The sequence below is a fragment of the Astatotilapia calliptera genome, chromosome 1, assembly GCF_964374335.1.
Source record: "Astatotilapia calliptera chromosome 1, fAstCal68.1, whole genome shotgun sequence".
Classification (NCBI taxonomy): domain Eukaryota; kingdom Metazoa; phylum Chordata; class Actinopteri; order Cichliformes; family Cichlidae; genus Astatotilapia; species Astatotilapia calliptera.
In genome coordinates this window covers 22,805,110-22,868,531 of record NC_137422.1, presented here as the reverse complement: position 1 = coordinate 22,868,531, position 63,422 = coordinate 22,805,110, and the positions used below count along the sequence as shown (strand labels likewise).

The following is a 63,422-nucleotide window of genomic DNA, read 5'->3' as shown; positions in this document are numbered from 1 at the left end:
ATTTTTAAGGATTTGTGTCTTATCCTGGCCTCAAACCCTGGATCTTTTGTTTAATCAGGCTAATGTGCAAAACACTACACTATCCTTTGTTTTCTATGCTATATACAGCACGAGTTTTACCTCTAACTAGGCCTAACACTACGAGAGTCAGTCACTTATGATGCATGTAAATCCTCCAGTGGTGCAACATTGTAAATAACTCTAATGCCAGTCCTGCTTCATTAATAGTGCTTTGGACAGAGCGGAATCTCAGAGAAAGCCCTGAGGCCACGTTTCCCATGTAACTGATGTCAGCAGGCAGTTTGCGCTAATGTTGGCAGTGTCTATTCATGCCAAGACAAATGTCAGCTGAGGCCTCACTGTCCAGGTCCCAGCTTGTGGTAGTGAGTTTATTATATTAGACTCTGAAAATCCCTTCTAAGCTGCCTCGTGCCCAGTGGAACTGTATGGGGCTCTGGGAAAGGTTGGGTTCCCAGACAGAAAAGGCCGTGTTGCTCATTGGTGGCCTTTTCCATGATTGTAGGGCGCTGCCAAGAAATTATTATTTTTTTGTTGGTAGTGTATTTAAGAGTTATCTCATTTTGTTATAGACTGTAAAATTCTCCTGTTCTTGTTTGGGAGTCACCAGGAAATGTTTTTGGTATGTTTTCTATTTTTAGCTTATACTTTAGTATTACACATTAGCTTCAGACAGCTTGATTAATGTATGTTGGATTTGCTTTGCTTTGTGTAATTATGCACGATTTTGTTTGAACAGTTTTCACTCTATAGGAATGTTTTCTCTAGTTGTATCTGGACTTTACTTAACATGCACGTGAGTCCTCCATTATGTTATCATGGTATAAAACACAAACCAGAAATGTTTTTTTTTCCGTTCTGTATTTTATGGTCACAAATTATTATAGTAGGTTCATTGCTCTGTTTGCAAGTGAACTACGTATGGGTGTTGAGACAACCATACGTAGGGAGATAGTGGGGTTTTGGGAATGAACTTACTAAAAAATTCCAAAGCCAGGAGTTGTAATTTGGGACTGTTGGTCAAAGTGGAACAGTACTGTTTGGAGTGAGTGAAAAGCATTAAAAGGAGAAAAATCTGTTGATGAAAATGCAACACAATCCTGACAATGCACATCAGCTTCATTGATTTGATAAGTGTGAGCTGAGGTGCTTTGCTGGAACTCATGACTTGCATCTTTGGGGAGGTTTATGCTGCATATTTTGTTTCTCAACACACAAAATTCACCTAAGTCTATGTCTATGTGAATTAATTATAACTAACAAACAAACAAAAACATTAAGCTGAATGCATAACAACCACTGGTTCTATTTCTTATATGGAAAATATTTCAGGGTTGAGGTTATGATGATTCCTCTATGTGCAGTTTTTGCTTTCTAGATTCAGTGAGTCATGTAGGAAAAGTAGTTCTCCTGATTCTGGGGGTAGACGAGAACTTTAGGGCAGTGATGGCGTAAATTAAAAAATACAAACACACGAAAACAATAATTAAAAAATTGAAAAAGTTGAGAAATCTGAAATAATTAATCCCCAGCTGCAGAGTATGTTTGTTGCACTTGGACACCACTGCCCAGAAGAAAGTGGGTATGTCCTTAAAGATGATGACCAGAAGCCTCACGAGACTGTAGTCACAGTGATAAGAGTTTATAAACAATGTGGAAATATAGGCCATGCTTGCTGTTCTTCATCTAATTTTCAAACACTGTCAGATACATTTCTTTCTGTTTTTAGTATGGCTGATATTGTCCCATAATTTATCCGCTCCTGTTCTTTGAGCCTCTCCTCTTTAAGTTACATGTTTTCAAGCTTCTATAAGCCATCTCCTCATTTTTGTTCTACCACCATCAATGCCCCGACTCTGGAGGAAGTCCAGTCTCTGCCTCTTGCAATTCACTACTATAATTTACTGGACAACATAGAATGTTTTGTAATTTTCCCTCTGTACTTTGAATCACTTGAATTAAAGACTTTCAGCTTTAATTCAAATGATTTTATAAAAATTCTGCATGAACTGTTTAGAAATTACAGACATTTTTACACAGTCTCCTATTTTCAGAGGAACAGCCCTGTACACTTCCCAGTTCATCATGCTGCTTCCATAAAGACTACTTATGATGTTCCACTGCCAACCAAACATGCGCATGTTTGACATGAGGCATACTTCAGATCATGAGCTCGTTCTGTACTTCTCCATACTTTCCTCCTCCCATCATTCTGGTACAAGTTAATATTGCTTCCATCTGTCCAAAGAACCGTGCAGGCTCTTAGATGTTTTCTGGCAAAGTCTAATTTGGCCTTGTTTTCGAGTGTTTTGCACCTTCATGTAAACCCTCTGTATTTACAGTAATGAAAGCTTCCTGTGATGGTAGACTTTGTTATGCCGACCTCCTTGTGATTGTTTAAATGTTGTGAAATTGTTTTTCTTAACCATGCAGTACTACTTATGGCGTTGTATAAGTAATACTGAATTGAATTGAAACAAATACTTTTATCTAGGATGTCACTCTACACAGCAAATCCAGCATGTCCAAATTAACACTGTCGGATTTGATTTCAACACTATTAAAGTGTCTATATGGGTCCACACCAGAGAGTGTTAATTTAACTCTTTTTGGAGAGTTGGTACGTTAACTCTGATTTAGTGTTAAACACCAAATCTGTCTGGAGTTGATAATTTAACACTTGGTGTTAAGAGTTTATATATTAACTCTCAAAGAGTATTTTAGTTTAACTACGTAAGAGTTATCTTCTAATTCATTCTAAAAAGCGGGAATTTTACTGTTCTGAACTTCTAGAAATTTCTTTTGGAAATAAACATTTACTAAAAAGATGCAATGGTTTTTGAAAAACATTTATTCTGAACTGTGCACCCCAATTTCAAAACATTTTCTGAAAGATGTAACAGTATACATGTTCTCACTTTCATTAGAATTTTGTTTATCAAAAGGTCTGACATGGTAAATGCAAATAACAGCATTCTCATCACTTATTTCTTTAATACAATATGCATGTCCTTCATTCATCCCTTTGTGGAACTTCAACGCACTTCTGCTCTCCCCCATATTCCATCTTCACAAGCATATCCTGTGTGGAGATTGAATAAAAATTAGTTGACACTAATTAATGGCACAAATAATCCAGTAAACAATTGCAGCACAGTAAAAAAAAAAAAAAGGAATCCTCTTTGAGCCATTACTTGTGTAAAGTATTTTCCCAAAAGACAAGGACACAGGTAACAGGTAATACTGAACTAAATGTAAAACCTCAACCTTTTTCATTTTTACCTAAACCGTGTGCACAAAACTCTGGAGGGATCTATGCTAACGTAGAATCCAGTCAGGACGTCAGCTACTGCTGTTTGCTCGTTGTTGTTTTTTTTATGGGCGATCGTTTTCAGGCTTCAAGTAGCACCATTACACCAACATTTCACATTCTACACATTGTTTTAGGTGTATTTGACCAAAAGTTTGACTGAAAATTCACATGCAAGCTTTTTTTCAAGGCTGTGGTATTTGCCCGCAAACAATACCTTTCAGCTAGCTAAAACAGAATATTATGCTATCACCGAGCAACATGGCTAATGCCTTTCACACAGCTTTGTCTCAACTCCAAAGAGCCACAGAAGTAAAAGCTAATAACAATTGAAACAATCTTTGAAAAAAATGACTTACCAAGCATGGCAAACAACTCAAATATGTAGAGCAAAATGTTCTGAAACGGCTTCACTTCAGCTTCGATTGGAGCCTATGGTGCTGAGGGCGGAGTCTGTGAATTTACTCTGTTGGTGTCATAGCCCCTCTAGGAGTTCAGAGTTAAGAGGTCAAGAGTTAATGTTTCCATTGTAACACCTCCAGATTTGACAGAGAAACACTCATTTTTAACACTCGATTTTAACTACTATCATTTTACACCTCAGAGTTACATTAAAAGAATGTGACTCTGCTTAGAGTAAAATTAACTCTACTTTTGCAAGAAGACTATTAACACCAAAAAATTTAACACTTTTGAATTTGCTGTGTAGGATGCTGCTTCCTGCTGGAGCATACTGGTCACTATATTTTGCACTATATTTTGCTCCGAATTCCAAAGGATTTCTCCAGATTTCAACTATTGTCCAAAATGGCCTTGGACAAATATAAAGGTAGAAAAGAGTCATGTCATCTGGGAGCTCAAAAAGTTTTCTTTTTCAACTTGTTTAATCTCAAATCCTCTTAGGTAACCATTACGCTGGATGCTAGTTTGAAAAAGGAAACAAACCTTTTGGGTACTTCTAATTTATAGCACACCTCTGTTTCTGAGTAACATGTGTGCTTAATTTTCTGCACACTTTTACTAACTAGACTGTCTGCAAACAGGTTTTTAGCTTTGTCTTGTTATTATATCAACCCTTGGCACTAAATGTACCAGAGATAAATAGTTAAAACTGTGGAAAACTAATAAAAAACAAGCATTTTAGCCACACACATGCTAATTTGAGACACAGATGACAAACACGTTTTTCTGCTTACGTTGTCCCACTTTGTCTGTGTTATTCAGTGTTTCTCATCGTCTTCGTGCATTTTCCTTTCCATTGCCACACAGCTGTACTTAATTCCAGGAAAACGCACATAGCTTTTATTTACAGCTAGCAACTCTTGTGCAGTTGTAGATGTGTTGTATCGCAGTCCAACCCCCACCCACCCTTTCTCCTAAGTGTATTATGTAAAGTAGACAATAAAAACGGTTTCATAACAGGTTGCTTTTTTGCCTCCTCAGTGCTTAATTATGAATTTCTGCTTAAAATACTATAATAATTTTACGCTGTATGCTTTTAGATGACTTAATTTGAATAGTAAAAGACTACCAATGCTGCTTCTGTTTTATTTTGAAGTCCCTTTTGTAGCACGGGCGCTACTGCCTTTTCAAAAAAATATAAAAACAAATTGTTCCGAAAGTCAGTCGAAACACTGGCCTGAATTCAAAACAAAATGAAAACGCAATAATAATATACGCCCAATCTAAGCAGAGCGGTCGTTAAACAAATATGATTTCACCGCACGACAATAAAATGTGTTCGAACAGAAGACACGGATGATGACTCTTCTGACAGTTTAAGCTGTTGGATGGTCCCCAGCTTGAGAGCCACATGGAAACATACATCTTACAAAACACTTGGTTTTGTGGAAATTCCACACAAGACAAAATGTCCTTTTCTTCCTTATGTGGTACATTATGTACCAAAAAGTGCACTTTCCCCATTTGTAATGTTAATATTTACCAGGTTACTGAATCTTAAAATATTAACACTTTCACAAAAGTAGTGCAAACAGATAAATCTCGAGTTGACCTCATTTTGTATTATTTATATCGCTAGAAAACCTGCTGTCTTTTAAAAGGTCAGAGACGTGGTTCCAGGTTTGAGCCAGATGTTGCTCTGAGTTCAGAAAAAGTGCTAGAGAAGATTGAGACGAAGTGAGCTGCAGTTTATAAAGTCTTGCTTTTCTGCTATTTTCCTTGTTATGTGTCCAAAAATCATTGGTAAATCTCAGGCTGGCTTCAAACTGAAAGGAGGCAGGTCGTGGAATCAAGTTTTACACTGTGCATATTTGTTTAGGGAAAGAGGTATCAGAGGTGAACTAGATTTAAAGGTTATTGCAGGATATTTGCTACAGGAAGGCAAAGAAACTTTCACAGAAACTTTAATCATTTGCCTTAATTTATTACTACCCAACATTTTAACTGTATAAACGAACGCATTTCTGAAGATCTGTCTTTTAGTACTTATTGTAATGTCTTTCAGAATGTGCATTAGCTCCAGCAAATGAGTGTATCATGTAAATTTATGTCTTGGATTAAGAAGGCTTCTAATCTGGTCACTGGCAGTGTGTCTTGAAAGTCAGTTATGACAGAGAGAGGATTAAAGTCATCAGGCATACAGATGGAGAACAGACATCATGCAGGCAAACAAGCCGTGAAGTTGCTGGATCCTGTATGTGAATTGCATCATATAAAGCATCATAAAGTCTAGACGCATAAATAACACATGAATGACTCACTAATAGATCCTAGCAGGGTAATTCCATCTCAAATCAACCAATTTTCAGAACACTTCCTGCTCAGCTATCTCCATTTTTGTTACAATGTTTATAGCACAGTGTTTGAACATATATAATACGTGCTGTGAAATTTTAGCTTCATATATCAACTACTTTTCAAGATTTATTTTTTTGAAAAACTGTCACTTTTTGCAGCAATGTTTGAACATTAATATATCACAGAATATTAGGATAAAAGCCTGAAATCTTCACCAGTTGTTCTTACCATCAAAATTAATCAGGATCTGTAGTTTGGGACAGAAGCATCAAAAATTGCCGGACTATTGGATTGTTAAGAAATGAAGATGAATAAAAGTCCAGCATTTCAGCAGCACACAGTAATAAAAAAACAAACAAACATTAAATTGCAAAAGCCAGTTAGGTCTGATTTATCTGAGACACAATGACCCAGTAGTAAGTCACACACACACACACACACACACACACACACACACACACACACACACACACACACACACACACACACACACACACACACACACACACACACACACACACACACACTTTGCAATTGTTTTATTAATTCTTTTCACATGTTGCACTTGCTTCTTTGCACTTGAAAAACCCAGCCTGCGAGGGGTTACTAAATGCATCACAAATGCGCAAGTCTGTTGCACAACTTTAGTGCTCTCCCACTGTCTCTCTATCTCTCTCTCGCTGTAGTGCTCTGGTATGAAGACAAGAAAACCAAAACATGGCTGTGCTTTCTTCCCGAGAACACAGCTGTTCTTGAGTTGGTACATAACCATAAAATTTTTAATTCTCGATGTCTCACATCTGACTTTCAAGACGTCACCTGTCAATTGCCAGATTCTTAAACCAAGATATAAGTACATGTACATGATACACTGATTACTGGAAACTAATGCACACCATGGAAGACATTACTCAACAAAGAACACGTGGACGATTAGACCTGTGCTTCTGTGTCCTTCTTCACAGTGGAAAAACCCAAATTATGAGCCTATGTGGCAGTTTTGGTTCTTACTGTGTAAGCAGGGGATTTCAAGGATTGCCTGCATCACAGTGGCCAACAGCCAGTCGTGTTGCTTCTCACTCAACTTTCAACTTTTCATTTTTTTTACTCAATCGCAAGTCTTTCTCTTTGTATTTTTGTGTGTACTATGTGGATTGCCCTAATTTGGATGTGCATTTTATTCAAGTGGCCAAACTTCAGCATTGTAGAGCTCTTGGGAGGTACACAGAGGAGAAACCAAACACATGTCTCTGCCTTGTCCTAGCAAACACAGCTGTTACTGCGTCCCCACGTCACCCCTCGCCGTCTGAACTCGTTTGCCCAGAATTCCCCTGGCCAAACAAACCAAGCAGGTCAACACAGAAGTAGCAGCCAGTTTATACTGAAAATGTGCTAAACAAGCATTCATTCAGGACTCAAAGGCAACACAAGTAAGTGCTGCCTTCTGCAAGTACTGTGCCTCATAAGTTTTAACAGGAATATCAATGTAATATGTTGTAATTAACTGGGTATAAACACAACAGAGTTCACCTTTTATTTCTGCAGTTTGTCGTGTATTCATGATAGAATTAATAATTCCCTGTAAGGGTTTACACATGGCTATTTATGAGGTCTGTAGTTGTTGTTCTACATTTTAGGTATATAGTATGTTCACATTTTATTTAGGTAAGGTTAGGTCATTAGACAGACTGGGTATGTTTATAGCACCTATTTCAAAGCAAGTATTTTACAATCGGTATAAAAGGGTGTTTTACACGCACTGTTTCACATGAGAAAACTAGATAAAAGTGCTATAACAATCTTGTAAGTGGGAAAGGCCAATGTTATTGGTTTGTCTTTTTGTGCATTGGCCTCTGATGATCTATATTGTCTAATAAACAGCAGACACACTGAGTTTTTGTATAACGCCTTTGTGTAGATGAATGATTTTCTCAGTTGCTCAGGACTATGAGACTTCCATCTGTGTGGCTGTTTTCAAGTTTTTAGCCTGGAGGGGAAATCTAGAAGACTGTGGATCTGGGCCTTTGCTGTGAGTGGTTATTTAAAGTGACCTTTTCTCGGGTTATCAAAACTACATAAATCATCAATCTTTCAGAGAAAGCATGCCGTGGCCTGTGTTCCATAACTTCTACAGAACAAATACGTTTTTTGGGCAATCTTTAAATCCATTGTACTGTGGTGTCAGCAGTCATGTTTCCTTCCTTTCTATTATTGTGAATTTTGGACCAGTAAGCCTTCTTCGTCATTTTTAAGAACCTTGTGAAAATTATACATTCAACACAGAGCCGTGACTCAAAAGGATATCGATAAGGTGGATTTGAGGACATTTTTCTTTTCCAAAATACACTAAGCAGAGACCTTGTGCAGCATTAGGAAGAATCCATTCTATTTATAGTTGTACTTAAACAACTGATCAAAGACTGGCACACTATTAAACTCTGGATTTATGGTGACACTGCAATTTTTGTCTGTCTCCGTTAGTTAAATAATCTAAAGTTTACTGGGCAGTAGAGTACAGTTATATAACTTTGTAAGAGTATTAAAAACAGACCAGATCCTTTTTTTTTCTTCCTCGGTTATCTATACAAGCCTGAAAACAATAAGTGCTACATTCCAGGGATGGATGAACCTTTGTTCTGTTTGGATTTAATTTCAAGAAAGAAGGGTTAAAAAACAAAACAAATGAAAAAAAAATACAACATTTTCCCTTCAAGAAGGACGCAGCAGGAATCACTTTTACTTCAAAGCAAGAGTGTTTTGTTTTTTTGTTTGGTTGTTGTTGTTTTTTTAACAACAGAATAATTTAAGTGAACATTCAGTTCTACCTGTTCCTTCAGGATCCCTGATTGAAATTAAAGCAAGAGCAGCTGTCTGTACAGCTATATTTAGGTTGAACAGCTTCAAACACATAATACAAAGAAGTCTGCTGTCTGTTCATCCTACCTGAGGGGGGCAGAAAAAACATCTGGGCGGTGGACCCACTGGTCTGGATAGAAAGACACATGCAGCTTTGCCTTAATGGGAAACAGACGTGTTTATTTTTGGATGTATACGTAGAAATTCTCCCACCTGTGATGCAAAAGCAATACTATTGGTAGCAAAAAGGACTATCTGTTATCCATGATGGTAGTATATAATAATGGCAAATGACTAGAAATAGTGGCAAAGGCACACTTCAGTACAAGACAGAAATAGAAATGTAAGGCAACGATAGTGTAGGTTTTATTTAAGTTAAGGTGATTTTTTTTTAGTTGTTTGAAGTTAGTAAGATGGAGAGTATGGGAGCTAAATGGAAAATCACACAAGCGATCTTCAGGGTATAAGCGGCAGCAGGTCTGAAACTCACTGGTCAACAGATCAAACCAACAGTCACCTTAGTGTAATGGACGTACTTTACAGTGTTTGGGAGAAAATCCCAACAATTAAATTATGAGCAAGCACTTTACTACGATGGGAAGGAAAAACTTCCTTTTAACAGAAGGAAACACTCCAGTAGGACCTGGATCAGGGCAAGGCAACCATCTGCCATGACCAGCTGAGGGGTGTGGGGAAAAGAGAAAAGAAGAAAGACACAAGGAAAGAAAGAGCACAGACAGTCAACATTCTGCAGAGCTATGTAAACATGTAGGGAGTGAAAGGAGGTGAGTGGAGGAGAAGTGCGCAGTGCATCACAGTATATTACATGAAATCTTGCAGCACTTAGAGACTAGTGCAGCAATATTAAGGGTTTGTTCAGGGTCAACTGATCTAGTCTTAACTATAAGCTTTATCAAAAAAGTGTTGCTACCTGCAATTGATAAGTATGTACTTAGTGTTTTAAGTAATACAGTGGCTGATCCACTATTTCTGTTTCGTCTCTTTTATGTTTTCTTGGTCTCTTGGCTATAGAACCCAAAACTGTTACGTAGACCAACATTTAGCAACTTTACAAGATTGGGTAAAACAAAGCCTTTCAGTTGCAGCTTTTTTTTTTCCACCATGAGCTGTTCTTGTCATTGACTAAGCAAAATATAACTCTTGTAATACAGAAATGAGTATATCTTAAAATAAGATGAATGCCATATTTTCAGATGTTTTTTTATTTTTAAAAAGATGCATAGTATCCACATCAAATTTTAATGGTTTCTTCTTTTGCACATACCACTCGGACATTATGCAGAGTTCCTCCAGAAAATCAATGCTACTTTAGTACTGTTTTTCTCGAAGGATGTCAACCATGAGGTGGAGATTTAGCATCAATCTGTGGAGTTTGAAACTTTTTTAGAATACTAACAATCTGTAATCATGTGTTTGTCTTTAAACTATGGGGTTTACCACAAGAGTTTCTCAGTCTTTCTTTTATTCTTTTCACAAATCCGAGTTTAACTTACTTTAACTTACTTAACTCTGTGTACTATTCTTTTGTTCCAAATGGTACAGGTCATCAAATTTTGGAAATTCGTGTGGTTTCAATAAAAACTTTAGAACTTGAATGGCTGAAGGTATGATCGTTAACATGTCTTGGTTTGCTGATATTATCGTTTCCCTTCTTTTTTCTGAATTCCTGGCACAACCAAATATTACTGTGTCATAATCAAGCCCTTTATGCCCTTTAAGAGGGCGATTCAACACAGGACAATATTTGTACAGCAGAAATCCAAGAAGCTCCAACAAATTTGTGACTCTCCTACATGAAAAGCAGACAGCTGATCTTTGATGTAGAAACTAAAGAGGTTAAATATTGTTTTTAAAAGAACATTTAGCAGAGACAAAAAAAAAGCCCTGCCTCTGGACTCCCTCCACTGTGAATGTAAGGGATGACACTGACAACTGAGAGCAAGTATTCAGCTTTTAACACTTCAGCATCACTTCGCTCTCTGCTGAGCTTGACAGATCAATAGACTGCCTCACAGCAGGCCCTTGGGAAGTAAAAAGACATCACAGCAGTGTCACTGCTTACCTTTTTACAGTGACAATGAAACCCGAGTATGACAAGGACCCCAATTTGGCAGCTATCTTGTGTTCCCGTTTAAAAGCCTAATTAACTGTTTGATTGGCTGTGAGAGTCAGTGCTGGGCGAGTATGTGAAAAATGAACAATCAGGTTCTAATTATTTGTCAGTTCAAATAGATATGATTGCGTAATTACAGTCCCTAACCTGAACCCTTCAAAGATGAACGCTGTGACAGAGTCTGTTTGGGAAACTCAAGTTTATTTAGCCTATATTCAGTGAAGCAGTCCTGCTGGCACCGTATATTATTAAAAGTACCTGAGTCTGACTTAAGAGTTGTGTTGCTGCACAGAAAGCTTTTCAGAAAAAATGCCCATTTGAAGATTTTTCCACTCGTCTTTTTGTTTCCAAATATCCTCCCATACATGATAAAACTGTTTCTCAATTCTCCCACACGTGCTGATTGGTGAATGTAGGTCAACACAGATAAATTTGAAACCTCAGATTTTGTAATCACTTCATGTTGTTTACATTTATTCTTTTTTTTAACTTCAGGAAAAGTTTGTGGAAAGTTGCTGGACAATCATTTTGTTTGTTGTTTTTTTCAGGGCAATAGAGAAAGAGTCAACTACACTATCTATTGATTCAGCCATCAAAAAAGGTCTTTCTTTAGACAGAACGTTTTTGTTTTTTTTTTCACAAAAAAACCCTTTCTTTAACTTTCCTTTAATTTTCTGTGCTCTACCATTAAAATAAACAAGCAGGAAAATGTATTTATTTAAGTTAGAAAAGTTAGAAAAAGGACTTTTTTTTAAATCGTAAATTTACAGTTCTTTTAGTGTATTTATTCTTTTTCTTCTGCGTCAAACATGTGGTTGGGGCATACTTTCTGTGCCAAACACTGTTCTGCATTTGCTGTAAAGGAAATAGAAACTTCCAGAAAATTTCCAGGGTCTTTGCTGAAGAAGCAATTCTTTTTCTCGAATTACACCAAACCACATTAAAGTTACATATTGTTTTATATACTTCTTCCAAAACTGATGATTCTTAGTTAAGAATAGGCTAATATGTCACCGACCTGATGTTGTCTTAAAAGACAACATCTAAGTATTTAGTTTTATAGGAAAGCACATGTGGTAGATATTCAGGACAATGGACCTAACAGTCAATACTATGTTTAGATTATACATACTGCTGTGAGTATTGCTGTCCATGCCTCCATGGTAGAGGAGAGGATGGATTTCTTTGTGGGGATGAAGGTAACAAAACAATGAGGGTAGCAAGAAAGAAGAAACGGGTTGCAGACCATAATTTTGCCACTGAGTTTTACTGCTGAGCCTCTAAGCTTCAGTGCTGTTGAGCCCTCATTACTCATCACATCAAACCTTTCTAATAACAACCTTCACTGCTCATCTAAGTGAATTCTTTCAGGAACAGGTACAACAGGTATCTGGTTGATGGTGATAACTGTTTTTATTTAAAATATTCTTTTTTTTTCCTTTAGGCAATATTCTGTTACGTTTGCGCTCCTTGCAGTGATTTGACAGTGGGGATTACACTCCTTTAATTATTTCCGCTGCAAATTGTTGACACCATTAGTCAAGGCTTTCATTTGGGATAAAACAATAGCCCCACAGCTCCAACTAATATGTTCAAGCACTGGCTTTTTGTGCCCTCTGCTGACAGATGATGGATTTTGCATTTCAGCTTTCTACGTATTATGCTATAATTTGTTAGCAATTAGTTAACCATACTTACTGTAGTGTGTGCCTTAGCTTTCTTTTGCACTCATCATTACAAAGTGTTGCATGTCATTATTCCAATTTTTCATGAGTTCCTGTATAAAATATAAACTTTATATTTTTTGTTGTTTCTCAGATAACAATAACATTATTTTCTCAGTAGTCATTCATAATTGCATGTGTGTAGCTTATGTATGTATGCAGCTGAGTGTGAGTATTAGTATGTTTGCTGGTTCGAACTTGTAAAATTTCCCGGTTTCTTCAGTTAAGTTGTTTTTCAAGGGGTTTCTTGGTGTGGACAGGTGCCTTCGGTATGTTGTGGGCACGCTGGCAGACTTTCCATGTCTGTACACCTCAGTGCCAGTCTATGTGGGCAGCAAGGAAGCCACTTGTAGGAGCTGTGTGAGATACAAAAATTTAATGGCACACGAGGATTCAGTGCATATCAGTTATTTTCCGTTTCAGCTTCAGGTGTTACCCATTAAATGCTGATTTGAATACGCTTCTAAAAGTAGGAAGATCTGCTACGTCGTTACTAAAAAGCTATAGCTTCCAAATCAAAGTTTCTCAAATAAGCTGTTACATTAGCAGTGATGGTTTGATCAGTCAATACTCACCCATTGAAGCATGACAGATCACAGATGGGAAGGTTGCAGGTGAAGCATTCAGGTCATTCTGCTGGTCTTGAGTAGGGTCATTTCCTGCAGGCACAGGACAAACTGAAGCACACAGTAAGAGTGACAGAAAATAAACACTGAAAATACAAAATTGCAAAGTTAGTGTAAATATATACTGCTGCGTATTGGAAATGACTCAGCTTCAAGTTTGATGTCAGTTGAAGCTCACTTTAGACTTCTTGTACATTTCCTTTAACTAAACACAGCAGCAGATTGTTGTACCTGTACAGACTCCTTGTCCCGTTTCAGTTCCCTCCCCTAGTAACATTTCCTGCAGCAGGCTGTCCATTTTGGCCTCGCCAAGCAGCTGTGCTAAGTGAAGAGTCTCAACCATCTGCCAGGCCACACTCTGCAGGGGAGGCAGGATCAGCAGGAGTTCCCCAAACCTTCCTCGCTGCTCACATGTTGCTTCTTCTAAGAGAAGATGGGCCTGGAAACGGAGATGTCGAACCACCTGAGGACTCTTCAGTCCCGAACAGTCTGCATTACATAAGGTAAGAAAGTCTTATGTAAATATAATATTGTATAAGGGAACCACTTAAATAAATGCACTTTGGTCAAATTTAATCTAAGCATGGGTAACCATAAGTTTAAAATGTAAATGAAAGAAGAAAAGAAACAATAAGACAATGATAAAAATAATATCAACAATCCTCACAGAATGAAATGCACTGAATAAGAACTGACCAACTGATCATCATGAAGACAAACCAGAATCCTGTTAGAACAATGTTTTGTAGATAGATTATGTGAAATATGATTTTTTAGTCTAAATAAGAACTATTCTGTTTGAAGCATGAAAAAACAGACATTGTTGATTAGGCCTGCCTTTCAGTGTCTGGGCCAGCACAGCTCTCCTTAATTAATGCAGCAATGAATTCTGAGTTATGCAATCACTATTTTACAGAAGATATCTATCTGTGGACTGAATCTACACGCACAGTAGGTGGTGCAGAAAGACAACAAACGTCAGGATGGTGTTCAAGTGCTGAAACCCAATAGAAGTTGAAGCTAGTTGGACTTGTGTGAGAGTCTGTTGACGTTTTACGGTAATAATTATCCAGAAATATAGCAAATTCACAAACTTTTTCTCCAGTTGAATGTTATCTATTTGACAGGTGTGATTACTTATACAAGGCTAATTTTGTATAATTAGGGGAAAGGCGTGATGGGAGTGTTTCAAGTGCAAATGAAAAAATAGGGCTGAATGAACTATATGTGGATAATTGAAATCAAACCTAGAATATGACTGATTATATTCATCTCTGTCTTGGACAGAGATGAATATGTTTGCCAGTTCAGACCGTTTGGACCTCCGGTCTATCCCTACCACAACAGGTAAATGGGGAATGAAGTTAAGCAGGCAGCCTCTCTGCCTGACTGCCAAGAATGCCACCACATCCTGATATTAGAAAATCTCTCTGAAACGTACTGAACTCAGACCGCTCAGACTAAACTATAGCTGAAATTGGCAAGAACAATAAACCAAGAGAGAACATAAAAAAATCAGCCTTTTTTCAGTGCAATAGAAAAGGGCAAACAGAAATCAACCTCATTCACCTTCTCACATGCTGACTGAACTAACCTGGGGCAAAGAAGACAATCGTCCGGAGGCAAGCAAACTCTTTGTCTGTGATGACCAGCTCTCTGAGAGGTTTGACCAGCTCCTCTTGAATTCTGAATGCCACTCTGGATATCTCTACTTCTGCACCTCTCGGTGGAATCACAAAGTCATTACCTAGTCAATTAAGAAAAAGATAGTCATTCACGTCCAAGAAGTTTAAGTGTGAAGTTCAGGCTACAATGCACAAAATACTACAGAGAACACATCTGTCCTACCAAGAAGAATGACATTATTGTAAGGCAGTGAGCGTCTTGCTACCCCTAAGATAAGATGTTCTGCAGAGTGGGTTCGTAGAAGGGTTACCTGCAAGCACACATACACGGGTTTCACATAATATAAAGAGTCAAACTTGGCATGGACAGATATATCTTAGCTGTTTAGTATAAAAGGTTCATTCCTCTTTGTACCCTGTCATCTATTGGAAGGCTACAAAACTCTGGGATGTGTTTAGCCCATTCCACCAGCAGGAGGAGTTGCTGCTTCATGGACTCGAACACCTCTCCCACACCTGCTGTCTTCTTGGTGGTGATGTCATGGCTCCTAGGAGAGAGAAGTGCTGGGAACTGAAAGAAACAAAGTATAATCTGAATTCACAGTAAACAGGTACCATGGATGTAAACCTTAGTGTATGTGCGCGATTAAGGAGATAAACCACAAACATTCTTTTTTTTTTAAATGGATCAGTTGGACCACATAACAATCCATTTCAGAATTCCTGCATTGCTGTAATTAGTGTACCAACCGTCTCTCTATGCTGCAGTAAACCCTGATAACAAACACTTGCAGTCTTACATGGTGTCCTACTGAGTTTCTTATTATACTATGTAAAAGCAGACAATGCCAAGTCCTATTTTCTTACATGTACAACAAGAGAAATCACTCTAAGAGACACTGTCTGACGTGACATTGTGCTACTTAAAACTTGCTTGAAGACTGCCTGATAACAAATGCTAAAGCACACCAACTCTTATGCTTTGTAACATCACATTACTTCTTCATATTAGCCATTGTGTCAACACAGTTTGTTACATAGCACTTAACAAATTACAGGTATAAGAAGTGTTATCGACTACACCCTTTTTTGCACACTTCATCCAATTTGGATATTAGTCTCCATTTAAAGTGTAACAATTATAACAGACTTTTAAAAAATGAATTTAGATAACTGCTGTTTTAAAAACAGCACATCGGCTCAAATATCATGCAAATGCACATGAGTGGGCCGCCTGTGGCTCAAGTGTTAGTGGCTGCCCTCTAATCATGAGATGCACCCAAACGGTCCTTCAAATAAATGCTTTCTGTAACTGCTGTAAGGTTAAAAGACGGCTCATAAGTGCAGGGCAGTTAAGAAGAATCACTTTGTTCAGTAGCTGTGTGCTCTAACATCTTTTTGCGGTCTTGCATTTATTTGACTTCAGATTAATCTTTAATACTTAAGGATCAAAACTATTTTCCTTTTCTGTTAAATTCAGTTAACTTTTTGGCTTACTGCGAACCAAAATGAATTCATTAAAATCATGTAACCTTAGAATTTTTCATCTCTTAGCTTTATTTAAATCATTTCTAAAATGATTTAAAAAAAGTGGTATACACATTAAAAAAGGATTAATTTCTGCCAAAGAACATAACATCTAAGACCAGTAGTGTGTTACCTGCTGAACAGTGGTCTCTGCCTGCAGCAGCACACTGATGGACAAAGTGCCCACTGTCTGCTCCTTGGCTCTCTGACTGTTGATGCAGTCTCTCTCATTCTGAACAGCTGGACATTAAAGAGAGGAAAGAACCATCAGGCAAGCTTCTTGGCATCTCCGCACATTAGTCCTGCACTTGACTGTTTTTTTTACTCGCCTCCTCAGCAAATACATCCCGAAAGAAATGCCCTACTCTTCATCTCAACAGAGTCCCTCTATCCCCCGTGACACTGAAGCTGCTGTTTATGGCTATATTAGCCACGCCAAATGCTGCATACTCGGGAAATGTGGCACAAATTGGATAAAAATAAAATTCTCCGGGAGCCTCTTTAAGTTTCCTTCTGTTTGCATATTTAAGTGTCTCTATTCCAGGATTTAAAGGAGTATCGAGTGAGTAAATGTTACATTCCTTAATATGAAATAACTGAGAGGATGATGAAATGTGATATGAATGGGTGCACAATTATGTTTCATATAATGCTGGCAACATCCTACTCAAGGTTTATCACTGGTAAGTATAAAGTTGCAGAAGAGGAAGTATGGGGAACCAATAAGAAGTATGTAGTACATCTAAATGTAAACCTGGTGACGTTAATATTTTAATCCAGCCGTGTAGACTTTCTTCGGTTTGATGTGCTTTAATGTGACATTTTGTTTTTGACAGCTTCTTACATTTGCTACTGACAGTAACAGTTGATGTGGAGGCTTGGGCGCTCGCTGATTAAGATTATATTTTGAAGGGAAGATGTCATCACATGTTGTTGACCCATCCGCAAGTGTCATTAGAAACACGGCAATCTGGATGGCCTCAGACTAATTCTAAAATGGCTCTACAAAGTCAGACAACACAACCAAGTGTCAGAGTAATCAGTCATCAGAGGTGTCCTCTCAGCAACCAATCTGGAGCACATTAATCAAACTAAAGGAGGAAAAGGAGCAGCAGCAGCACCAGCAGGGTCCCTCTGTACTTCACTGACATGGTGCTGCATGACAATGTCACAAATGAGCCTTCTGTGGAACATAAATTAAGTTTAGTTTTGGAGTAAACAGTTACACGGCTTACTTGGAGGTCGAGTACAAAATAACACGATACTGGAGACTTGTTCAATATTTTTACTCATCCGTTCCCACAACAGCTGTACTTGAAAGTGTTATTAGAACATGTTATGCAAATCAGGCAAATTAATGAAATACACGTTTAAAAGCACACCGCTGGCCGTGACTTCAAAGGGTTGTGAGCAACTGCTGTCCAGAAAAATGGAGAGCAAATATTTGGCCGTGCTCAGCTGTGTTAATTATTCATGTGAAACGAGGCTCCTTTGATTGCATCGCTTTCTCCTTGCTTCTCAGTAGGAGTCGATAAAAGATAAAGCCAACGATAGACACAGTCCACGTAAACACACCTGGAAATTGACACTGACACGTTCACTGTTTCTCAAGAAAGATTTTTTTTTCCGCTTTTTTTGATGAAGTGATATTGATTGTTTTATTTTTCACTGAAGTAGACAGGTTTAAATGTAAAAGTACAGAGCAAAATGTGAGGTCCTGGATATTCTCAATAAGGTACAGCTGAACCTTTTTAGGTAGGTTGTTATAGCTAAGTGCATTTTTTTTTTTCAAATTAAAGACTAAAAGAAAGTTTTATTACACAAAAAAGAAAATCTTAACTCTAACCTTCCTTTCTCATTCCGGCCTTGAAACACTTTCGTAGTCTGCAATAGCGGCACTGGTTCCTCTTGTCTTTGTCCACAATGCATTGCCTATCGAACCTGAAACGAATGCGTCGTATTGCATAAGAACTTCATCTCAAGCACAAACAGTTCAGTCTTGAACTGTTTCAGAGAATTTACGCCGCTAACGTTGCACTGAATGGTTAATCTGCAGGTTTAAAGTGAGCAGCAGAGGTCAAGTAAGGCTCCATTATTCATTTTTTTAAAATTTGCTAGTTATGTACTTTCTGAATATAAATGTTATAGCTCAAAGTATGTTAAACCATTGAACCAAAGACTTCATTTTAATATTTTGGTGATTTGTTTTAGGTATAGAAAAATTGTTATGCTTTGTACAGCAATCAGCTGGCCCTATGATAGTACTCACCTACAGCTGTAAGTGTGGTTGTTGCGAATGCTCCTCCTGAAGAAGCCCTTGCAGCCATCGCAACTGGGTGCACCGTAATGTTTACCTGTGGCTCTGTCTGCACATATGAAGCATTGCGTCTTTGCGCCATCGGCCCCTGACAGGGATGAGGAGGATGCTGACACTACTGAACCTATGGGACAGCAGAAAATATTCAGATAATATGCCTGCGAGGAAAGGTTTGACTAGCCGTCCACTGTAAGAAAGTGGGATTCTCTATGAACCTTTTTAGCTGGTCACAAACGAATAAGTAAATATCTCTGAGCTGCTTCTAAACAACACAAACAGAAAGATGGCCATACTCCAAAGAACCTCCACTTTGATAGGAACAAACTTGTGATGTGATACAGAGGATCTTTTATGATCTTGTTTTCAGTGGTGGGTTACAACTAAAATGTTTTCACCTGAATCTAAATGTTCCAGCTTAAAGCATGTTAAACCACTTATTACTGCATTACATTATTGTTGCATGTAAATCTGTGAATGAAAGCTACATTCAAAAAATGATGTTACCTAAACTAAACACAGATCAAGTGAGTTACCGATAGAGATGTTTTACTTGGAAAGAAAGAAAACACAATTTTGCCTTGACCTTTCTTCCCCCCCATTACATTAGAGTGAAAACTACACTGAAAACCACCTTGTGTCTACCACACTGTTATGTTGCATTTCACCTCCATGTCTGTCCAGACCTTACCTTTGACCTCTTGGAGATAAATTGTGCAAGAGTCAGGATTGCAGAATGTACCTTTAAGGCATTTTTTGAGAAGCAGTGCTATAAGTTGGAGAGGCTTTTCCTGTCTCTGAGCTTCTGTTTCCATTTGCGTTTTAACTCAAATTGTGACTGAGGGCAGGCTACATGTGATAAAACAGTCACCATCCAACTGGCTGGTGTAAAGTGAGTAAGTGTGTAATAAACAAGAAGCAGTCTGGAAAACAAGCATTAGTGTGGTTGTGCGTTTCTGGCTATCATCTTATGTTACAAATATCACCATTTCATTATCTTTTCATATTAGACATGTATGTGATATTTTTGTCACAATTAGCTAACCAAGTCTTGAATTCTGCCAAAAAGTATTTTATGAGGTCACGTAGAATATTTTGACCAACTCCGATCAGCTCATCCTTGATTCATTTTAGGATTGTAGCTTCTGATTACCATCTATTTAAGTTGTAACTGTACTCTGCTTTCTAATTATGTTACACTTCCATCTAACCCATTAACAGAAACACGTAATGAATCATATTTCACCTCCGTGAAAATAATACCTTTGTACACAGAGATGAATTTGCAGAAAGGTGCTGATTATGCACTTTTGAACCCCTCAGAATCATCTTCGCACTGCTTCATAGCTGGAACAGTGTGAGGATAATAAAAGCAGGGTTATAGGTAATGATATCAGCTGTATATGAATGGCATGGACCCCTAAGGAACACTGTACCCATGAGTAAAAGGTAATTCCCCATTTAATTAAAGCAGTTTAGAAGCCAGTTAAGAACCAAAGTCCACTACTCTCCTCTGGCTAATTTTACACTGGGCACTCAGCCTCCCACCGTGTTGCTCTAAACTGCATCTTACCCCTCTTGTTGCAGGACTGTCTCGCTTTAAAAGCACTGACCATCAAATATGCCATCTTGGTGTAATATTCCTGCACTAATGCACATATTTTACATGCCCCCAGCTATAATGTCTGTAAATTGCACACTTAGTTTAGGCAGATGAAGCAGCTAGGGATTTTCAATTTAACAAGGAAATGCTTTCTGTGGCCAAAGATCAGCTAGATTGAATTAAGAGATTAGAATACATTTGCCTCGCAGTTATCTGGATTTAAAGAGCAGCCTAGTAGTGAAGCTTCTTCATTTAAATTGGCAAGGAAAGGGGCTGATTCAGCTCAACAGAGTCCTAATTAGAATGACAATAGATCAGAATGTAAACTGATGTAGACCTATGGAAAAAGTAATCTGCAACTATTTTGATAATTTATGCCTTATACATAAACATTTTTATGCAACAATGCCCGATATGGACTATGGACTTGGACCTTGGACCCTGTGAAACTGTGGCATTTCACACTTGGACGTAATTTCAAGTATTAAAATAAGGTTAGCTGGACTAATTAATAAAAAACAAAAACAAAAACTAGATCCCCAAAGTGATGCATTTTCAAAGCAGATCTCTTTTTAATATTCAGTTGTGCAGTTTCAGTATCTTTTGGTGTGACAGTGGACAACACTCTGAAGATCGTTACTTGTAATCAAGAGCAATTTAGGTGAAAGCTCATCATACCTGTTTTATTTGCTCGTAGAGGAACCAGCATCATGTTGTTTAACAGTTTAGTCTCTGTGCTGCCATGAGTGCACTCCAGTTTAAGGATAGTCCCAGTAAGCTTCATGGTCTCTGGACTCTGTGAAGGGTTTCTGAGATATGCAAAGCTCCAGCAGTGTCAATTTTAACTTCCAGGTCATGCATTCGGCTTAGTTCTCATCCCTCACAAGTTTCCCGTGTGTGGCTCCAATTCTTTTCGTTCCCACTATTGTTTGAAAGCTTTTGTCTTTGTGCTCTTGAGCCACTCTACAGGTATTAATCTTCTTTAAAATGTCACTTGTAACATTCTTGTGGTGTGCTGAAAAGCTTGCACCATGACGGTCCTCTCAAGTAACCTGTCATTGACTCAAATTGGGTCGTTGTCCGTTTGCTTTTTTTCTTATCTGTATCTGCAAAGCATATCGAGGGGAAAGTTCAGAGACAAACTTGGCTCACTGTGACGAGCACAAATAGATAAGACCAGTGTTAGTTAGATGTTAAAAATATAAATGTCTTGCTCTTTTTCTTCTTTTTATTATTTATTTATCTAGCTTTATTAGGAAGATAAATGTGATCAAATAAAGACAAAGAAATCCAAAGACTACATGCTGGGATGTCTTTCATTGATTTTAGGAAAGGTATTCTCTTAGCTTGGACAATCAATATGCCACTGAAGAGTGATGTAGCATAAACAAACAGAATGGGAGACTGTTGAGAAGAGTACGGGCCATGCCTGATTAACCTTTTGTTTTAATTTTTGAGGTAAGTAATACAAGACGGTGCCACATTGCAGGGGGCACAAGTGACATTTATTTACGGAGGATCGCTGTTTTTGTCTCCCTTCTACTGATAGAAGGTATTTTATTTGCTTGATAGAGACAGACATCCCTCTTTTGTTCACCTTTTCACATAAGCAGACTATTGTATATTTGGTCTTATTGATCAGTGCTGAAATCCTCAGGTTATCTGTACAAAAGTGCAAAATCCGAGGTTGTCTCTTCATTCACTGCGGTTGCTTCAGAAAATGCCATTACAGCTCAGGGAAAAAAAACAAAACGCAAAAAGCAAACCGTAGCTTGATGTATACTTCATGTATGCTTGATGTATACTTGCTACTTTTAAAAGCAAGATAACTGACCTGTTTGAAAAAAAAAAACCGATGTTGATTTTGGCTCTTTTTGTTGCTTCTGAAAATATAGCTCCGATTAAAAATCAGAGATGCTCTGTTTGTTGTAAGATTCAAAAGGATGGAAGTATACCTGTGGTGTAAGACTTTAGGATAGACATTCACAGTCTAAACTCTGTATGATCTGAGATACAAAGAGAGCACATATACCACGATGTGTGATTTTAGACTTCAGGTATTCAAGTCAGGGTGTGTTAAGGGACAGAATTCTAAAAATGTGAAAGACAGGGAGAAAGGTGAGCATCGTCACACAATTTTTTACAAATTATAACAAATTATATGTCAGACCACATATGAGCTTCCCCAGTACCGATATCCATCATACTTTGGTGTAATGGGATTTCCTGGGTGAGTAGCACTCCCTCCTTCAATGTCATGCTAGGCCGTGGGTCAGACCTCCCCTGGCAGTGGCTCACACACTCAAGCTTTGCTTAGGTGATTGATTGATCATAAAACCCCCAAAGCCATAAGTGGACTACAGAATGGGTTTCTATGGCTTGTGGGTTTCTAACATAGAAGGGTTAAAAATGAGTTGTGAATATTGATTGTCTACCCTTTCCATCACTGATAAGCAGGATAGTGAAAATTATGTGCAAAATATGTGCAAAATACTTTTGATCAGCTCTTGGTCATTAAATGTTTAATAAATTAAATTTTTTTTAATTTTCTTCCTCCTATCTGTGTAGGCCATGTTATTCCCCTAAGATTGGAAAGTTTGTCACTCAGAAGAAAAGACGGTTTTTCTAAGCCCACTAGGGGGAGACAGAGTACACTACATCTGGCCAGAGCTTTGCTTTGCAGGAGCCAAAGCTTGGAAAAGGACAAGATCAAAATGTTTGTTGCACATCTACTCAAGATTTACTTTCTTTGATCCTAAACACCAACAAGCGTCATCATGCACACGACTAACATTCCAGCTGTAACATCAGCTGGTGCATTACAATATAAGACTATTTGACCAGTTAAGGATTACTATTTCTATTATATTGACACAACAATCTAAAATAACATTAGATTTTTATACAGCTTTATGTTTTGCAAAATTAAAGAAATATATCAAAGCTTGCAATGTGTTTTGGGGTTTCATAACAGAAAACAGATTTAAAGACAGAAGCAAGCCTATAAGGACTTGGACAGGCATAAACTCAGAGCAATCTCAATTGTCCAGCCTTTTTTCAGGCTCTATGTCCTGACCCTGGCCCATCTCATCTCTGGGCTACTACCAACTCCAAGTTCGAACCTAATTCATTTCAATAATTTATACATTTCCAGAATTACAGCAAAAATAAAATAAAGAAGTGCTGTACAACACCACGCAGGGAAACCTTTAATAAAAACATAAAATATTCTACAAATAGATGCTCTTTAGATAAGAGCATCTCTCCGTGGAGCATTACTTGGGTCCAAACAAGGTCTGACACATTTGTCTCAGTGAATTTGATTAATAAAGCTAGATCTCCAATCTCAACATGAATACCAATTCAATAATAAGCCCTCAGCCTTTGGAGTTTCATTCAAAACTAGAGGAAAGTAAAACAAAGCAGCAAAAATTGGTCATAAAAACATGGTAAGCCCATGATTTAGTGGGGCGATAAAGAGTGGAAAGGTGGTCATTCATCATGGAGGCTAGCTCACCAGGAGAGAGCCTGTCAGAGACACCACTAGGTCTGGGAGGCATTTTGAGAGAGAAAGAGCCTCCGGTTGGCCCTTCAACCTGTTTGTTTCAATGTCTTTTCCAGACAGACACATACAGACTTTACACAGGTGACGAGCGCTTTGTCTTTGCAGCTCCATTGTCACAGTATTCCTGAGGGATGGGTGTTGTTAGCTGAAAAGGAGGGTGAAACTTTAGAAGGCTTACAGCTGCAGGACCCTTTGATGGGAACAGGAAAAGCTTTATTGGACTTTTTATTGTAACAATGTCAGGGGTTATGATGTTTCAGTGAATTGCAAAAGGCTCTGAATAAAGCTTGTGCCATGAGACCCTTATGGCCAATTGAATAACACAAGTTAAAAATAAGTAATTTTTAACATAACTTTTAGTTTTAAGGTTAAAAACCTACCCAAAATAGCCATCTATTTATGAAACACAGACGTTGTTTGACATGGAAACTTAAAGTGGTGTCCAATGCAATAGATGCATATAAAACGTTTCATGAAACTGTGGTAAGTTGTTCATATTCTTGTTAGCTGAAGCGATTTGGCTAATAAGTTTGTTTATAGTTAAATTATAATTTGTTGTACATTTTTGCCCTGATGAGTAAAGTAACTTGTTTTTTGTGTACTTGTTTCTTGTAAAGAATAAGTCTTGTTTCAGGAGAATCGTCACTTCCGGCTGTCGCCTGTAGTTTTTTGCTCGGAAAGGAATGAAAAAAGTGGACGGAGAAGGTTTTCAGTCATTAAGATGCCAGAACGATGTCCTCAAAACACAAGTACGTTGTCCTAATGTTAAAGAGACTACGGAAATGTTAAGAGTTGGGCTTTAAGTCAGGGAAAAGGATGCTAAAAGTCAGCTATGACAGTATGCCCGTTACTGGAGTGTGAAAACCACCGACCTACTAAATCATTGTTAACCATTAAATGTCTGCAAAAGCCAGAAAAATGGTACACCTTAGCCAACACTGAAGTATTTAAGTTAAAAACAAGTAGAATTTAAGATTAAAGCGCTTAAGATAGCTAGATAGTCGCAGGGCTGCAACTGTTAATGTTACACATAACTAGCTTCCAACTTCCGGTAGTTTGTCTAAATTATCTCCATAACTGACACTGTATTGTTTTCTCTTACCCTGACCCTACAGTATCACCTAGCATTCAAAGTAGGGTTAGAAAATAAAGCTAACATATAAAGTGCAGCAGTATCCCATGTTTGTTTTGAAAAAGCAAATCGGCACCATTTACATGATGACTACCTAGCCATGTAAATAATATTTTGTGAGTAAAAATATGTAAAAAGGGTCAGTAATTATATTTATTTATTTTTTGTAATCATACTTCATAGGCATTAATTAATGAAGGCACTGTGTCCTGCTTCATATGTGGCCTAGCAGTAATGCTAAATGCTTCATGAAACTTTGAGCATGAAGCTGCATATCGAGACATCTTTAGTTCATTGTTTTAGTGAATTTGTGTCATAGAAAAAAACAGTAATCACTAAATAGGACTGTAACCGTGCAACACCATTAACTGATTTATAGCTGTTGATAGGTAAAAACTAAGTAGCCTGCCACCCCTGCTTAAAAAAGAAAGAAAGAATTAAATAAATCACAAAACACATTATACACCAGTCAGACACAGCATTAAAACTAATATTGTATAGGTCCATCTTCTGCTGCCACAACAGCTTTGCTCCCCGTAGGCTTACTAGCCACATAGTTCAGGGGGACTCTTCCAGACCTCTGAACAAAGTGTTGTATCAGCCACCAATGCATTAGCAGTAGATCCTTTATCAGGTCCTTCTAGGTAGCGAGGTGGGGCTTCATGGATCAGACTTGTTTTTCCTGCACATCCTATAGATGTTTTATTGGGCTGAAATTTGGGGGATTTGGAGTCTAAGTCAACAACTTTTACTCTTTGTCATGTTTCTCAACCCATTCCTGAACTATTTTGCAGTGTGTCAGTGTCCATTACCCTGCTGAAAGAGGCCAGCGCCATCAGGGAATACCTCTGCCATGAACAGGAGTGCAACAGTGTTTATGTGGTTGGTATGTATCAAAGTGCATGTATTTGTAGCAGAGCACATCACACTGACTCGCTTCATTCCAGCAGTGCGTCCAACTTCCATATGTAATGATCAAACCACGTGACAAAAAAAAGGCCACCATCCTCCGCTGCTGGTCTAATTCTGACACTGTGTCCCCCTTTGTAGACCTTCTGGACCATGATTAGGCTCAAGACGGGATCAGACCCGTTTGATCCGCTCTGTATTCTGTATCGATCATACCAGCATGAAGATTTTCGCTGAGTACAGTAGCTCTCCTGTGGGAGTGGGACACACATGTGTGTGAAGTGCACAAACACCCAAATGTTACTCTTACTAATGACTGATATAATAACGGTCTCATTCCAAAGCCATGTGCATTAACATGGTGGTGGTGCATCCACAAAGTTGGCCATATAATATGTTATAGGTGGAAATTTGGCAGGTGCACAGATTTCAAAGCCATTCAAAACAATTTTGATTCTGACCTTTATGAATAAAATTGACTTGACTTATTCTCTACTGTTGGCTTATGAAAGCCAGTTGAAGCTGCTCAGACGGGTCTTTCTTGGTGTCTTCATCAGAACAATATTTACAGTTTACAACTTTTTCAAGTAAATAAATTACATCAATATTAAATATTTGTTTAAGCAGCCATTCTTTTGGAAATCACTTTAATGCCCCCACTGTCTAAAGTACATGAACTCTCCATCCATCCATCCATTTTCTGCTGCTTGTCTGGGTCTGGGTTGTGGGGCAGCCATCTAAACAAAGAAGCTGAGACCTCCTTCTCCCCAGCCACTTCCTCCAGCTTAACCAGTGAGGCACTGAGGGATATAATATCTCCAGCCTTTCCTGGGTCTGCTCCCTGCTTCCTTCCAGGTAGAATATGTCTGGAACGTCTCATTCATTTTACATCCTACTGAGATGCCCAAACCACCTCGACTGGTTCAGTTTGATGTGGAGTTCTGCTCTTGAGTCCCTCCCAAAAGCCCAAACTCCTCATCCTGTCTGTAAGAGAGAGTCCAGACACCCTTCGGAGGAAGCTCATTTCTGCTGTATCTGCAGTTACATTTTTTCAGTTACTAACCACAGCTCATAGCCATAGATGAGGGCAGGAATGTCGATGCTTCAGCAGCAGCTTGAGTGAGAGCAGCTATGTGTATGTATCCATTGCGAGTTCAGCCGACAGTAACCAGTTAGCATAATCGGTAGAACATCCCAAGCACCAGCAGACAACTTCTTGTAAAACAAGAATACAGATGTAGCTACATCGCACATCTGAGTTGTATCTATCCTTTTAAACTAACCTTGGCAAGAAGTCAGATGACTATATATCCTAAAGTGTTTTAAAAATCTCCATCTCGGGGAGTAGTCATGGCACTCAACCACTTTTCAAAACTTTTGCTTTCAAGTCAACCCCTTTTAATTTTTTTGTGAGTGTTATAGAATCAAATTAGCACTTTATGCACACTTTATGCACATGAATCACAACCATGGCACGATTATTACCGGCTTATGTTTCATTTTTAGAGCTGCTAGCAGCAGTGAAGTGAGTTTTGACATCAAAGCCAAGTGTTTCAGTCTGCTAGCTCTTAAATCAGTGTTGTTATAGTGAATGCGTCCTTATGTGATATTCTTCAAAGGTCATGATGTCACTATGACCTTGAGATTTTGAAAGTCTTGAAGTGCTGTTGATTAAGTAACGTAAGATGTGGGTTGAACAGACTACTGTTAACAGGAGTTCAAGAATGGCTTAAGTGGAGAGCCTCTTTTCTTGTCAGAATTAATAAAGCAAGTCTTTGTGTGTATTCCTTTAGAGCCGCTTTTCTGTGCCACCCATCTGTTTTAAGGTCCTTCCTTGTTTTGTTAAAAGAAAATCCAGAATTTTAAAAAAGTGTTAGTGCTCAGTGTATCAGGTTTAAGAACAGTTTGAAGCAGTGCCTCTACGTTTTTGCCATTTCTAAAGCGTCAGTGGAGAAAATGCCATTTATTTACTTGACTTTACTTAACTTTGGAGATTTTTTCTGAAAATAGTCTTTCTTTGTTTTAAGATCTGAGAACTGCAAGAATAATAAAAACATAAAGAGTGCTGTGAAAAATGTTTAAAAACCTCCCCTTTTTCCAAGCTCCTCTGTGAGCCAGCATTTTAATTAAAAGCACTTGTTCCTAAACCTGTGCTTAATATTTCCCATTAGTCACATTTGAGGGATTACAGACGGCACCAATGCAAATCAAAGATTAGATGGAAAATGCAGATGTGTGAACAGTGCGGCTCATTTTATAGCTATCATAGCTCTTTAGTCATTTCAAAAAAAAAAATTAACTGGCAGTGACAAGGTTCCCTTTTCACTTACAAATAAAGATGACAATCTTCTGAAAGAGAAATGTCTGGAAGAGATTTCTTGGTTGGTCAGCAGGGGAGGTCCTCAAGGAAGCCATGAGATTTCACTGAAAACATATCCTTTTCAATCATATTATAAGCACTATGCAATAAATCCTCAAAGGATTTTATATTAACTTCATTAGAATGGAAGATGACATGATCTTCTTTTGTGACTATGGCTCTTTTTTTTCCACAGAGACATTTTCATTTCTTTACTGTGGACATGTCACAGTGGAAAAATCATAGATGTAAAAAAAAAAGCAATTTACTGCAACAGAACAAAGCCATTGTTATTATTATCAGAAACACCCAGGTTTTTGTTATTGTGATGAGTCAAAGTATCTGCTGGGAAAAAGACTCATTATGTTGAATCTAAATGTACCTAATTACATGACACTGCATATAAAGGGTTATTTTGATTGGACAGTAAAAAAGTGTGGTGAGCAGCGCTTTGATTATCCATCTGGTTGGTGTGCAACTTTCCCATGGATCACAAACGCTGTAACATTTGCCCTGCACGTTTTGTATTCTTTAGCTTGTCTTTATGCATTGTAAATCGTTTGTGACCGCTGATACAAGGTTAGCACCCCTGTCAATCAACCCTTGCTTAGCGTCTTCATCAGATTGTGCAGAAATGTCTCAGGACAGAAAAAAAGTGCAAGACTGGATAGCCTCTGCCCTCTTCTTCATTTCCTGCTGCCCTCTGCTCAAATATCATATCCACACGTGGATATGGGTTAGTGTTTTTGAAAAGCATACTTTAATTAGGTGCCGCTTGTGCCTTGGGTTTATATATATATGTAAAAATGTGCTCTGTGTTTGATCTGTTAGAGAAATGTAGCTTTTAATCCTGCCTCCTACAGTGGTGTATCAGCAGTGTGTTTCAGCATTTAAAATGCACTGATGACTATTATTCAGAGCAGATAACCCCCTTTTTTTTGCTTGGGTTCTTTTTGAGAGACTAGGGAAGAAGTGACGGATGGACAGATGCACTGCATGTCTAGAGGAAGGGAAAGCAATGATCAGCAAGGAGTTTGGCCGATGCCCAATGCGACTATTAAGAATTGTCACCGATAACAACAAACACTGCATGAATTATATCGTTGCACTGGCATTTACAATCACATCTTTGCTTTTGCCCTTTCTTTCTGTTTGTGAATTAGCACCCTGTCAGCTCTCCAGCACATTTCCAGAGTGGGAAGAGTAAGGGAAGGGAGAGAGAAAAGGAGAAATGACTGTGCAAGCATTTTAAAAACAGGTATAAAAGTGATTTTTTTTTTCCTTTTTTGCTGTTCGAGGTTTTTGGCATATTTATGGAGTGTTACTGTAGAAGCGGCCCATTTAAGGCTATTTGCAGAAAGCGCACATTGTTCACATCAAGCTCAGAAAAGCTGAAGGCACAGCCATGTGATCGTGACCTCGCCGCTGAGAGCCAAATTGCACGAGGCAGATGGGATTCAACATTTGTGAGAGCTCTCTACAATTAATAAAAGAATCACGTTAGGAAAATAAATTTAAAAATGTAGGAGCGTTATTTCTCTTAAAGCTTTGTGTTAAGGAGCCTAAGGCGTGCGCGCGCACACACACACACACATACACACACACAATTCTGAACTGGAGAGGCATGCTATCATGCCATTGCTTAATCTGTCAAAACATCCACCTCAGTAAGACGGAAGAGAGAGAGAATAGAATAAAAGTTGTGTGTGTACGAATGATCAAATATTTTACTCTTATCCCTGCTGGGCTCCCTAACGATTTTTAGGGATGATTGTGAATGTGTAATAGTGCCTTCATCATCGTATTATCTTGAATCACATTACCTTCAGTACACAGTGTTCAATAGCATTTCTCTTTTTCTTCCTGAAAGATAAAACACTCCACCACAAGCGTTTTATTGTGAAAACAATACTGAGGAACCAACATTTGACGTACCTTCTGGGAAAAACACTTGTTTTTCTTTTTATATTTAAAGGTATAATTAAAAAGAAAAGCTTCATACAAAAATAAAACAAACATAGTTACCCATTGATTCCAAAGTGATATCTTCTGTGCAGTATCTGTGGGATTGTTACAATGGAAAGCTAGAGGCCTGTATTGTCCTGACTTCAGAAATGTAACCACTGACTCTTGGGGCTGAGTCAGACGAAAATGTGGTGTGCTTTTACTCTGCTCAGCCAAATGTGAAATAAATAAAAAGAAAGGAAAATGGCTGCTCTCTTGGCTGTACCCTTGGTCCCTTGCTCTTTGTTAAAACCATATCTCTGCTGCTCCATTGCCCCCAGCTACATTAAATCCCATTAAATTCACCTTCATTAAAGCAGTCCTCTCTACTCCTTGCAGCAGCCCTGGTGCGGGCCTCTCAAGGACAGAGCAGTAATGAGGGTGGACTGGATTTAACCTTGAAGAGTACAGGTTTTCATTTCCAAATCAATAACTTATGGTTCAAAACTGCCACTAGATCCAGGCTATAATTTTCTAGCATTAATTGTGTGGATTATGTTTCTTCAGCAGCGAGAAGGTATTTAGCTTTAAGCTGCAGTGTAGAGATTGCATTTATCATTACTTTCCCCCCCTTTTTTTTACAGTAGGAACTGACAGCTTGCACATTTTCTATATCACTGAGTTCGTGTGCATATACACTTTGGTGCACAGATGGGATGACTTAAGGAGTTTGTATTTCAAAGAGTCTGTATGAGTGTTAGTAATTAGACTCTTGGTATTTTTTTTGTTTTGTTTTTTTACAGTAAGACCAAGCAGAGGGCAGAAGGCTGGAATTTTTCTCCTGCCTCAATCCGGTATTGCAGTTAATGTGTCATCATTCGCTGGAAAGAGGTCGAAGTATAAGAAATCTCCTTTACAGCCATGTAAGACAAGTTTTGACAGTCACCTGCTGTCAGAAGAAGCAGGAAAGTGTGAATTATGGATGAAAAAATTAACAGTTAGATGATAGGCAGGCAGCAGGGATATGGAGAAAAAAAACGTCTGACCTACTGTAAAAGAATTGAAATTGTTTCAGCCCCTGTCATTCTCTGCGTTTTAGTGGGGCATTCTCTGTAGTGGAGTTTCCTGTCATTGTCATACGACTGTATGGAAAGCATTAACTTGTCCTGCGGTGATAATTTCTGCCCGACATGTTCTTAATATGAAATATCAGATCTTTTCATAAAATAGGGAGGGCTGAGGCTGTGGTGATCACTGGAGCTTAATTTTTTAATCAACTTCTCTTTTAAATGAAGCTTTATTAAATTACAAACTCACACAGTGGGAGTAGGACACCGGCTGAGATGGACCAGTGTTAAAAAAAAAAGATAATGTGTGATAATTAAATAATGTTAATAAAAACCCTTTGCTATCATAGACTGAGAAGAATGAGAAGGGGACAATACCCGGTAGCTATTTCATGGATCTCTTTTCTTTCGTTCGTTCTCATTATGGTCTCAGGAAATTTACCATGTAAAATTATGAAAAGAAGAAAGGGATGCAATGTCTGTGAGATATTGACAGATGGCAAATGGAGACACAATTGCATTCATTTTTTCTTGCGCTTATATTCCAGCTGTATACACAGAAATTAAAGGTACTCATTGTTGCTGCTCAGCCAAAGAAAATGGGATTTGACTGCATTTTGTTTGAGCTTTGACAGCTTAAAGGTCAGAGAAGTCAAAATACGCTGCATTTTGGTATCACAAAATGAGTAAAACACCAATTATCTTGAATAATTTTGCAATGTAAAATTGTGTTTTTTGTGGATCAGTTCACACCATGTAGCGTTAACTGATGACACCCTAGTCCTGACCCTTGCTGTCACCCTAACTGCTTAAAAAAATAACCTGAAAATGAGTTGACATGACACGAGAACCAGAAGAATTACAAAGACAAATGAAAAAAAGAAAGTATGAATATGAGAAAATATGGCCATTTTTTGTTCCAAGATGACATAACACTTCATGTAGCGTGATATATTTCATGTTTAAAATGTTTTGTGATTGGCACAAACACCGTCTGTCACTATGCACAGGTACATCTTCATCTGCAGACTTCGGTATCAGAGAGAAATTCTTTGCTAAGCTTGGTGGGGCATCATTACTCCATTTTGATAATAGGATTACTAAAAAAATACACTTCTTCAAAGAGACAACAGTACCATTGTGAGGATCCTGAATGCTGACATCAAATGTACTAGCATTAAGTAACATTTGATGTTGGAATCTAGTTATAAATATTTTGAGGAATGCCAAGAATATGGTTTTTTAGTTGTATTAAATGAGTTAATGAGACAGTTGATGAGACACATATTCAAGTAAAGTCAGCAGAAGAGGTAGTCAACAAACCTACTAAATGTACTTCCTCATTAAAGTTTTATTTCCTGTTGAGCAAATTGAAAATGTTAATGGGGTTTTATCATATTGAAGTAGAATTGATTATATCGTCTAGTAATATCTACTGGACAGCAGCGATGAAACACAGAGCTACAGTTCCTTTAGTGGCCACTTGAGGCAGGCTCTGTAAACTTAATCTACAAAGACTTCCATGTTAAAATGCACAACTGTACAGCATTAAAAAGCATGTTTATAGCATGCTACACAACAGTTTTACCCTATATGGTTAGTTTCCTCCTAAATGATGATTCTGCTGGGCGTCATTCTTTTTTTATCCATCCAGGTAAAGTTAGAGCAGTGGCCACTCTTATGTATGACACGGGTAGCTGTACTTTCTTGGTGTCTGCTAGGCCTCACAGGAAGTAATTGGACTCACTGAACTAGACCTTTCCACTGTGTTTGTGCTGTTGATGCATTTTGGAGCATTTTTAATGGATCGCCAGACAAATAATAGTTTTCTGGGCAGCACGGCCTTTGTAAGTAGTTTGTTTTTCAGTTTTGGTGAGTGAAATTCTAGTATTTTCTTTTAGTCCATTTAGTCTTTTACTTATCAGTGATAATTAGGTATATGTGTCTCTGCCTCGGCCTATTAGTGTGGCTTGCTAATCAACTTTGCTGCCATTATCTGATAACTAGCACTCCAGCCTTTTGTACAAATGTGGTATCTTCTCTTTCCATAAAAACAACACAGCAGTAGGTTTCAAAGTAAATCTTTGACGTCACTCTATGTCCGTCTTTTCTAGAATTTGAGGCAGCAATTCATAATGTGAGCTGTTTGCTCCACATCATAATGCTCCTCTTTTCACTTTTTTTAATGGGAAAATTATACTTGAAGATTGAACCGGCTCTTGAGGAAGCCCACGGCCCCAGTGGGTGTCGATCAGACCAGTCAGTGAAGAAAAGATGTGCATTGTTTTCAGCTGGTAACACTAATTTAAAGAATCTGGTTACTGCAGATTTCTTTTTCTTCCAATTCTCCCCAGCCAGCATAAAGAACTTATATATGCTGCAACTTTAAACTCTCTTCTGCTGCATCTTCTTTTCTGCCTCCCCTCACACATTGTTAACTGATTATTTTAGTCTTTAAACACCATGAACTTAAGGGTTCGGGATCAAGAAAATAGTGTTTGGGGCTAAAAAAACAAACAAAAACAGGCCAGATCAGCAAGGTTGTTATTGAAAATGAACAGTTACTGTTTGTGGATCTAATTAAAGAACTGATTTGTTCTTAATGTGTGGATAATTGCTGGGGTCACACTTGTCTTCTTTTGCAAAATATGAGCTAGCTGCTTCCTCTTTGTTTGACAGCTTTTGTCTCATGCTTCCTGATAAGTAGGATTTACTATATCCTGCTCTGTGAAGTTGTGTGTTTTAGTCTCTACACAAAATGTCTTTGGCCTGCTTGCTTTGTTTGACTATTGGCTTTAACATTTTGCACAGCTGTCGCTGACATTTTGGAGGGCCTTATGATTATTTATAGTCTCTTAACAGGTCCCACATTGTGCTGTGGGTTATTTCTATAATATATTGTCTCAGTTACAGTTCTGTGTTTTTACTTAGTCTCAGAGTCGCAGAAATTGAACTGATGAGGAGTTTGTGGGAGAAAGACATTTTCTCTCCTGTTTAAATATTCTTTTAAAGTGGTTTATTTTTTGGTAAAATTCCTAAAGGTAGAGTTTACTTCTATTCTTTTGAATTCTCGTTTTTCAGCCGCATATAAGTTATTATATGTGCTGTTTTGTTGGTAGGTTTGGTGGCTTTAGTAATGCTTGAGATTTTGTTTCTCCAGCCTTAACACTGGGTATCACTTGTGGGACAAGACAGGTATAGGAATACTGTAGGTGGGTGTAGCATGGTATGCTGAGCCCAAACCTGGAATTTTCACTGTCACAAAGTAAGTTTTTTTTAACTAAAGTAAAGACGCTTTAGCCATGAACTCTCTAGTAGTAGCCAGGCCTTCTTTCCTAATCGGCCCAAAAAAACCCCTAAAATCCCAATCAGATGGTATCAAATGTTCTTTTTTTATTCTAGTCTTTTTCCATTGGGGTGTGTGCACACTGCCATTCTCATAGAGCGCACTGGATTAACAAAATGTGAACATCTCTGAAAAAAACAGAAGCTTTGGACGTTTTCTTAGGGGTAAAACATCAGCAGTGATCTTAGAGAAACAAGTATTGCAGCCGTCATCAATATGGGGGAGTTATAAGTCCATTTCCAAACAATTTGAAGTCCATCATTCTACAGTGAAAAAGATTATTCACAAGTGGAAAACATTCAAGACAGCTGCCAGTCTTCCCATCAGTAACCGTCCCAGCAAATTTATCCCAAGGTCAGACCATGCTGTGCTCAGAGAAACTGCATAAAACCCAAGAGCTACATCTCAAGAGTCCACAGTCCTTAAATATTAAAATATTTAATGTGAAACATTAAAGTTCATGACAGCACAGTTAGAAGAACTGTGATCAAGTAGGGCTTGTTTGGAAGGGCTAGTAGAAAATCTCTTCTACCCAAACAGAACATGGCAGCACAGCTTAGGTTTGAAAAGTTGTGTTTGGAACAGCGTGCTTTGAAGAGACAAGACAAAATGGGCCATAAAGCACATCTCCACATTTGTCAAAAACCAGACACAGCATATTGGCACTAACACCTGATATCACCTGTCAACCACAGCGGTGGAGGGTTGATGATCTGGGCTGGTTTTGCAGCCACGTGACCTGGGCATCATGTAGTCACTATACCAAAGTATTCTAGAGTCAAATATGAGGCCATCTATCTTACAGCTAAAGGTTGGGTCATGCCAGAGGACAATGTTTCCAAGCACAGCAGCAGATCTACAACACAACGGCTAAAAAGAAAAGAATCAAGGTGTTGCAATGGCCAAGACAAAGTCTAGAAATACTGTTGTGAGACCTAAACGTGGCTGCGCATAAACGAATGCCCACAAACCTCAGTGAATTGAAGCAAAGTTATAACGAAGAGTGGGCCAGAATTCCTCCACATTGATACGAGAGACTAATAAAGACATACAGAAAACGCTTACTTCAACGTCTTTACTACGAAGGTAATAAAGGTAGCTTCTGTATCATGGGGTGTCCTTAGTGTTTCACGCTCTGCTTTTTACACTTTTTAGAACATGGTCAGTACTAGATGATTTTTTTTGTCATATTCTGATACATAAAAACTCAGAACTGATAGAAAATATGCTTTATTTTCCACGTTTTTGCATCTCCGCACTGATTTAAAGACTGACAAGAAAAATCCTACAATTTGCATGTTTTTAGTTCAAATGTTTACATAAAAAAGGTGTCTTACACAGAGACATCTACTTTGATGCAAACAAAAACATCTTCGGTACTGCACATGTGTGATCATCAGCGCGTCTCTAAACTGAACTCGAAACATTTGTCTAGTTTTTTTTTTGTCGTCATGAAAGTGTCATGTTGTACAGTCCTCAAGTAGTTTTCTGTCGGCCCCCAGTTTTGACTCAGTTAAGTCAAAGTTGGCAAGTCACCAGGAAACCTTATACTTTTTCATGCCCATAAAGAAAATAAAAACAGGTTTGGTGGACATAGAGCAACCGGTTCACTCATTCTTTGGAAGCATGACATCTAACGTCAGTCTCAAAATCTTTGGATGGACTTCAAAGCTGAAAATATGGGAAATCTTATTTCAGCACCTAATATTGTGCTTATAGTCACCACAGAGCGTGTAGTTGGACTAATTCAGTTAGCCCAAACCTCTTCCAGCCAAGGCTCTTGAAGTTTTACACTTGTACGCAGTATGTTGTGAAATTGGAAACACTTTTATGTCAGTCTGTCTATCAAACTTTATAATGCTCTGATTTCTAACCCACTGGCAGTGTCTTTTAATTAGATTATACCGGAGGAATAACCAGAGTTCAAAATGCCAATTTATGTCCCAGACTGTGTAAAATTTGTTGTTACACTGCCGCCAAACAGAGCAGGTAAGAGCTGACAAGGTCCTCAGGCAAGGAGCAGCTGACTGTTCCTTAAGAGTTTCTCTCTCTCTTTCTCTCTTTTTACTTCCCTCTTCCCTTTTTGCAGTCAGACATTAGAGGCATGGGGGATAAATAAACATGTTATTCAAGAGCCCGACAATCAAAGTAAAATACAGACATTTTTGTGCAGATGATGCCTCCAGGGTAGTGTTTTCTATAGAGAACGTTGATGTTGGCAAGCAGTGAAAGCATGTCTAGTGCACTGCTGCATATTGAAAGTAACAGCGTGTGAGTTCACTGAGACATTAATGCTGATTTGTGACTTAGCAAGAGGTCATCCAAGAGTCTACGGCGAGGTAGAAAAAAAATATTTTTTAACAGATCTGCGTTAATTGTGATTGTAAAAAAGTTCAAAGTTCATATGAAAATACTAAAACTAGAGCTAGCATTGTGCAAAAAGTTTTTATAACACTTTATTTTAGATGCAGTGTGTTATACATTTATACCTTATAATGGAAATACTAAGCCTGTGCTTCAAAAATATAGCCATGGAAGCAGCAAAGTCAGCATCTGTAAGTAATTAGAGCTGGCCCAGAAATGGCCTGGGATTCAAAGTAAACATGGATGGTTTCCACAATCAACAACATTTACAAATGCAGAAGAAGGAAGCTACTGAATTTGTGAAGAATGTGCACTGGGAATGGAAAGCATAGAAGCATGAAGCCAGCAGATGTTGAAAATTAAATACATGTGGCATGTGGCTAACAGGACTGTGAGCTTACTCTTCTGATGGTGGAGCTCAGAGTTCCTGAGGGCTAGAGGACAGCTGCTCTGTGTTAATACTTACAGGTTTACATCCAGCCAGCCATAGCTAACATTTTTTGAGTCCATTGCTGTTAGGAGAGGCGGACTTTGTGCATATATATATGTATATATATATACATATACACCCTGCTACTGTTGTTAGTAGTCATACATAAATCAGGTTTAATTCCCTAGAATTGGTCAGGAGTCTGATTTGATTGACTTTAATGGTTGGATAATACCAAACTCTTATAGACTTAAAGTCACAGAGAGCTCTGATTCTTTTGGGCAGTGCTTCACTGTAGAAAGACCAACTGGTGCTACTTTAGATTGCTGAATTATATATAATTGAAAAAAAGAATTTGATACTTGTTGGTGTCCTGAGTTAGGCGGTACTACGAGGGAAATAATGAGGTAGACACATTCTTTGAAGTGTAAAGCATTATATTGCATATTTGTGGCTTACATACAAAGGAGGATCTTTATTGTGTGTTCTATGGAGATGTTTAAAGACTAATTTGAAAAATTCTTTGTATATTTTTTTTTCTTTACAGCCTTAACTTCCTTAAAATAAAACATATTGTCATATATTTATATTCAAGGGCTTTTAAATATAAACTGGTTGGGACTCAAACCGTGGAATACATGGTGCTAAGTCTGCCTTTGTGTGGCATTCCTTAACTAAATATTAGGTCACAGGCTGGCAAGAGTGAGTGTGGTTCTTTCTTCACCTGTTTTTAATGAAACTGTACAGTGTTTATTGGAAATAGCATCAGACTCTGACTTTCTTGGCTGTTTGGCTGTTGCAGTGGAAACATGTCACTGGTGTTTAAAATAGTCGTGTCATAAATTATTTGCACTAATCTGTTCAGGTATTCGTTCTGACTCATGAAGAAGTCAGTAATTCTCAGCTGGAATGGGCAGACTTTGCTTTCCACAGCAACGCCAGCAGGAACAGCTTCAAGGAAATTAAGTTTAACGTGTGCCTTTATGTTTGCCCCATTGCATGTAGGAAGTAAGTGTTGCTTTCGCTGGAAAAGAAAGTGCTTAATTTTAAAAAAACAACAAAAAACGAAAACATAATGTGCCCTTTCATTTCACTTTTTTAAAACAGCCCTGTTATTCTTTAAAGTCGTGGTTCAGTTTTTCTGTTTGTACTGTATGAAATTTTCTTGGAATGCCTCAAAGAATGAAGTCTTTACATATTAGTAGAATCTGGTATTGTTATATGTTGATGATAGAAAAACACACATGAATAGACCACTTACTGATAGAGGGAAGAAGAAGTTTCATATATATACTGGATGTTTTTCTTTCTTTCTTTAGGTATACGGGATAATTCTCAGCACTTTTATGTTGAAATGACCAATAACAACTAAAGGAATGTTAGTTCATTTTTGCCTTGTGTACAGTCTCTGATTAAAAGTACTTCATCTCAACACTTCATATTGGAGGGTAAAAACCCTCAGTGCTACTGAATGAACTTAAACTTAAATACAATGCAAACTGTAATGTTAAAAATCTCAACATATTGTAATGTTGTTTTTAGTATAATTGTTTTTTAGTTCTATTAAAATATTCACATGAAACATATTTTGTAGGCAACGGACATGATTATTGGCAGATTATTTGTATCCCACTTTTGCCACTTTTGTGCTATTGACCAATCACGTCTTAGCAGGATTTGGTAAACATTGGTATTCAGGTAAACAATCCATGCAGAGATGAAAAAAGGATAACTATAGAATACAGTCAGCTTCCATCTGACAACAGTTAATTTTTTTAAAACTTATGAATGAACAGAAACAAAAATCCCTGAAAAATTGGCAAGGCTAAGTTATCAGACTAATGGATTGTTTCCTTATTGTTTTGACCGTAGATAACAGTGTTTGGCTAACCCCAAGATTGAATTTTCCAGCTAATGTTCTACATGTAAGGATAAGGTAACAATTAACATTACATGGTCTAACTTTACTGAAACTTAAATACATTGAGAAAAACTCCCACAATGCTCTGCTACTTCAAAAATGTTGTTTTTGTTTTTAAACGAGAGACCCCTAGTGGCAGAAATGTCATACTGCGCATTTAAGTAGCAATTGTTGTCATCTCTAAATAAACCCCTGACATCGTACTGTTATTGTTGGTAGTTTGCTTTTTGTGCTTTGTATGAGGTGTTCACTGAACAGAGAAAAGCTTTTCCCTTAAAAATTCAAAAGTTCTTTTTTTTTTTTTTTCTTTTTTTTTTGGAAGTGACATCAGAAACAGCAGCATGTGACATCACGTGATGGCGGAGCTTCAGTTCATCCTTTGTCATCCTTTTTTTTTTTTTTTTAATAGGACAGGGGGAAAGAATGAAAGAAAGAGGGGGAGAGGAAGAAAGAAAACCAAAGGGGAGAAGAGACGGTGAGAAGGGGGGGAAGAGAGAAAAAAAAAAAAAAAACAACTCCTGGGTCACCTGTATGGAGAGAAAGAAAAACAAAAAAAACAGGGGAGACAGCAAACAACAAAGAGCAACATAATAATAATAATAATAAAAAAAAAAGCACCATCACAATAAACTAGCTAGTCATAGATATCAATAGTTACTAAATAATAAACGATATTGTGCAGCACGCAAGATAGACAGCGCACAGTGTGCTTTGAGGCAGCAACCAAGAAAGCTGTAGTCCGCATCTGTGAATACCCATGTGTACACCTGTGTGCATACCTGTGTGGATCAGCATGCTTGCATTCCAAAGGTTTCTCCATGTAATGATCTGCTAGAGAGTGTGGGGAGCCACAGCCCTGTCCTCTATGGTATCAAGCAGGTATGGAGGAGATCAAAACTCCAGACATCCAGAGGCCCCCAGAACACAAGAGACCAAGGAAGACCCACAGAGGGGCAGCCGCGCCACTGTCCCAGTAAGAGCTAAGGAGAGTCCCAGATGAGAGCTCATTCAGCAGCCGCGGAGCAGAAGCCAGGGGGAGTTGCAGTGACGCGCCCGTGAGCTCCGCCGGCAGCCAGCTGTGCCTGAGTGACCGAGCCCCAGGCCGAGAGGCCGGGGGCACCCCACCTCCAAAGTGGCCCGAGCGAGCCCCAATAAGCGGCCGCCAAGGAGTGAGCCGGTGTGTACCCGGACGCCCACCCCCAGATACAAAGAACCACCAACGCACCGATACCTGAGGGAGTCCGCCACCGGCAGGGGAAGTGGTGGTGGGTGGAGATAGGCCTCCAAACCTTGGAGGGCCCGAGATGTCCCCAGAGAGGTGGCGTCTGATACCCAACCTGACATATAGACACAGACATACAGGCACACACAGACACAAACATCCATTCCCACCCTCATGCTCTCATATGTACTTCACACTCAACCGACGTGGAGACAGACATAAAGAGACGCTGTACACACAATCACACTCCCCAAGCGTACTCTACAAACCGGGTCTAGGTGCCCCCGCCCCTGGAGGGGGGAACTGCACCCAGACCCAGGTGGTGTTACCCTTTTCCCTGCGGTGGGGAGAGGCAGACCGCCCCGACTCCGCAGCAATTCAAAAGTTCTAAATTATAGTGATGATACTGGAAAATAAAATTTAAAAATGATTAAAAATATTCCCTTTAAGGCTTCTGTTAACAGATATTAGGTTAAACTTGAATGACTGCCCGTAACACTTAAGTTGCAGTTTAATTCATGTCTGTTCAGACCCATAATACATCTAGTGAAGAGTTTAATGGAATTTAATAGGTGGGCACCAAAAATGTGCACCATTAACTCAGTATCCCATCAAATGTGAAATATAGTCACAATTCCCCCTTCTGTTCATGAGTTACAGCACTGAATAATCTCCAGAAAAATGTCTCTGCAGAACGATGTGAATTTGATCTTTGCCCTTGATATGAAAATCCATCATTTCATAATTTTTTCCTGCTGGGAATTTGAGTGAAATTTTGCCGTAACTAAACATCTGAATTCATGACTTTGTTTTATTAGGTCACAGCGACCTTCGCCCTTGATCATCAAAATATGATTTTTTCCTCCAAGTCCAGGTGAATGCTTGGGCCATTTTTTTCAGATATTTCCTCCTAGCGTTCAAGAAATGTTGCATTCATAACATAAGCACAAAAGGGTAGTCTCACTCTCTCACTCTCTCCAAGGCCCAGGGCCGTAACAGAAGAATGTCTCTGCGGGGCGATCGTGGCTCAAGAGTTGGGAGGTCGCCTTGTAATCGGAAGGTTGCCGGTTCGAGCCCCGGCTTGGACAGTCTCGGTCGTTGTGTCCTTGGGAAAGACACTTCACCCGTTGCCTACTGGTGGTGGTCAGAGGGCCCGGTGGCGCCAGTGTTCGGCAGCCTCGCCTCTGTCAGTGCGCCCCAGGGTGGCTGTGGCTACAATGTAGCTTGCCATCATCAGTGTGTGAATGGGTGGATGACTGGATATGTAAAGCGCTTTGGGGTCCTTAGGGACTAGTAAGGCGCTATATAAATACAGGCCATTTTACCATTTAGAAGAATGAGACGGATGTCCGTACAGACAAATGGACAGAAAACATAATGCTTCCTGCCACAGCTGTTGCTGGCACGGAGGCATAAAAAAACCACCTCGTCGCTTCTCTCACCCCTGATATCTCTGCCCTGTATAACCAGGTGCGCCTGTTCAGTCAACCCACTCACAGGCACAGTTTGGAGAGTTTGTTATTACTTAATTACTGCTGTCAGCCCCCATCATGGTTTAACGTGAAAGTTTGCAGCTGTTTTCCTTCTCTCCCTATATCTTTGTTTTTCTGGCCATACCTTTTCCCCCCACTCTGTACAGTGGCCTTGTGCTGGTGAAGCTACTTCAGTGTTGAGTACTTTACTGTCGTGTTGATCCAGACTTGGACCAACCACGGGTTTTTTAATATTTCTTTGAAGATGCAGTCAAAAAGTCCCACACTCTACAATACACTAAAGGGAGAAAGTTCTGAAGTGTCTCATTTTGTAGGCTTCTATTGTAGATTTTTATTTTATTTAAAGATGTGGCTAGATGTGATGGATAAGAAGGGGCATATTCACCCCATCTACCCCCCTGTGGATTTAGTGATAGGAAGATATACATTATGTATTTCCTGTTAAATCACTTTTAAATGCAGTGGTAGTAGGGTTGGGCAAATGGTCAAATCTCCATTTAAAGGAGTGATGTTTTTTTGTGGCCAAGGGGATGTTGGACAAAGTTGAAGCCCTCCTTTTCCCTGGAGGTGGGCTAAGATCATTAGTTTTAGTTTTTGAAGTGTTTGGCCTTTTGATGTTCCTATGTTCTCTTTAGGCACCCTGGCCTGAAGGATATTTAATATCACTCCTACAAATTTCCAGTTAGGAATAATTTGAACTGAGCATCTGTCAAAGAAACAGCCATTTAAATACATTGGTCATGGTTAAAGAGGCATAAAATGAAGCCAGATTAGACAGAGCACCTTTCTCTGAAGGTTGGATCTGTGTGAGTGTGGGCCAAACTGGGGCACAGGGACCCAGCAAAACTGCCCATGCTTCCAGTTCATTAAATATAACTATCAAACACCGGTGGGATTTATACTCTCCCCTGGCTGCCCTCCTCGTGATCAGCCATGCTTGTTTCTTCTGCCACTCTGGCATGATGGGGATTGTCTTAGGGTCTCAGTTACTTGATATTTTATTTATAAATGTTCAGGGGAGTTGGGACTAGATTATATTTCTCTCTGTCTTTGATGCTCTGAATAACAGGGGACTGGCGTATTTCTTCACTTCAAACATTCGCCTTACGTTTCCACTAGGGTGTGCAGGAGAACCTTTATCAGTGGAGGGAATCTTAGATTATGTGTTATCGCCAAGAGAATCATGAAAGAGCATGCATTATGTCCTTCGAAAGAAACTGTCTGTACTTATGACAACCCACTGCCCCCCAAAATATCCTTTTCCCCCTTTAATGTAAGACAGAAGCATTGTCACTCTGTTTAGATGATAATTTACAAAAAAACTCATAAAGGTGTTTTAATTGATGCCAATTTAATTATTTTGATACAGTGTGTAGACCTGTTGAAGCATTTTGTAACGGTTTTAAATGATATGTTGTGCTTATAGCTACTTTTGCTATTTTCAGTAGCATTGTTTTATTGACAGTAGAATAATTACAATGCTTAAAAATGTGCTTCCAGTAAATGCGCTTTTAATATGCTTACATAAACAATACCAAAACTGGAGAGAAAGTTTGTCAGATTTGTGGGAAACCTTTTAAAATCCATAGCGCATGCTCCATATACCCAGTTCTCCCATTACTCTTTGGTCTAGGTGTCTGGAAAGAAAGACAAGTTGCTTATGTTTTAAGGGGAAAAAACACATTAGTTCCACATTTATTTAAAAAAGAAACAGCAAAAAAAGGGAAAAGGTTAAAGAAAGTCTGCTGCACGAGGGACTCTGGGGAGTGTTAGAGGGGCACCCGTCTCTTTCTTCTTGCCTTTCAAAGTTTTTAGTGCTCTTTTGCCATAATGTGTTGATTAACTGCATTATCTGACCCTCCTCTCTTTTTGCATACGCTATATTCATACAGGCTTCTCTTTTCAATTTATAAGCACTAAATAAATAAATAATAAAAACAAAATACATTTTTGTAATCTACCCTTTGGCTTTGACACCCACTATGATTTTTCCTATAAAGCATATATGAGATATGCCATACTTGGACCTAATCTGGACATGAAGAAAAAAACATTTTGACATTACATTTTTATGAGGACACAGTGGGCAATCCATAATCTGTCTCCTCTTTACAGCCCGCTAAGCAGTGTACAACTTCAAGACTTTTCCTCCTCCTTGACATGGTTGCCCTTATTCTATCACGCAACAGCTCGACGCAATTAACCCTAAGAAGGTTCATTTAAAAATTAGGTAAGCTCCAAGTGTTAATTGTCTAAAAATAGTTATCTCCATTGTAAATAGATCACCTAAGGTCTTAACTAATCACTAATGAATAGTGTGTGAAAATTCTAATCTTGTACCAAAATGACATTAATCATATGTCAAATGATGTTTTTAATCAGTTTAATCTCCTGCTGGTGGGTTTTTTAATGCCTAAACTTGGGAAACTTTCTAGAACAGATTTAAAAAAAAAAAAAAAGGTTGTTTTTTTCTTTTTCAGTCTGTGTGCAGATTTTCAAAACTATTTTCTACTTTTATGCCATCCTTAATAAGAATTATTTAATATGAATCAGTGAACTCATAAGTGTTTTTTTTTTCAAGTCTGGATAAAACACAAATTCTCTCCACTATATGAGGTAATGCATCAACTCTGCAGGAAAGAAGTTAAAGCAGGTGGTAGTTAAAAAAACCCACCCTTACAGATCTGGTGGCAAGTGGCCATTGCAAAGTTAATTGTGGGTTGCTGAGATCTGGAGTGACCAAAATGACAATAAAGCTTAGTAAATCTACTATTTGGGTTGAGCAGGACTCAGTTATTTGTGCAGAAGGGGAGAATTTTCAGTGTACTTGATGTGAGAGGGGCTGTGCTGCCACTGCACACTTTAGGGTTTGATTGGGTGTTAAATAACTAGATAACAGGCAGTAGTTAAACGATGTGAAGTTGTAACTTTATCCTCTTTACCTTGGTTTGTCCTGATGGTGGGAGGAGACAGTGTTGGAGGTGAATGTGCTGTAAGTGTGGGACTGCTGTGGAATAGGCTGTCAGGCTTCATTAGCCCAAGCCATCTCTATCTCAGGAGGAATGTGGCCAGTGGTTTAAAACCAATTTCCATTACCTGCCTTCATTTTATTAACTTCCGTACCATTACCAGAGAGCTTCCCTTTGACACTTGTTCCTCCTCACTGTCTTGTACTTCTAAGAGATCCCTATGGGAGCAAGGTTGTGAAGCCTCACTTATCCTGTACTCTGTGTTCCCTTTAATCGCCAAGAACGGCGTCTCCACCCTCTGCAGGCTTGTGCCAGTGTGTCATGTGTATCGCCGGTTCAGATGATAGGGCACCTAGATGAACCTACATGTACAGTGATTCAAGCATCCAACCCCAAATCCCGTAGCCCCCGAGGCTCGGGCAGTAAGGTCCAAACAAGTCTGAACCTACTTTCAATTCTCACTAATTCCTGAATTTTGAGTGAGGCTGTAAAGAAATAATTCTGTGCGCGCTTGTGGTGTGTGGCAAATAGTAACTGTGATATATCTAGTGCATGACAACAGCCCACCAGCACTGATTAGATCTGCTGGGAGTGTTTGTCCATGAATAAGACAGGCTGCACCCTAAGTGAAGAAGAGGAGTATGAGGCTTGTAAGACACCCTTCTTCATGACTGCCACTTGGGAGCACAGGGAAATGGAGGAGGAGGTGAAAGGCCAGGTGTCTGCCACAGAATTTAATTAGAAAGACTGGATGCTTTGTCCTCTGTTAAGTTGCTTCAGGCATTCTTTAATTGCCCCATTCCCAATTTCTTCCAGCAGTCCCTTTTCTAAAGTTCATTAGTATTCATCTTGCAGGAGCATTTGAATGTTGATTTCAAGGATTTTTTTTTTACCTCACTCTATTTTAAATTCTTTTTTTAAAACTTGTGTACATTGAAATATATTTGCAATAGCTCCTTTCCAAAACTTGTTCTCTATTAGATTCTCCACTTGAAGCCACTTTAACTTACGTGATGAGATCAGTAATTGGCTGGTATGATTAATTTCCTTCTTATTAAAAGCTCATAGCTAATGTTTTGGAAAGTAACCAGATAGATTAAGACATGGGGGAAAAGAACAGGCACTCAGAAAGTCCTAGACCTGAGAAGCTCGATGAGAAGGTTCTGCTAATTGAACAAATGAAAGCATTTTTGTGATTTTTCTCCTTTCTTAAATTATTAGAATTAAGTGTGTCTGATGAATAACTCAACCACAGGGTTACTCTGATGGATATGTAATTAATTGCATGATGCCACTTTAGAAGCACCACATTTCTGCTTTTTTTCCTGAGCTTGATGTTCTGAGGATGAATAGTAATAGCAAGTGAATGGAAATGATCAAGATGCATTTTTTGTGAACTCAAGAGAATGTTTGGTATGAGAAACATATGTCTTCTTCCATACCTGTTTTTTAACAGCTGCAGTAAGCCTGATTTTACTTAAAGAAAGATTTTATGATCAATCAGAGTTTGATTTAGCATTTAATAAGCAGTTGTCAACTTGTATTACTCATATTATATATTTATAATGTAAAAATGCTTATAAGAGAAAATATTTCTCTGCCCCTGAGTTTTATCTGAACTGTTTTACGCAGCATTTGAGAGGAGAAAGGTGATATGAACACGAGCCATAACACTGACCATCATTAATTAAAACTGTAATCAGGAAAATGAGACTTACAGGGATTTTTCCTCAAAGGAAAGGAAATAAATGAGGACTTCTGTGTCCTGAAACAAGGTTTAATGAACAAAAATCTAGTTCAGCTGCTTTTAAACTACAGTAAAGCGCAAAATCCTCCCTGGCAAGTTACCGACCTCTCCACGTACCTCACGGCATTTTCAGAGGTTATGCCTCCTCCAGCATACGCATATCTTACCTGCACTGCAAACTGCATACGCACATATACCGAGACAGTCTGCCCTGCAATATAATATCCGGTTTATCTAGTTGCTGGGAATAGTTAAATCCTTCATGGGGGAAGCACTCTGTTGGTAGGATTACCTCAGTATTCGTCCACCTTTTCTCTCCTTATTATCACTTTTTCCCCCCCCAACAGGCAAGTTTAAGGCCAGTGTTTTAATGTTCAGCTCTATTCAATCCCCAGCTTTTCCACTGGATATAATATTTATTTTTTGGTTAATCACTTAAGTATCACGCTGAGCTCAGTATCTTCAGTAGTTGGTAGCAGCATTATATGTATGATGGGTGAATGTCAGGGCATAAACATACTTTTTATGTACACGGCATAAAAAAAGTTTTCAAAGTAAATTTTCCTTTTCAAACATTCTTGGCGGATGGCTGCAGTCTGTCAGTTTCAGCTGGTCTGGCTGGCACATGTTGAATGCCTCTTTTGTACTTGGAGTTGGAACAAGCATCTTACTGAATATGAAAATTGTGTCAGAAAATACAAAAATGGGGAATAATGAAATATAAAATCTGTGCTGTGGCTGTTTTCTTCTTCTCTCTTTTTTGTGTGCTTATATTTTTTTTATTAGCTTTTTCCACAGCTTTGGTCCCCCCTGCGTGCTTCACTTAAGAGTGGACTCTGTACCTGCTGTTTTAAAGGTTCATTTTGAACTTACAACTAAGGCGGACACCGGAGGAACCCTGCCTTTGATTGATTGTTGAGACCATTGATCTAATTTTGAAACCTTTGAATTTCTCCTCTACATCCATTCATTTTTTGTAAGGAGTGGAATAAAACTAATTTCCTTGTGCCTCATGCAGTGCTTCACTCTCCAAAGTGGGGAAACAGAGCGAATAAATAAATAAATAAACCTAAGAAACAGGTCCTTCACAGTGGCACAGAGATTTTTATAGACTGGATCAATTAAATTTGTCGTGTTTGGAACGATGGGACTCCGTAACTCAATAAGAAGTAATGTGGTTGAAAATGCCTCTCACTGTGTGGCCATTAGGTGAGAGAATGTTACCATATGAGTTTTAATATGCGAGTATTACTGAGGTATAAGACTGGTCTGAGCCAATTAGAATCAAGAGCAGCCTAGAAAACGGAGATGTGGGTGGGCATCCTGGGCTACCAAGTCCTGCTGCGACGGCGAGAGAGACAGACATAGAGAGAGAGAGAGAGAAAGGGAGAGATGGAGGACTTCACAGCCAGGGCTTGATGGAAACCAGTAGTGCTTCAAAAAGTAGAGCAGAGACACTGGCTTTTACTTTTTGCACAACAGAACAAGCCATGAGTAACTGGCACACTTAATGCACTCAGTCTTTTAATAATACCCCCAGCTATGAAATGTTTTTTCCCTCCTGATAAGCATTTATATTACAAAAAACCCCATTTCTTTGTGAGTAGATACATTTAATCTTACCTAAATGAGTATACACTGCATAAAACGCTTGCAGTTTATAATCAGTTTGAAGATAATATGCATTTTTCAGCAGTATGTTGTTTTATGAAACAATTTTACTAATGATGAACAAATAAGAAGTAATAGTAAATGTGTAAATATTGTCCTTGTTATAAATAGTGCAGTTTTTTTTTTAATTTTTGATGTGCTCTTTTAAGAGCTTTATTATATTCTGAGTGTGTGCAAACTGTATCAAACAGTGCTGAGTTGAGAGGTGGCTGTATAAAGGCTCAATTCACAGTGGTGGGAAAACAGAACTAATGACTTGTTCTGTGTTTTCTTCCACTAATTACAAATGTATTTCTTGCTCAAGGACGCTTTGAGATGTGGACAGACCGAACTGGGGATCTAGCTACCGACTGTGACATGTCAATGCTCCCATCATTGCGTACCTCACTGGCTGTGTGAGCTGGTATATGCACATATTTGCATATATATTACTGCCTTTCTTTTATTTTGCAGAATTATTTTATAGTTTGAGCAGGATTACATTTCTACTGCCTTTTGCCAGTCGGCACTTACATTAAGCTGGCCGAACCATCAGTTACTTCCTAAGAAGTGATGTTCCCCAAAGACTTTAGGAAAAGTATTCTGTGGTTTGATGAGACAAAAGGTGTTTATTCTTGTTTGAGTCCTGTTACATCTGCATAAAACTAAAACAGCATTTCATAGTAAAAAACATCACACCAAACATGGTGGTGATAGTGTGGTGGTCTGGGGCCGCTTAGCTGCTTCAGGACCTAGAGACTGGCTGAAATTGCTGGAAACAGAAAATCCTGAAGGAAAATGCCCAGCCATCAATTTGTGCCCTGAAGCTCAAGTGTATTTGGGTTATGCAGCAGGACAATGGTCCGAAACATAAGCAAGTCCACTTCTGAATGGCTCAAAAAAAAAAAAAAGGTTTTATGGTGGCATAGTCAAAGTCTTAAAGACCTAAATCAGATTGAAATGCATTGACAGGCCGTTCATGCTCAAAAACCCTCCGCTGTTGCTGAATTAAAACAATTCTGCAAAGCAGAGGGGTTAAAATTACTCCACAGCGTGAAAGACTCATTGCCAAATAAAACAAACGACTGACTGCATTTCTCTCTGCCAATGGTGGCACAACCAGTAACTAGGTTTGAAAAGCTTTTCTCCTGTAACAAATGAAATCATCATTTAAAAACAGCATTTTATATTAACTCAGGTTGTGTTTGACTAAAATTCAAATTTGTTTGATGATCTGAAACACGTAAGTGTGAAAAAACGTAAGAAATCCGGGAGGGGGCAAATGCTTTTTCATGGCACTGTAAGTGAGACTGTCTTCATTTTCATATATTGGTTTCTAAACTACTCTACCAAAAACTGTAAAAGTGTAGCTGCTTAAAATCCTCCTTTCAATGATCTTCTTTTTTCCTGACAGTCAAGCAGTCATTCCTTTTGCGTGTGTTAGTGCGTGTGCGTGAGTGTGTGAGAAAAAAACATTCCCTATCAGTGAACTCAGATGTGTCACTTTCTATGTCGGGGAAGGATGGAAACACAGAGTGCCTCAGGACATTGTAACAAACTCCCTTGTGCCACCAGCCCCCCCGACACAATTACCCACTCATGTCTAATTGGCATTTGAGGCTTCTCTGCTTGATCGACCATGGCCACATCAGCATGAAGTGGCAGGGCAGCGCTTGCCAAACTGTGACTTAACTGGTATCACGCTTTGTTACTCTTGAAGCTACTTACATAATTTGTTGATGTAAATTTACTCTGCCTAATTAACATCGTCAGCCTCTCATTTAATGCGAACAGACGTGAGATGCAGCCAGTCCCTGGTGTTACTGTCCGTTTTGCTGATTTCTGAGGAGTAGCGCATAGGCCTGTCTGCGGGCTGTTGTGCAGGAATCTATGTGACTTGGGTGATCTCAGTCTTTTGCTCAGTATATGCGTAACTTACCCCTGGTGTGCGCACTTGAGAGATAGGAGTGAGCAGGAATCAAACTTTCCAAGAGTGTTTTGGATTAAAAAATTAACTTCATCCCAGTTGTTGGCTGATCGAAACTGAACACTTAACTTCAGAGGGGCTTAGACGGTGGTATAAGGATACGTCTCTGGCTGACAAGGCTAGCTTTGTGATATTTAATCTTTTTTTTTTTAATATTGGCCTAACCTCATAGTGGTGCCATTCAGTGAAGATCGGAAAGTTATTTAAAAGTTACCAATCGAGGGAAAATGCAGACTGTATACAGATTGCGTTTGTCCAGTTGTGAGCGAAATTACTTTTACTGTTATTTCAGGCATCAACATCTAGAAGTTACAACAGTAGTTTTTGTACTGTTGTGTGGTGGATGGCTGATGATTGGCTTTCATGGAGTGGTTGATACTTAAGCAAGAGCTGCGGCTGGGCAGAACTAGACTGATATGTACCAATCCACCCGCTCGTTCAGTCAGTCAGGTTATTAGATCAGACTGGTGTTTTGTGATGGTGGCAGGGTCAGTGAGCATCTCATTCGCATACCTCCCACCTCACCCTGCTCCCTCCGCTCCCGCTCATGCATTTGCTTCTCTACCGCACTGCAGGGTAATCAGGACAGCGACACTTTATGAGAGAGGGGACGACAAAAGGATTTACACACAAAGCCTGACAGAGGAATAGATCTCATTTGCCTCCAGTGTTTGAAGCTGACTGCATAGGAACTAAAGTTAAAAGAAATAAAGTTTGAGAACCTTAAGTTTAGTATAATTGTTTAAATGCATTTATTTCATGCAATTTAAATTTCATCTCTAGGAAAAGCTGTAGAGAAATACAATGACCATTATAACAACATACTTGAAAAAATCTATAATTAATTTCAGATAATAGCAATGTTTTGTTTTTCAATTGCCTTACGTTGCGTCTTATGAGTCACATGAATGTAACTCTATTTGGTTTAATCCCAAAGTTCAGTGTTTCCAGCTCCAAGGTTGCGTGTGTGCAATCAGCATATTGCCAAGTAAAGGTTAAGAATATGTGTTGGGACACTGGTGGCAGTCTGAAAAAGTAAGTCTCGAATTAGAGGGGCGAGTATTAAAATATTGATAACACCTCTCTGTGTCCATTGCTAGCCCATTTATTATTCATTCTACCTTGAAGGTAGCATGCAAGATGACCCCTTTTCATTCAGTCCTCTGCTTGCTAACTCCTGGTTTCATAAAAAGCGATTTGTGGATTATTCTTTTATGGTACTCCAAGCAGTTTTTAATTGAAATGCACTTAATCTTGATCTAAGTTCACAAATATATGGCTATTTGTTTTTTAGCAGATTCACTTGTCACATTGATTATTTGGATTCCTCTTAAGGTAAAATCCACAAGACTATATCAGGGATCCAAGTTGACTTTGTCTGTACTCACAGAATTATTTCAGATTGCCAGCAACTCTCCCAAATGATTCATATTTCATAGGGAGCATATTTACCAGAGCTTTCTTGAAGATCTCTGCAGGGCTTCTTCACAGACTTTGGTCAGTAATAAACAGGAATCCCCCCCCGAGGGTAAAGCTTATAGGTGCTGTTTATGTTGACCAATGGAGCCACAGCCTGGAAACCGGAGGGGTAGCGCTGTTAGGATTGAAGCAGGTGGGTTCTGTGCTTCAAAGACCAAAAGATAATCTTGTGAAAAAATCTAAAGCCAGGCTCCAAAATGTGCTGAACATCTACGAGCGTCTGCTCACAAAGACACAAGGCTCATCGTGTGGTTTGAGCCAGCCCAGGAATGCTTTGATGCCACTGATCTCCTAACTTTTGTTAGTTTATTTGACCAAGTTTTTATGTATAATATGTATTCCAAATGCCAGCTCTTCTTTAAAGAACTTAAAGGAAATCCTGAAGAAATAACCTTGGAGTTGAGGGCTTGTGCTAAAGCATCAGTTGATTCAAAGGCTCTGCTGTAAAGTCGTCCACAACACAGAGGGAAAAGTACCAGGTCAATCGCTCGATAAATTGTAGCAAAAACCAATACCACATAAGCACCTGGGATATTTTTTAATCAGGTTTATTTTTTATATTTAATTTTTCTGAGCAGAATGATAATGTACAGGTATTGGCAGGCATGTTATCTTACATTTTAAAGTGATTTCAAATCATATGCTACAAATAGTAAACACTGTAATAAAGATGTGATTCATTATTTTAGATTAAGTTAGCGCAGGTAAGTGAAGCACATTGTTTGCTTTTGCTGCTACAACAAAGAAAGTCATGTGTCTACAGTATTCAATATTTATCACAGACCTTTACTTAGCAAATGTGGTGCTATATGTGTTTTGGGAATGGTAATAGTATTTCTTTTTAATTTAGTGATATGCAGCTGATAATTTGATAATAATTTGTTGTGCTTTGATGATATATGGTCCTGAATCTGTGACCCAATCATTTGATAATCGTGTCTGTATAGAGATTAAAGTCACTAAAAGGCTCTCTTGTCACTTATATTGACCTGAAAAACTCAAAATCGAATGATGTGAGGTTTGGTGTGGTGTGTTTGCTGATATTCTTTCACCATTTTGAACTTTCACGCTTTACTCTCTGCATTTATCAAACTTATTTGAACCGAAACAGAAGACATTCAATTTTTTTTATCAGCTATAAGGTGAAGATTCAGAACAGGCCTGAACATGCAGTACATTTATGCTTAGTTTATGTAAATGCACATCTATCTGCAATTCCAGCAGTATAAAAACTTCAGCAATTTCAGTTTTGGACCGTTGTCTGTCTGTGACCCATTAAATCTTAGCTGGTGGAATACACAGTTCAGTCTTTATGGCAAGGTGATTTCCACTGGAGATGGCTCTGTTTACATAATTATAAGAGCAGAATGGATAGGCTGGACGAGGGAGCGGAGGAAACAAGTTGATTTTATTTTTCAATTTGGTGTTCATCAACATTTTCAATTAAACCTACATTTTATCACAATCTTTGTGGGATGAGGCTCGCTGCATGCATGTACTTCGTGTGATGTACACGTATACTCTTTGGCAATATGAATCATGGGCTCTCTTCTGCTTGTTGAAGCAACACGTCTCTTTGTTTTAAAGTGTTCTCTCTGAAGTGGTCTTCAAATAGGAACACAATAACACAAAATAGATGTAAAGTAATAAAGGAAATGGCCTCCAAGGTTCCATCTTAGTTCATAAAGCATTTTCTTTTTGTGGACAGTGATTGTGTTCTTTTTGCCTGCAGAGGGGGATGTTGTTCTGGTCATGAGCTCATGTCCTGTGTTTTAGGCAGCAATCTGCTTGCTCACTAGCTGCTCTGTTTTTATTCCAGTGTGCATGCTTATTTTTTGATTTCACTTCTGAAGCACGCTGTGAAAACATGCGATTCTCTGGGTGTTTTGGTGCCGTTTTCCCTTTTCAGCTGCTCTTTCTGCAAGTTCTCACATTCATCGGCATACCAACATGTTGCGGATCTATTACATCTGTTTACAGAACTTAACTGCATTGTTCCTGATGCATTATGCACGGGATCTACACAGAAGTTTTTCTCCGCAGCCGCAAGGACACTATTTTGTCTAAAGTTAAAAGTAGGTTATTTTAATTATGAAAAGACTCATTTGAAAAAATAAGGAAATGAGGATTTAATTGATTAATTCAATTTTGTAAATCCGTGTAGGTAAAAAAGCCACTCAGCAGAGTGGTGCATGAAACGAGTCCATAAATATGAGAAATAGTTGAGGTTGAAGAATAGGCTACAGAGGTGGGAGATGAGATAGCGGTGGTTCAGATGCCCCCCCCCCCCCCCCCCCACACACACACACACACACACTCGGTGCCAGTTGTCAGAAGGAGCGAAGTAGCCATTTTGTGGCGAGTGCGGTGGTGCGGTAGAGATGAGATGGTTAACACCCTTCTGCAGTATACCCACCCTCCACTCTCTCTCTCTCCCTCTAATTTTCTGTCTCCCCCTCTTTCGTTTCCCTGCTCTTCGCTCAGTCGACTATGAAGACACTTCATCTTTCCTGACAGTATGACCACTGCTGCATGTTCTGATGCGTTCAGCATACCTTCATTCCATCATAAATAAATCAAAGAAATGACTTTTTCTTTCTCTTTCTCTCACATGTTCCTTTATCTCTCCCTTCACTGTGCCTGCTATCTCGAGGAGTCGCTGGAAAACGGGAAATGGTGTACCGGTGGATTTCCTGTGCGCCTTCTCTCTTTCACCGCTCCCACTGCACGTGCAGGATCATCACCCTCCAATCCCCTTTTACATTATCTCAAAGGAAAGGAATTATTTTTGCTCCACGATGATACTCAGTTCTTCTGACATTATCTGCTTTAATTTTAATTTAAATGTCATGGATGTGATGGGTTTTCTTAATTAATGTGCGCACATATGCTAAATACAAACTTGCATAATAGAAACAAAGTAGGCCTAGGCAATTTTTTCTCTATTTGGAGGGGGCTTGTGGTAATGTTGTGACATAGGGACTATACAAATAGACTCGACCTTTTTCGTTATTCATTGGAGCGCTCAAAAAAACACACACACACCAGCCAACAAGCACATGTGTACATTTGTGGGGCTGCAGATTACATGAACAGGAGGGGTAAGGATGGATGGATGAAGGAGAAGGGGGGAGGGGGGGGTAGAAAAAGCTTGTCAAGAACCCCCACCCCCCCCACTGACTACCAGTTACCCAGTCCCTCCACCCCTTCCTGTAATCTCCACTCCTCCACGGGTAGTCTCAAACCTTGTGTTCGTCCACCACCAACCAATTACCTGGCAACCCTGCCCTTATCCCCAGCACAGGCGTGATGCTGCTGCATGATGGGGTTTTTGTATATTGAATTCCATCTCCTGGTGAGATAAAGGGTGTAGGAACAGGGCTCTGCCGCTGTGCTAGATAAGTGTTTCTCACAAACCGTTCCTCACTGCTTCTTCTGACACTGATTGTGCAGAAAAGAGACATTGGGGATGGCAGGGGGGAAAAGGGGTGTGGGTGGAGGGAGGTTGCAGCGAGATGGGACCCAATTTCAGTATGATTTTCCTCTTGTTTTTAATTTGTTATAAAGGAGCTCACAGAGTGAAGTTGGATTCAGCTCCTAAATACCTTCCTGTTTCATTCTTGGAAAGTCTGTGTGTTTCTATTGAGATCAATATTCAAATAGCAAGAGAATTTTTTTCTCTGGCAACTCTTCTTCTCATTGTAGACTTACCAAACACCAGATATTACTCTGTGGATCGATAATTTATCTTCATTTGGGATGGCTATTCAATCTGCAGAGGTGACAGTTATGGGTTGAACAGCTCTGTGGAGTATCAGCTTTTATTCAGCTTCATCCCTTCTCTCTCAGTCCTATTTGTAAGCTGTCCTGAGAAGTGTCCCTTGGTGCCCATGGCCTGAGCCAGGCCCATGTATCTGTCTTTGTCTGTCCCACTGCAGGGAACCACACACTCATTGGTTGTCCTGGGGAACAATGTAAGTGATGGACCACCATTCATACATCAAACCTGCAAGGCGTTTGACAGTGCAGGACAGAAACATTGAAAATAATGACCAGAGCAATATGTATCACAGGTTAAAAATAGAGTGCTGCAGGGAAGTGCTGGCAAAGTTGAAGCTGGGCTCTCTTCTGTGTGACCCGCCCAACCCTGACCCTCCCACTGTTTTAGAGGTTAATGGAAGCTGCCTTGAGCGCTGAAGAAAAGATGTTTCCAGTTAGCTAGAATGAGTGATATTCAACTACTTGGACACTAATATGCTTCAATTGAATTTCTCCCTTTGTCAGAGGGGAGTCTGTCCTGCCGTGGACCCTCCCTCACAGCTGTGCCCTTGCCTCTCTCAGCTCAACCAGCACTATGCAAGCCCCAAAGGTCAAGTGTGTGGGGTCAAGTTTAACCTGAAACCAGACAGAGTAAGGGGGAGCAGCCAAGGGCTGAGGTCACTACTGTGCAGCATATTGCTCAGTACCAGTCTGCATGTTTGTATTTATCTATTTATCTGTCATCTTTTGCAGGCGATGTTTTGTGTGGATGTATGTCTGTCTTATGTGAACCAGGTGGTATTGCAGTAACAGCTCATTGAGGACTAACTGCACAATGTATCTTCAGATAATTTACCAATGCTAAATAACCCTGGCCGTGTTTTAAAAACCGTGCTCACACACCGCGGCCCTCTTTTGTAGCTGTGTGGCATTATTTTCTAGTCTGTCGCTGATGAAATCAAATCGCAGCCATGCAGGAAGCAAAATCTAATCACATGGGTTAACTGAAATGTCTTTGAGATACATTCCGATGCTACGTGTGAACTTCAATCTGTCTCAGCTGTGTGTAGACACATTGTCTGGATACAAAGTACTGGGCCTGAGCAGTGCCTGTGTACAAGGCTATCCTATTGCTTTCACATGCTTGGGGACTTAAATGAGTTTGTATTGCTCTCCTGTTTTAGTTTTGTAAGTTTCTTGTGGATCTCTGAATCTGTTCATGTACATAAACATCTGCATCTCTCTCTCACTCACTTTCTCTCTCACACACACACACAGCATGAGTCAGCCCACACCTGGAACAGATAAAGGGTCTTTGATGTTTGCAGGGCTATCCTGAGGTCAGTGAGTGCTGCTGTTGAGAGCTAGTTTTACTAGGAGAAAGTGGAGCTGGAGAAGAAATGAAAAGAAACCATATATATCCAGGTGTTGCAGAGTTTTGGAGCTTTTATTAGTTGCAATTCCTTCCTTGATTCCTTATTCCACCACTGTAGCGGTAATCGCTTAGCATTATATCTTGCCTATCTGTTGCATAGTTGTCTTTTGTGCAAGAAGATGGAAAGCGGTCTTGGTGCTTTTTGAAGTATGAACAGCTTGGTGTGGTAAATTAATGTCTGTTTTTTATCCAGTTTAATGTTTCGGTCTTGTGGCAGACATTTATTATAAGATAGCCTTTGCTTGTATTTTTTAGCATTTGTTACAGGTATTAAGCCTACCTATAATAACCTTTATCCTCAAGGCAAAATTCCATGCCTGTCAATCTTGACATTGCTGAACACCGGAAACGTAATAAACAAAGCATAAACACAAACAGGCATATAGTTTACAAAGTAGCACCTACAGCTCCGACGTCATCTGATCCAGAACACATCTGGAAGTTTAACTACTGTATCCTATGTTCTAATACAAGAAAACTGTACTTTTAAAGAGTTTGAATAACATTTGTATTTAATCATGTGGAACCTAAGCAGTTACTTTTGCTTTCTGGCACTGGATTCTGGATTTTTTTTTTGTTGCATTGGAGCTTAACTTAATTTTAGCTGATGTTTAAAATGAAAACATTTCTGAAGGAGTTGCAGACTAGAACTGTGATTTCTTTGTATGAAACCCAGGGAATCATGTGTGCATCATCCCTTATTTTACAGTTATAGTGTTTATATAGGGAAAGTAATACGCCTTCTAAATAAACTTAGAAATGTTTTTCTTACATGCCTGTTTGAATTTGAATGCCATAGCTGTAGGTATACATTCCTTTTGTGCTGGGGAAACCGCCGTTAATATAGTTGTTTGCGTGCATGCTTTAATGTGTGTGAATAAAATGGTTGAACTGAGCTCTCCATGTCCAGTTTCAGAAGAGAGAGCAAGAGTGGGCCGTGACACCCGTGTCCCTGTAAAGTTTCCGGTGCAGGTGTAATTCCCTGTAAAACGCCCTATAATTTACTGCCCTTTGGGAGCACGCTGTCTCAGGGTGTGAAAATCAATAGGATGGCGGAGAGGGATTGGGCACGGTGTCTATGCTCAGCCACACTATGGCAGCAGTTAGGGTAATTCTGTAATGGCAGGGGATGAGGTTCAACCTATCTAACGGTCTATCTGAAGCAGATAAATGTTTTACAACACCATCGTTTAACCCTTCCTACCCACTGCACCCTGCCCCCAACTTCTCCCATTGCGCTACCCAGGGAGCACCCTTAGAGCTGAGGTGCAGAGTGTGGTGATGGTGTTAGTGTTCGAGCGTATGCATTTGTGCGTACGAGGTTCACCCCCTTGTCTCCCTGGGTGTGCATTCCAACTCTTAATGCTCTATAACCTTGTAAAGATAGCCTGAGGCATTTTAGCATATAGCCTATCTTCATAACCCCCCCAGTTGTTTCAGAGGTAAGCCATGTGGAAAACATGCATTGAATCTTACAAGATGCTGCATGTATAATGTAGCGTGGAGCAGGTCATGTAAGCCAATCTAATCCTAATTTTATGCACCTTGAAATCGCAGAGTGGGTAATTTTTATATCTTATATATTAACAAATGTCATCACAGAAGACTTGAGCTAATGAAGAAGGAGTGGGATCATGGAGGACAGCTCTAGATAAGAATGTATAAGAATGTAGCACTATTGACGAAGCTTTCTTCCCAGTAAAAGAAAAAGCGAGACCTTGATGTGAGTGCGATGGTAGAGAAATGGCTGAAGAGGGAGATCCCACGCAGACCTACAGCCCAGTCTGCATGACGCGTCTCAGCTTCAGCAGGGACACGCAATTCACTCTGTCAGAGCAGAGCGGAGAGATCTCATTGTGCCTGCCTGGATTGGCACCAGCAGCAATCACTTGTTTCTGATTTATTAGATAGCCAAGGAAATTAATTTTGTTCCAAAATGCATGGTCGGAAATTAGATGGTGAAATTGTGTGAAAGAATCAGTGATTGTTTCCCCCCTCCCTGCTATCCCTCCAGAGGTACTGATAACTGCTGATCCCTGTGACACCATTAATGAAAAACTTATTCAGATTCAGGGGAAAAAAGCCTATCTTCAGCGATGTTGTAATTAACTTGGCTATCTCTACAGCCTTTAACGTGATTTGAACCAGCCATTAACTTTCCCCCAAAAAGCTGTCCGCTCGCGCTCAGGTCATGGCTGGCTATGGACCTTAGGAAGTTCTGCCCTCCATTCTACTTCCTGTTCACATGTCCGGTGCTTCATAGAGGAAAAAGTGATACGCACACCAGCATTAGCTATCTGGAGTGGTTCAATATATCATTCATGCTATCACATCACTGCCACTCTTTAAAAAAACCCAAAAAACTCTTTTGGTCGATGCTATCAACGATTAGCCGTGCCTTAAAAAGTAGGTGATGTTTCAGTAAGTAATACAGGGGATTCATGTTTGATTGTGCCTTTTTATTGCATTCTAGTAATAGTTTCACATTGTTTGGCCTTGTGGTCACACTTAATCGCACCATGTCCATAGATGGTCACATTCATTATCTGCCACAGTGCGTATCAGTAGCTTATTGCTAATGCAATCTCAGTGTGATATGATTGACTGTGGAGAATGCTGTGCAAAATAAGCCATGTTTACACTAAAGTTAAAATTGAAAGGAATTACTTTATGATGATGCTGTTTGTGTTTAGTTCTTTTCGAGGGCTGTATCTTGAAGATCTGTATGCATACTCAAATGATGGCCACAATTTCCTTTAAAGGGTTTGCACAATAAATGAGTACGTATTATAACCGGGCTCTAACGGTATATTAGCTTAATGTCTATCACAGTTTATTTTTGATTCAAAAGGTTTGTGTACATTTTTCCCTACTCATTATCGTAAAAGCAGCAAGAAATGCAGAAAAAAAGCTGCTATATCCTCCTTACCTTTTTCTTGCCATCAGCTAGCTAAAAATGCCAGTATATTCACATTATCACCTCTCTCTTTAGTGCTTAGGAAGCTTTTGTGGCTAAATACAAATACATATAAAAGGCCAGTCAAGCTTTTTTATTTGGACCACTTAGCTGTGAAAACAGTGACAGACAGCCACGAGCACTTGAAGCCATAGAAAACTTCCAGCATCGTGCAACTACGGTGTAAATTCGCACTAATTCCAGCTGGATGTTTGATAATTCACTCTTATTTCCCTGTGCGTTTCTCTCTGCTACACTATCCTCACCATTTCCCCCTCCACCAAGTCTCTTCCTACATTTTCTTAGGATTGAATGTAAATTGGTAAAACACTGATCAGAACTTATTAGAAAATGGAGCCTTGCTTAGAGAAAGAAATGGTGCATCACTATGAGTGTGTAGATGGGAGGGGCTGGGGGAGCCTGAATGTGGGCCGGAATTGATGGTGGGTGGGGCTGCTCGGGGTGTACATGCATGTGTGTGTGTGTGTGTGTACGCGTCTGGAGGGGGGATTCTATAACAGTGATGGGAAAATTAGATTTTTTTTTTCATGCGGTGAAGAGAAGGAGGATGGAGGGCAGTTACGGGGTTCAGTAATGGCACCTCACCATATTTTATGTATGTACAGATGGAAGAAAATGAAAATGTTTTCTCAATAGGTTTGTGCCATGCAATTTCTCTCAGCTGTTATGTGAGTGCCTGTGTGTGTTTGTGTGTATGTGTACCCCCCTGTCTGCATTTAACCCCCCCCTCCACCCCCTTTTATCTTTTACTTTTTGTTTCTGGCACATCCCCAAGGTTATATCATGTCTGGACATCTAGTCGGGCCAAGTCTTAATGCTGAATATGTTGTGCCCCTCATCCCCAAACATCACACTATTTATTCTTCACCTGCAATTACATATTCAAGTCTTTGTCCAGTGTCTACTGCACACCCTGCTGTGATAAATGAACGTGACCTTGGGAAATAGATAAAGGTTGAAAACAATGATCCCACTTTTTATGAAATCATTTTCTCCCGCGTTTCCCGTTTTCAGCGGGTAACGTGCATCACTCTCCCGCCCGTTTCTAATAAAGGTTTGCATTTAAACATTTCAGCTACATTGAAGTGAAACTGAGGCGCAGGCTACAGATGTGAGTCATTATGGGTAATTTGGGCAGTTAAGTCTCTTGTCCCTTGACCTAAAGGTATTATTTCTGGAGCTTGTCAATAATAATAAAAAAGGACAAGCTCCCTTCTCGCCGTTGCCTCTTTGGTTTTCTGAATGATTTGATTTTCAGTCATTTTGCATACATGCATCTGTATGTCTGTTTGTGGCTGCTCTGACAAACTGCTTTGGATGCAACATAATAGATTCTTCTGGCAGATTTGGCAACCGCCATGGCAAATGAAGTAATTTGAATCTGTCAGAGCTCAGCATTGTAATATTTCAGTAAATATGGGCAGTTTCAGAGTGAAAGCAGTTCTAACAATAGACAGAGACTCTGTTTTTGACCTTTTGTTGATGGGAGTGCTCTCTTCTCAACCTCTTCACTCAAAGCAGACAGCAGTACTCGTGCCTAGCCAGTAGATGGTGTGCCTCGTTTAGGTTTTCTCAGTTCTCACTCACTGAACCTTGCTTGCTCACCCGTGACTTGTGAAAGCGCTCTGGGGTAGGCCTCCCTAACCTATCATCCAGCACCCCCTCAACACCCCTCTGAGCACCCCTTCCATTTCTGCCATCTCCCCCATCTCCCCCCTCTCTCTCCATCCAGGGGGCAGAGTCACTGAGGTGGCAGTTCTAACAAGCTGCCGGGGACCGCACTGCTCAAATGAGCCAAATCAAAGAGAAAAGGGGGAGTGGGATAGGTAGCGCCATGAACCCCCTGCAGAGAACAACCATTCTGATGAATATGAAATGAATTTGTATTGCTTGACATGATAAGCCCAAGGATAACCCTATGCTCAGTTGACATCTTTACCATGACATTAAAAGATGCACAAGAAAACATCAACAACAACAACAACAAAAATTACGATAGCAACAACTGGCCAACTAGCCGTGAACTGTTTGCAGGCTGATTTTCGAACAGCATCACTGGAGAATCGGTGAATTGCAAATTAACAGGATGCAGACGTCTCTTTTGTTGCAGACAAGTTGAAGTGTCTAACCTTCCAGTGCGTGTTTATGTCCTTTCTGAAAAGGACACAGAACAGGTGGATGACGTAGATATTACAAAACCACTAAGCTTTTTTAGATTCATTGACTGGTGGACTGGCATTAATAAGAGAGCACTGCTGTATCATTTTCTGTTTCTCTGTCAAGTTGCCGTCCTCTCTTCCCCTCCTGTCTTCATTCTTCATTCTCTCTGCACCTCCCTGACTTCTCATTTCATTTTGTGGTGCAGTTGCCATCCTTCTGCATCTTGCATCTCTCCTGGGATGTCTTCTTGGGGCCTGTGTTGTCGGTGATGAAATGGCGTCTGGTCAGTCCACACAAAAAAAAAGAGGAAAAAAAAAAAAACAGGCTCATGGAAGAAAAAATACCACATTGTGTCCTCCCCCATCATGCAGCTTTAGTCTGTCACTTCCTCAGCATGTTATTCAAACATGTGTGAGTGACCATGCACACGCGCACACACACATGCGCGCACACTCATGCGGATGCTGCACACTTCATTTAACACATACAGTACAGACAGAGGACTTTATGGTTTTCTTAAAGCTAGAAAACAAGGAAGTGCACAGAAATCGTAAAAGCCCGTGTTATCATTTATGTTCACAAATGCTTCTGGCATGGAAGAGGAACCATTGAAATTGCTCATCCAAGAGAAGGGAATAGGAAACGTGTATAATAATGTGAATGGTAATGCTTTAGTTTTATGCCCCTATTTCGGCTGTATGCGAGCCCAGAACCTAGATTTGACAGTGATTTCACAATTTCTAAAATGAAATGCGTACAGAAATAACAATTTCAGAAATATTTTCTCTTATTTTTCCCTTTTGGTGTTTTTGTCTTTTTTTCTAGACTTTTTTGGGGTTTAAAGAATTACACACTGAATACTGCTTCACCTGCAGTACTCAGCTTTTTATCCGCTGCAAGATTTTATTTTAGTAGATTCCTATCACAAAAAAGCCTGCGTAGTTGTCTAAAAGTAATGGAACCTGCTTGTGTATGCAGCGCCTGCTGAAAGTCAGTAGGATGCTCGATAA

General features: G+C 39.3%; 1 protein-coding gene and 2 long non-coding RNA genes across 4 annotated transcripts; 1 reads left to right on the top strand and 2 right to left on the bottom strand.

Moving 5' to 3' along the window:
- Positions 1-2,851: 2,851 nt before the first annotated feature.
- On the bottom strand, positions 2,852-9,170 carry LOC145425458 (uncharacterized). Its single transcript, XR_013906147.1, has 3 exons — positions 9,032-9,170; positions 3,688-3,812; positions 2,852-3,100 (listed from the first exon to the last, which is right to left on the bottom strand). It is a non-coding gene; the product is annotated as an uncharacterized LOC145425458 (long non-coding RNA).
- A 3,297-nt stretch (positions 9,171-12,467) lies between these two features.
- hnf4b (hepatic nuclear factor 4, beta) lies at positions 12,468-21,567 on the bottom strand. Of its 2 annotated transcripts, none has more exons than XM_026168492.2 (10): positions 21,176-21,567; positions 18,850-19,021; positions 18,427-18,521; positions 16,714-16,820; positions 15,469-15,624; positions 15,277-15,364; positions 15,023-15,175; positions 13,660-13,917; positions 13,378-13,479; positions 12,468-13,158 (listed from the first exon to the last, which is right to left on the bottom strand). In XM_026168492.2, exons 1-10 carry the CDS (start codon positions 21,279-21,281, stop codon positions 13,115-13,117), a joined length of 1,281 nt encoding a protein of 426 aa, XP_026024277.1. In that variant the 5' UTR covers positions 21,282-21,567; the 3' UTR covers positions 12,468-13,114. The 2 variants fall into 2 exon arrangements, with proteins under 2 accessions (XP_026024277.1, XP_026024291.1); XM_026168506.2 differs by having other exon boundaries at positions 13,378-13,461.
- Positions 21,568-24,684: 3,117 nt separating this feature from the next.
- LOC145425455 (uncharacterized) lies at positions 24,685-32,298 on the top strand. The gene is made up of 3 exons (XR_013906144.1): positions 24,685-24,811; positions 25,989-26,080; positions 29,626-32,298. It is a non-coding gene; the product is annotated as an uncharacterized LOC145425455 (long non-coding RNA).
- Positions 32,299-63,422: the final 31,124 nt, after the last annotated feature.

Excerpts from the sequence above, each read along its gene's own strand:
- hnf4b (XM_026168492.2), bottom strand. The coding sequence starts at position 21,281 with ATGAAGCTTACTGGGACTATCCTTAAACTGGAGTGCACTCATGGCAGC. Across the intron at positions 18,522-18,849 it reads AACCACACTTACAGCTGTAG|GTTCGATAGGCAATGCATTG; the intron begins GTGAGTACTATC and ends CATTCGTTTCAG. Across the intron at positions 13,159-13,377 it reads GATCTGTCATGCTTCAATGG|CTCCTACAAGTGGCTTCCTT; the intron begins GTGAGTATTGAC and ends TATCTCACACAG.